The sequence below is a fragment of the Benincasa hispida genome, chromosome 1 (assembly GCF_009727055.1).
Source record: "Benincasa hispida cultivar B227 chromosome 1, ASM972705v1, whole genome shotgun sequence".
In the NCBI taxonomy this organism is placed as follows: Eukaryota; Viridiplantae; Streptophyta; class Magnoliopsida; order Cucurbitales; family Cucurbitaceae; genus Benincasa; species Benincasa hispida.
The window spans coordinates 96292242-96364330 of record NC_052349.1 but is presented as its reverse complement, the minus strand read 5'-3'; the positions used below and the strand labels follow the sequence as shown (position 1 = coordinate 96364330).

Below are 72089 nucleotides of genomic sequence, written 5' to 3'. Positions count from 1 at the left end.
AAAGCAGGTCATACTCATAGTGTCACCAGAATAAGGTATCCAGCCTTATCTATATACTACATACCATTTTGGTTATCACTTAAACATGATCCACCTGTATGTCTCCACATACACGTTTAAGTTACAATGATAACCTTGGATGTTAGTTTATTGGTTTGTGGTTAATGAAACTAAAATATCACATATATTTATAGACAAAGTGAATAAAAATATCATATATTATTAATCACATAAGAGTTTGTTCATACAAAGTTTACAAACTATAGGACCCTACGATATTTAGGGCATCAACCCCAACAATTCAAACGTTAATTATATCGAATATAATTATCCAAATCCTAAATTGAATTTGAACATTTCAAATTCATACCCTAATTTCGGATTTGAAAACTTCAAATTCTCTCACTTTTATAATCAAAGGTGTAATGTTTTACGAGCTAGTAGAGGGACCTTATGGACCTACAGATCATAAGCTCCAACGATTTGAGATTAATCGGTTAAACTCTTTAACCCAAGTTAATCAGTATTCTTAACCACCGAGACATACCACTATAACTTGATAGTTGCACTCTTCTTACTGTAGATATATTTCTGTCCACTTGATTTAACCATGATCAACAAATCAATCCTTCACAGGTCGTTCGTATTTACAGCTAGGTCAAAAATACCGTTTTACCCCTGTAAATACATCTTGCTCCTTAAGCTCCTACTGATCCTCTATTGAACAATTGGTTTATAGTCCAACTAATAAACCATGTCTCTTTTGGCCATGAGAGGGTGGGGCCCCTTTGTTCAAGACCAGGAATCAGTACTTCAGGGAACAACCTATCTACTAACCCTAAAACTGGTAGAAGTGAATTCCATCGTGCAAGACTATGTCCCCAGCTATCTATCCGATCTTATCCCCAAAATGGGAGGCTTGTTGAGCAGTGTTGTTGAACTACTCTCATCTATGCAAATCAAAGGATAATCCTGAATAAACAGAAGTTCATAGTTAGCTCAAGATTAAGATCGAGTTATCCTAGGTCATCGAATTGAAGTAGTCAGTTGTAACAGTAAACGGTCGTTATAAAGAAAAGTGACTATTTTTTGGTTCGGTCTTATGCAAAACTCTTTTGCATAGGATGCCCCCACTCGCATATCTCTATATGAATGATTTCAGGATCACATCGTTTGTATCGGGATAAAAGTAAGCCACATTCATAGTATCCCCAGGATAAGGTACCTAATCTCATCCATATACTTATAGACCTTTTTGGCTATATACTATAACTTGATCCTCTTTTATGTCTTTACGTAAAGTCATGGTATTCATACTACATCCATGGATTTGTTTATTGGATTTTATAGCATAATGCAATTTCAATTTCAATAACACTTTTATTGAATAAAATCTTTAACAATACTTTTATTGATAAATATAATATGTTTCTAAGATTACGAACTGCGAGTTTTAGGACATACCCAACATTCTTATCTCTAGGGTGTATGCGTTGATTACAGATAACATAATAAAGACGCAAGTAACTTTATCTATATACCTACCATGTGCTCTGACTTGTTGTGTTCTATAGTTAAATGCCTCTCTCGAGTGGTTTAACTACTTGGTAACTTCAATCAACTGATCAGGATGATTGACATAAAGAATTCAAACATTCATTAAGTCAGAGAACTAATGAACACAAACAAATTTCAAAGTAAACAAATGGATAAGTGGTGAATGATCAATAATTCGATTAAAGATAGCAATTGTTTGTACAACAATTTCAGCTTGATAGAATGAAAGAGAGATGGAAATGAGATGTAGATCGAACGAGTCAAGCCACAGAGTCCAATTTCTTGTTCTCTTTGGCTCAATTTTAATGTTTGTTCAACCAACTTGGTGAGGAACGTGATGAAGACTCCTCTCTTTAGCTTTATCTCCAATAGCTTCTCTTGATCAACGGTGAAAATGGTTTTTCCCTCCTATTTTCTTCTTGCGGACAGCAGAATTGAGCTAAAGTACTAGCTGGCTCTCTAAAATGTCTAAGTATCTATTTTTTAAAAAATGGCTAACTCTTTCTTTAGTAGGTAACTTCCCTTTTTATAGGCAACTCCAAGCAATTTATTGACAAGACTTGCATTAAATTCCATACCCTGAGTCAGCTGCCTACCATTTCTGAGACATTCAGATGCCACCAGTCAGATGTCTAAACCTACAAGTGGTTATTTGACAGAAAACGTGCGAGCCAATGTATCCTTTCTGCGTTGAGCATCCTTGGACACATAGCCCTTGCGTTGGCCAAGTCTGCAACACTTAGTGAAATTTCTTCAATTCCTGTGTTGAGATGCGTTAGTGAAGCATATTTTAACTAAAATGTTTGAATGAGTTAACGGTGTACAAGGAATTCTTTGTGTTTTTCCTTAGAATGGATGCGTTTTTATCTATAAAGATCCTAACTGTTCCAACTTTTAAGAGACAATAACTTGTATTTCTACAAGTTATCATTGTGATTCCATATCCTATCAAATAATTTTGGAATCCTTAGCAGTCTCCTTGCTAAGCGACAACATGATTGCGGAAGTAGGGGAAAAGCCCATTGCGACAAACTTGAATGTGGTGACAACCGAAGACCCGTTGACCTATAGTTTGGAGAAGCCCGAGAAAATAGACCCTGAAGTTCATCCAACCTTAAGCCTCAAGATCTTGAAACAGAAGAAGTTCAACCACTAGCAACTCCGTAAAGATTGAAAGAGAAACAAAATGAGGAAGAAAAACTCGCGATATTTCTTGCAGCGCAAAATGCTATGATCCCACCTAAAATGGGCGACCCGGAATCTTCACGATACCATGATCTATCGGAGGGACCTACAGTGACCAAGCACTATGCGATCTTAGGGCAAGTATAAACATAATGTCGCTATCAATCTTCAAACAATTGAATGCCGGCACACTTACGCCCACAAAGGAAACTCTCCTGCTCGCTAACAGATCCTGAATACACTCTGAAGGAGAGTTGAAAAATGTGCAATTTCAATCGATAAATTCATCCTGCTGGCAGACTTCCTCATTTTGGATTATAAAGCGGACGAAGATGCGCCCATCATATTGGGATGACCATTCCTTTCAACCGGTCGCGCTTAAATTGATGTGCGCAAGGGGGAAATTGTAATGAGCATTCATGGGGAAAAACTCCGGATTAAGGCAGTAAAGATCCCAGAGGACAAAGAAAAGAAAGAAGTTACTGCATGTTAGTTTTAAAAGTTTAAAAATTTTATCACTGCATCGCATGTTAGTTTTAAAAGTTATATCACTGCATCCTCTTTGATTACTGCAATCATTTGACATGGATAAATTTAGTAAGTTACTGCATGCTTCTATTTCTCTTTGTCAATTATAATTTCAATGATGAAAAACATGCTTCTATTTCTTTCGAATATACTAGAGTCATCTTAACTTTAAGATAGTCACCTCATGAAATATTTCTTGAAGTTAGGGGTTTGTCAGCTTTCTTTAAAACTCTATTTACGAAGCTTTCTAAGAACATCGCATGACTTATATCAATCTTTTGGCAATGAGGACATTGCCGCATTTTAAATTTGGGGGTGAGGTATTCATTTTCGACCTTGCTATTTTGGAAAAAAAATAAAAAAAAAGAGGAAAAATTTTGAGAATAACAATTCCACTGTCAACGCAATGGGAAACCTATGTTGATAAAAGTTAAGTTATGAAAGGCACTTACCCATAGTTGGATGTCCGCATGACACACGTGGGGGCAAGCCAAAACGAAAGTAAGTCACCAGGATCAGCGCATAAATAAATGACCGCAACTTCACTGCCAAGTAGGTATGCTGTCTCTTATACACATCTAGATGTGTATAAGAGACAGTGTCTGCATGACACACGTGGGGGCAAGCCAAAACGAAAGTAAGTCACCAGGATCAGCGCATAAATAAATGACCGCAACTCCTCTGCCAAGTAGGGATGAGTTTAGTCTTAGAAAGAGCGCGTTGAGCGTACTTGGATGTCCGCATGACACACGTGGGGGTAAGCCAAAATGAAGGAAAGGCACTTGGATCAGCGCAAGGTCAGAAAAAAAAATAATAATGACAAAAAAATATGCAAGGATAAAATCATTTAACACCCCGGTGAAAAAAAAATATTTTTGAAATAAATCATGCGATGTTCCGGAAATTAGTAAAGTCCTTTTGAAGGTTAAGCTTGCAGTCCCTAGGTCTTAGAAATATTTAAGAAGAGACTTGAATACGACTTAAGGAAACTTTGGTATATAGGATTTGAACGAAGTATCCTTGAGAAATCTAGGAAAAGAACATTGCGGTTGACTTGCTAAAGGAAGTCTTTAGCTTATGCTTGAGGACAAGCATTGTTTAAATTTGGGGATGTGATAATGGGTAGAAATGCACGTTATTATAGTGCTAAGTTCTTAAACAATGTTGTCTTGCGTTGATAAAACATGTTAAATTCTGTCCATTAAGCATCAATTTCATAATATTGTGATCGCATGCGTTCATCGCATTTGAACAGTTGATTTTTGTATTTTTGTGCAGAATATACGATGACGCAAGGTGAAAATTGCAATCATAGGAAATCATTGGTTGAGCACAACATAACCGCAAGGCTTTGCAGGGATCGTGTTCGCAAATATTCGCCCGAGAAGGAATTCTGCAACTTGATCAGCGCATCTGGGTGAAAGGCTAATTAATCGCGATGGGACAGAAAGCTGATGATAGTCGAATCCGAATTAAGTTGATAGCCGATAACGATCACAAGTACATTCAGCTTTTCGGTGAGACTTATTCGGTGCATCAGTCAAGAATTAAAGCAGTCCCATCTGTGCAATTATGAGAGAGAAACTGCCGTTCACCCTTGATGTTCTATAAATACCAAGGGCATCCTTCAGAAAAGGGGTTTAGCAGTTCGAAATTTCATACTTCAGTTCGCACGTCTTTGTTCATAGTTTTCCTTTCGTTTTAAGGCGGAGCAAGAGAAGAGTGGTGATGTCGGAGATCACTCAGGGAAACTCGAAAGAGAACCTTGAGGCGAAGAAACAGAGAGCGGGCCGACTCTCACAAATGCGAGATTATCTTTTGAGCACGAGTAGAAAAACAGTGTAAAAGCATAGGCAGCAAGAGATTGCTATCAGGCCCTTTATTCTATACTTGCATTGTTATTTTGTACTTCATCTTTATATTTATACAATGGAAGTTCTATTTCTACATTTGTCACTCTCTTAGCACGCATGAGTAGCTAAACTAGTCGAATGGGTTGAGAAGAACTAAGCTAACATGACCTAGGAAGTTCATTGCTTGCAATGGTCTTATTTTATGTTGTGCCAAATACCCTTTAGAGCTACTCGAGAGAGAGTCTAAAGAAAGAACCTAATGACTCAAGAGAGCTAGGTTAGAATATGGACTCGAGAGAACAAGATTAGAACTGTATAAACAAGAGATAAGGACTTAGAGATAAGCTCTGTTTGTCAACCTGCATTACATGCATCCTAGAGATGGGAATGATATTATGTGGTCGCCTAATTTTTGTGTGTGTCATTTCGTTATTGCATGAATAAGAATAGAGGCTTATGTATAGTCCCTTAGACTTAGTGCATATATCGCATGGCATTCACACCGAGAGGTGGTTTACTGTTGTATGCATGTTGCATGATCGCATAGCATGAACGCATCCTAGGAAGTGTTAGCCGAAACTTTTCTCAACCCTTTCACTGCATACTTATCACATTTCCTGGTCATCAACTCTTTTCAAACTCCACCGCATTTGTTTAATTTTCATTAACGCAAACAACAATCCCAACACTTTATTTATTTATCCGGTTACCGTAAAGTTTTCATAAAAATTACCAACGCAACCTGTTTTTACAAGTCCCTGAGTTCGACCCTGAACTTACTAGGAAACTCAGTGGAATTTACACTTGGATTCCGCTGAGGAAACTTAAGTGCACAACGCAATTTCACCATCGCATATCATCCATAATTCACTTCATAAAAATCAAGCATCAACTATAGTAAAGCTTGCTAATATGTAGACTCAAGTCTTATCATTAGTCTTTCTCCACCTATCATAGGCATCACGACCATTTCGTGATGCATTGAGTCCAAGGATTGGGGGACTGATAACTTGTAGAAATACAAGTTATTGATGCCACCTTATCTAGATATTGCGGCCAAAAGTTAGTAACCATGCACCAATTGTATGAAGATTAGCCTAGTATGAAAATAATTAAAAATGTTTGCGCTTACACCCACTAACGCCAAAAAGATGGAAGTCAAGCCAAACTTTACTCTGTTTTGCAGGAGACCAAGTCACCGTTTGCACTCAAGGCTCATGAGAAACTAATTAATGCATCTTTGCCACATTACGCACGTCGATCAACCATGAAGAGACGATTACCGAAGTAACGACGCAATGCGACAGTCAGTCCAGAGCTATGATTCAACTGCATGCGGTAATAAAAACAAACATCGCATGCGAACCTATGATCGAAAGATGCAACTAAGCAACGCGAGAGCGGGGGATTGAGACACGTGTACAACTAACAGTTGTGCAGAATTAATAGTCTGATTGCATAGCAAAAGGAATAATATTCCTCCATCTGCAGATTTACCATAACCATCAGTGGGACCACAAGCCAGAGTCAAAGATCTACTCCTATAAATACCCCATTGATTTAAAGAAAAGTATATATTTGATATGGGGCTAAGTGCTAACAAGATTTTATAGAGAAAAGGCTGAGCTGAGTGCTGAAAAGAAGAAATCCGGGAAGAGAACGAGATAAGGCGCGAGAGGTGAATCTCAGATCCGACCTGCCACTAACCCAATCGAAGCTCTGTGTAGAGACCTCTGCTACTGATGGAGCAAGCCTGAGAGGGAAGCTCTTCCTACCATCGAAACCATTCTATCCGGCAAGCAATCTCCATCGAACCTTATGCCAAGACATTGGCACTTGCTTGTATTTGTTCTATCTATCTTTCATTGTATTCCATAGTTTCTTTATCTCATCATTCACACATCATGTATCAAACGCTTAGTAGAAATATTAAATGTTTCGATAGATTCCATCTACCATTTTCTGTATGTTTCCGTTCACCCATTAGTCACTTTCTTTATGATGTTTTCTTAATCCCCTAATGAGCAATATGAATCACCAAGAACTTAATATATATTAAAGTTATAAAAATACGTTTAGCTAAAGCATGCTAGACAGCATCCTCACCTGTGAGAGCATAAGTGAAGATGTCATTCTGATCTGTCGAGAGAAGGTCAGAAGAGTGCATTAACTAAAGCGAGTAGTACTTCCAGACATGGAAGCAACCTTGCATTCATTACGCTAGACTCTGTTTCACCACAGACATGTGGGGAACACAGCGATCACTGAAAGGTGTACGCCAAGAGAAGAGCGGAACAGTATTTGTACCTTCAAATCCAATTAAGGTCTTGTGTTGTTTGTAATACTTATCTTTCTCTTCTATTCTGTTCATAAGACTTGTCGTCGCATCCCACGTTTTTGCACAACCTTCACAGTCAGCCTTAATCCTAGCATCTTGTACATGAAGCCTGTTTCTTGTAACATCTAGCTTAGGTTTATTGTATTTTTATGTTTTATCGCATCTTTATTGTTTTTCTTTATTTTACTGCAATTTACTTACTTGTACAAACTCCTTTATAAAGAATTGAAAACCTGGTCGCATATACCATGAACATACCGCAATAACCGACACCATTTCCTCGTGTTCGACCTCAGATCACACCGAGAAACTTGCGGTGGAATTACACTTGGTTCCATCGTAAGGAAACTTGTGACAACGCAGAACATACTACATGAACATTCCAAATTAACGCATAAATAGAAGTAGTATCGTATCATCATGAGCACTTAATATCATACATCCCAAAATACGTTACAATCATCCATGCGTTGTGTGACATAAGACACATTTTATGTCTTACAGGGACATTCCTTTGTTAGAACAAATTTGAGGTCATCGATGACCAAGACGGTGTTAATCATATTTTTCCATGTGGCGTAATTCTCATCGTTTAATTTATCAGCACCAAGTAAGGAGATTACAACGCTAGTCATGATTATAAGATGTTGATACAAAACAAATTATTTATATTAGATATCTTTGCAAAAACTCATCTAATCCAATTAAATTTAGCAAATTTCTTAAAGAACCGTAATATCATTTAATTTTGCAATTATACTTCAATGATTTAGAATAAATGCCACATTGGGTTTATAGTTATTCCTTCATTGAATTGAGACATTCTCAATCAATTATACCAGAATAACTTTTATTCCTATAACATTCAATTACCATTGATTTGGTAAAAAAAATTATTAACTTGCTTAATGTTTTCTTGTAAGTGTAACCCTTCATTTTCAATCATATAACCCTACCCCAATTAGCCTACCTCAAGGAAGAACATAATTGGTGCAATTGACTATAGTGATTTTATTCATTTCTAAAGTTCGCTCTGTCCCTTTCCATGCAAATATCTTCCTAACGGAGACGCTCCCAGGACGCCACGAGGCCGAGCATGGAAAAATATGACAAACTAATGAAAGAGACTATAGGATATGTTGACACACATCCTTCTCTCACTTACTATAAACATTTTCTCCATTCACCTTGATATTGACCCATGCAAATACCTTCCTAAGGGACGGTGTGCCCAAGGCACCACGAGGCCAAACATGGATCTCATGGTGTGAACTTTTAGGGAGAACATGAGTGAAAAAAATGATATATCATATATATCTTTTTCCTCCCACTAAGTGTTTTAGAACTTCAGGTTTATTAACTTAGATAAATCCAGCTAACTAATTTAAGTAAGTCATTATTAATTTGCTCAATATGATGTTTATATTGAATAGTTTGACAATCTATGATTTTTCATTTATTAAACATTTTTAACAAATCTGATCATGTGTTGCATGCTTATAAAATACTTGTCTAACTCACCTTCCAGATTGGTTCCCAAATAGGGGTATTCCGTTTTCATCAGCTTACATACCCCAACCTTCAGAACCTTCCTTAGACAAAGGTCTCTTATAGACAATTATTTTGTAAATTTAATCTTTTATTGTTTCAAATTAATCCTATTAAAAGAAAAATAAAAGATTATCTTATTTCTAATCATATTAGAAATATTTACATAAGTCTAGGTGAATTAATTTTAAATCATTTAAAATTAGTTAAGAACTATGTTTGCATGCAATTATAGATTTTAATCTAATTCATTAAACTTATAACTTTTATAATTAATGAAATTATTAAAACCTATAACATGCATCTAATGACATTAATCAAATATAACAATTATATTTACTAAGTAATGTCATACTCAATGCAGTTTCATTTTAATCATATAATATAAAAATTATATTAATCAGTAATAAAAATTAAAAGCATATTCATCATATATATATAACAATTATATTAAAGTATGATACATGGAAATGTTTCAACGCATGCAATCACATATATAATTATATTAATTATGATGCATGTGCATGATTATAAATATAACATTTATATTAAATATGATGCATAAATAATGTTTATCTTAAAGTGTGATTTTTAAAACTATATGACATACACTATGCAACATATAAATTTAAGTATACATCAAATGTAGAAAATTAAAGAAACAGTAAAAACAAACTAAATTTTGGCACCCCTCAAAATGTAATTAAATCAATATAACAATTATATTAAATTAATTACTTAAAATATAAAAAAATACAAAAATCAAAATTTTAAAAGAAAAGCTAAAGAAAACCGCTGTAGAAGGCTTGAACCCATGAACTGGCGGTCAACTACAATGTGCGTCACACATCCAGAGCATAGTTGCGCAGGTGGGAGCGTCGCTGCACTCTGATCCTCTTTCNCACGCAGTGCCACTACGCTGAAGAAGAACGCCGCGACGCTCCACACGGTTTCTCCCGAGTGCCGTTGTGCTTCATTTTGCTCTGTAAACCTTCTCCTTCTTCGTTTTCCATCAGTTTCTGCTCTAAAATCCGGTCTCCACAGCAAATGCTTCACCACAAATGACACGAACTAATACAAACTCGATAGCAATTATAAATGTCCAAAACAACGAGCCCTTACAACTTTAGTCAACATTAAAGCATTAAATATAAGTGTCAAAACTTGAAACTACCCATTTTTGCAAATCAACAATCACAATGCAGTAAACTCATCTTTTCTCTGATTTTCTTTTCAAAATGGAAAAAAAAAATTGTACGATTTGGCTCTAATACCAATTGAAGAAATCGAATTTCTCGCAGAAGCACGTAAACGCCGTACAATTTGAAATTAAATTTGAAGAATTGTGAAATGCAGAGAAACGACGTGCGGGAAAATTACATGATAAACATTGCAATAACTTAAAGCATGCTTTCTACTAAGAATTTGTGGAAGAGAGAACTCACCCTTGACGAAAAACTTCTTCACGCAAATCCTCTTGAAGTATCACGAACACTGGAACTCTACTCGCCTTTCTACGAACAGAGAAAGACCTTCAGTAGGGACACCACCAAAAATGATCTTCCTCGTTATTTTCTAGGAACAAGGAATTGGATGTGTGAGCTTCAAAATCTTTTTTGTAGAGTGAATTTGTCAAATAGAATTCTTTTTTAGGAAGAGAGAGTTTTTATAGTATGCTATCACTTCTGTGTTCTATGTCCTGTGTTTTCCCAAAACACATATAATAGAGAAGAGTGATGGAAGGGGAATTATAATAATTCCCTCTCACGTCCTGCTAAACTAACTCCCATGCCATGGAGAGTTAACTTTAATTTTAATAATTTTATATTATAATTAATATTAATAATATAATACTTATATAATATGGTTAACTGACTATTTAATAGACCATATTATATGTATTATAATCACATTAAAATGTAACTCTCTCTTGTAATTTATAATTTTAATATGAATCTTATTCACATTAAATTTTAACTTATAATATTTATATAAAATCTTATTTATATAAATAAATTTGAATCTCATTCAAATATTTATCTCTCAAATTATATAGATTTATAAATATATTATAATTAACTTATATATTAATATATTGTATACATTATACTTTATATTAATCATGTTAATATAATTAATAACTTAAATCCCTAATAATTTGAACAATTCAAATTATTCTAAAAATAATATTTTCTTGTATTTTGTCCTTAGCGAGGCTAACAATGGGACCTTATAGACCTATAATTAGAAGCTCCCATATAAGAAATTAATCAATTAAACTCTTTAATTAAATTAAATCAATATTCATTAACGTTGTTGATTACTCCACTAAAGACCAACAGTTGCACTTCTTCGCACAGTATATATATTTCTATCGACATGAGATAACAAATCAACAGTAATTATCCTTTCACAAATTAATCAAAACTACAACTGGGTCAAATTACCGTTTTAATCGCTTGTAGTTACATCAAACTCCTTAAGTACCACTAATTCCTCTAAAATGAGCAAACAATCTATAGTCCTAAAGAAACTCTTTATTCAAAAAACCCCCTGAGCAGAAGGCAAATCTTTCCAACCCCATTGTGACAGAATTAAAGGCATTCACAACATAACAGAACAGTATGCAATCTTCTAACAAATTACAGCATGCATCAATAATTAAATATAAAAGGAGTGAGAGACATACCTTTTAAAGAACTCTTCTTCTTTTGATCTCCTCGTCACTCGTAGGGTTACAAAAACCCACGGTGGGCGGGTCTCCAGACCCGTTCGGATCGGGATTCCCGGTTGGGTTTGGATGGGAGTGGGGTCAAACTGGGGAAATTATCGGCCCCATCCGGGGATGGGGCGAGAGGACGAGGACAGTATCCCCAACCCTCGATTTTATATATTTTATTTTTATAAATATATATTTGAATAATATAAAATAATTAATTTATATATATGTTTATAATATTAATAGGTAGTTTGGAGCCAAAAACTAAAAAAAAAGCCCAAAATTAAAAACTAAAAAGCCAAGAAGGAAAAGCTAATTTCTCATCTCCTTCCTCTTCCTTCCCTTTCCCTAATTCCCTTCTCTTCTGACGGTGACCAGCGACCAGCCCCAGTCGCCCGAAAAATACCTACCTTTCCTTTCCCTTTTGGCTTTCCCTTATCTTCTTGCTCATGCACCGCGCCGTGCCCTAGTACCTCCTTGAGTTGACCGCCACCGAAAATGCCACGTCATACCCTAGTACCTGCGACTGCCCAGTACCCTAGTACCCTAGTGATCGAAAACGCCCAGTTCCCGCCGAAAACAAAAATATCGCGTCGTGCCCTAGTGACCAAAAACGAAAACGCGACCACTGGCCCTAGTTCTCTAATCTCTAACGCAACCGCCAATCATGAAGCCAGTACAAATTTCCTTTTGTTTTCCTTTCGAGTTTCATTTTTTCCCATGAATTTCTTAGTTTTCATCTTCAGACTTTTTTTTCTATCTCCTTCCTCAATGCTTGTTAATTAGAACAACTCCACCAAATTTGTTTGTTAATTAAGATTACACGATAACATTGGTAAGTAGAACAACTCCACCAAATTTGTTTGTTAATTAAGATACATTTGTAGGTTAATTAAGTATAAATATGTTCTGTTTTGGAGAGTGCCAAAGAAGTCCAAATAAAGATTTGTTTGTGTGTTTGGTTTCAAAGTCCATAATGGTAAAAAACTCTTGAAGGAGAGATGATGGCTAAGTAGAAATGAGAAAAGTTTCTCACAATAAGATAAAAGGATATAGTGTTTATTCAATTTTGATTTTTCCAAGTAGTAGAGAACTTTTTCACTCAACTTTGAAACTTTTTGTAATACTTATATTTTGTAAAATTTTTCCTATCAAAATCAATAACAAATTAAGTGGTTTATGTATAAGTAAACATTTTCTTCTATAAGGATTCCATTTAACATAAGTTTCTCAGTTCTCTAGTTCACGATGTGACCTAAAGACTAAAGATAGGTTTTTAAATTAAATCTTTGGTAGGTTGAAAATAATGTCTTCATCACCTTCTACAAATAAAGATTCTCCAAGTCCAATTCCAAGTCCAATCCCAGATCCAACCCCAGATTCAACCCCAAATTCAACACCAAATTTAACTTCATGCTCTCCGAGTGATGATAATTTGAATGTTGATAATTATGTTATTCTTGATGAGGATATTGAGAAGGGATCTTTAAAGAGGAGATTGACATCGGTTGTTTGAAACTATTTTAAGAAATAAAAAATAGATGAAGTAGACAAGGCGGTTTGTAATTATTGCAAACGAAAATTAGGGGGTGAAAGTAAAAATGGAACCAAACATTTGCATGATCATATTAAGATATGTCCATATAAAGGACAAAAGAACATACGACAATCCCTATTGAATTCTGACAGGGAGAAGAACAATACATTGAGTTTATATAACTTCGATCAGGAAGCTACAAAAAAAGCATTAGCTAGGATGATAATAAGACATGAATATCCTCTCTCAATAGTTGGACTATATTGTATTGTTCATATAGGAATCAGTGGTACTTAAGGAGTGAGATGTAACTATAGAGGCAAAACGGTAATTTGGCCCAGCTGTACTTACGAGCATCTGTGAAGGGTCATCATACTCATGATTGGTTATATCTGATGGACACAGAAATATATCTGTGGTAAGAAGAGTTCAGCTGTTGGTCTTTAGTGGAATGCCTGACAGTTAATGGATGGTGGATCTCGTGGCTATAGAGTATAGTCAGCTATTTAGTACCATTGGAGCTTCAAGCCACAGGTCCATAAGGTCCCCTAGGTAGCTTGGATAAAGTCGAGAACCAGTGTTTGGGTTAATTTGAAATGTTCAAATTGACAAAAGGAAGTTCAATTATATATGATATAATTGGACTGGTTAATTATATATGATATAATTGGCTAAATGTATGAGATACATTATTTTGGAGAAAATTAGATATAAATATGATTTATATCAAGTAAAGGAGAAAATACTATAGTAGATTAATTTAAAATGTTCAAATTGACAAAAAGAAGTTCAATTATATATGATATAATTGGACTGGTTAATTATATATGATATAATTGGCTAACTGTATGAGATACATTATTTTGGAGGAAATTAGATATAAATATGATTTATATCAAGTAGAGGAGAAAATACTATAGTAGATATGTGATATCAAAGTATAGGTTAAAAATATAATATGATTATATTTATTAATATTTTAATTGGTTAATTATATGATAATTAATCCAAAAATCACGTTCAAACATGGGTTAGTGGGATCTATCGGTTATTGTAACCGGTGAAATAAAAATGAAATTGTTTCATTTTGAATAGTTCATCAATCGTCCAAAAAGAAATCAGAGAGCGCGCATTGGTGAAAAGAAAAACGATCACTTAAGTAAATCGAGAGCCTATACGATAGTCCTTCTCCGATCATCCACCTCGCACCTAAACAATCGCACACTAGTTCTTACACGATCACATAGCTTCTCTAAACGATCGTATAGTGTGTCGATTTTGCTAAATGATCGTATACCGTTTTCTAAACGATCGTTCAGTAAAATCTACACGATCATGTAGCTTCTCCTAAACGATAAGCAGTTTGCTATGTGATAGCGCCTTTTTTCCCTCCCATTTGTTTATCGCCTATACGATTCGTGTTTCCTCCTTCCTCTACCAAATTCACCAAAGACCACGCTTTGGGTTCTCACTCCGAGAATACCCGGGGCTCTTTTCTAGTGGTTTCGTCCCCGTTGTGTTCGTGAGTTCGCGGTTGTTCGTGCTGCTACGGTCGACGCTTCTGCTGGGCATTGGTAGATTGCGTGGAAGTTTTCCGCTGCATTGAGTGTCAAAGTTTGAAGAACGTCTTCAACTCGTATGGCAATCTTTCCCTTGTTTTTTGTTGTTCATAGCATGTCGTTAATTAAGATTTGTTTACATAACTGTATGTTTTGAATGTATAATGTGTATTTCGGTCACGGTGAGATCGAAGTGATCCGAATGCGCTCATGGAACTCTTCGGTAAAGGCTCATCCCGCATGTAATAGATTGGGTTTTTCATTCCCTTTTTTTTGTAAAGGTTCATCCCGATCCATTAATTCTTTATTTATTACATGCGATGTATATTTTTTTTATATGTCATATGGTATGAACATATAGTAAATCCCACCTTAGGTTATGCAATGGTCATGCATCATCTCTTTATTATAATTTTTATAATTTAGAGAAGCATGATTTTAATTATGTAAGAGCATGGTCATGCATCATATAATATAAGAGTTATATTTATGCATGCATAAAAAGTATTGACATGCATCATCTTTATATTATAATTGTTATAGTATAAGGGTGAATGATAGCATGTTTGCTTGGTTGTTACGCATTATATAAAAGTTATATATAGTAATGACCGAACATTGCATGAAGCATGATACATAGGTTACTTTATAAATGTTATAAACATCTCGTTGTGCGCAATGGTTTTACTTGTTTCTTTTTAATAGTTAAAGAGAAATTAGAACTAAAAGAAATAAGAAAGACATACATACTCACTTAGATTTAATTCATGGTTTTAAAGTGTTTAAAACTTGGATCACACAGACCTAAGATCACGGTTCTAATACGATTAGCAACCCTAAGGCTTTAATCTTTTAATCAGTTTAATGGGATTAAATTGGCTAATAAAAAGTTAAAATGTGGTAAATCTATCTATAAGGGACCTTTTGTCTAAGGCGGGTTCTCTCTAGGCTGGGGTATTTAAGTTGACGGAAACGTAACACCCCTACCTGGGAACTTACCTGGAAAGGTGAATTAGATAGATTTGATGCATGCATGTAAGTTCAGAACAGTCCATTAAAGTGTTTAAATGTGACTACTTGAACTTGTTCATTTTTCATAGACAAACGTTATTTATGAGCAGAGTTTAAAAAGATGACTTAGACTAAAATCAGTAGTCGGATTGTCTAGGTTAATGAATCCCTAGGTAGAACATTCAGTGGGAGGTACTTGGGGCATAAGATGCTTCACTTAAACCTTTCACGTTTCTCCTAAATAGTCCACACCATGAGATCTACCCTCAGCCTCGCAGCACCTTTGGCATGTCCCCCTAACGAATGGTGTTTGGGTAGGTCAATGTCAAAATGGATGGAGAGTGTGTTCATAGTAAGTGGGAGCAGGAAGTGCGACAGCATATCCCTCGGTCTCCCTCGTTAGGTTGAATAAAGTTACTGCACATCGCCTCGAGGCACCCTAGGAGTGTCCCCCTAAAGGATGGCAGTTTTGCGCATTTCTTTATTTGATCTCCTATGAGAGGATAAGGTAACTTAGTCTCTTGTTCTAATCTGCTTCTTCTCTACGGTGGGCTTATTAGGGCGGGACTCTGGTACTGAAAAAGAGGAGTTACACTTACGCAGAATAGTTAAAGGTTAACAATTCTGGACTGAAAAATGGTGGTTGTTAGGTTCAATTCCAAGAGTTGGTTCTGCCTAATGGTTGAGAATGTCTCATCCCAGCGAAAGGGTAACTGATCACCCCACCAGTGGCATTTGTCCTGCCTCACTGAAGCATCATTTCAAAATAGAAGTCTATAACTTAGGGCACTTGAAACTGTTTTGCAAAACTGATTGGTTTAAAAGTGGTTTACCAAATTCTAATAAAGTTTTGTTCGTATTTTAGCAAAATTTTCAAAATGGCAATAGCCACGTTAGCATTACTAAACGCCAAAAAACTTACTAGCGATAATTTTGCAACATGGAAACACATGATCACGACGATCTTGATCATCGGGGATCTCATGTTCGTTCTCACGGAGGCTTATCCTCCTATTCTAGCTCCTAATGCCACTCGAAATGTTTGAGAGGCATACGAGCGATGGACAAGGGCGAATGAGAAGGCTTGAGCCTACATCTTGGCAAGTCTTTCTGAAGTCTTGGCCAAGAAATATGAGCCTATGATCTCAGCGCGTGAGATCATGGAGTTCCTGCGGGGGATGTTTGGACAACCGTCTGAACAACTTATGCATGAGGCTCTTAAATACATATTCAACTCCAAAATGGAAGAAGGCACCTATGTTTGTGAACATGTGCTTAACATGATGGTCCACTTTAATGTGGCAGAGTTGAATGGGTCTACCATTGATGAGGGCAGCCAGGTAATCCTGCATTCTTTGCCGAAGAGCTTCCTGCACTTTGTTAGCAATGTGATTCTTAACAAAGTGAAATATAACCTTACAAATCTCCTCTACGAGTTGCAGATATACCAATCTTTACTGAAAAGTAAGAAGAGGTAAAAGGATGAGGCAAATGTTGCTTCATCCTCCAGGACGTTCCATAGAGGTTCGACCTCAGGAACGAAGTCTGCACCTTTTACTTCTAACACTGCAAAGGGGAAGAAAAAGAAGGGTGGTAAGGGAAAAGGGAAGACACTTGCTAACCCACCGCCTGTCGCCCAAAGAGGCATCCACAAGTTGCTAAAGGAAAGTGTTTCCACTGCAACCAAGATGGACACTAGAAGAAAAACTGTCCTCGGTATCTGAAAGAGAAGAAAGCAGCCTAGGCTAAGGCCAAGGCTGATAAAGGTAAATGTGATATACTTGTTCTTGAAACTTGTTTAGTGGAGAATGATGATTTTGCCTGGATAATTGATTCGAGTGCCACTAATCATGATTGTTTTTCTTTTCAGGGGATTAGATCTTGGCAACAGCTGGAGGCTGATGAGATGACGATGCGAGTAGGCACCGGGCATGTCGTCTCAGCTGTGGCAGTGGAAGGACTCCAGTTAGCTTTACAGAATAGGTTTCTTGTTTTACATGATGTATATATTATTCCCAAACTAAAGAGGAACCTTATTTCTATAAAGTGTTTATTGCAATGTAAATATACTATCTCGTTTAATGTGGATAAAGCGTTTATTCATAAAGATGGTTTTTTTATTTGCACAGCAAATCTGGAATCAAATTTATATGTGCTAAGGCCGTTAGTCATTAATTCCCTCCATAATACTGAATTTTTCAGAACTGCCATAACTCAATCAAAACGTCGACAAATTTCTCCAAAAGAAAATGCCCAACTTTAGCATCTTCGTTTATGGCACATCAATCTCAATAGGATTGAGAGATTGGTGAAGAATGGACTTCTAAGTGAGTTTAAAGAAAATTCTTTACCAGTGTGCGAATCTTGCCTCGAGGGTAAGATGACTAAATGACCTTTTACTGGAAAAGGTTCTAGAGCCAAGGAGCCTTTTGTGTTAGTACATTCTGACCTTTGTGGTCCTATGAATGTGCGAGCCCGAGGTGGCTATGAGTATTTTATCAGTTTCACTGATGATTACTCTAGGTACGAGTATGTTTATCTTATGCAACGGAAGTCTGAATCCTTTGAAAAGTTCAAAAATTTCAAGGCTAAAGTTGAAAATGTATTAGATAGACAGATTAAAACACTTCGATCGGATCAAGGTGGAGAGTTTTTGGATTCGGCATTCTAGGATTATTTGATAGAACATGGAATCGTTTCCCAACTCTCAGCGTTGGGTACACCTCAGCAGAATGGTGTAGCGGAGAGGAGAAATAGGACTTTGTTAGACATGTTTCGCTCGATGATGAGTTACGCTTCCTTACTAGACTCGTTTTGGGATTTCGCAGTGGAGACTGCGGTATACATACTCAACTGTGTTCCCTCTAAGAGTGTTGCAAGAACACCTCTAGAGTTGTGGCACGGGCGTAAAGCTAGTTTATGTCACTTCCGCATTTGGGGTTGCCCTGCACATGTGCTTGAGGCTAATTCCAAGAAGTTGAAACCACAATCGAGGTTATTCTTCTTTGTAGGCTACCTCAAAGGTACACGAGGGGGTTATTTTTATAATCCGATGGAAAATAGGGTGTTTGTTTCAACAAATGCTACTTTCCTGGAGGAAGATCATATAAAGAAGCACAGTCCACAAAGAAAAGTCGTGCTGCGTGAGCTTTCCAATGAAACTACTGAAACTTCAACAAGAGTTGTTGAAGAGCCTACTACATCAGCAAGAGTTTTTTATGGGAGTTCATCTAGTAGGTCAGTTCCACCTCAAGAGTTGAGGGAACCTCGACGTAGTGGGAGGGTTGCGAAGCCACTCGTTCGCTATCTAGGTTTCACAGAAATCCTTGCTATGGTAGCAGATGGCGACATTGAGGATCCGTTGTCTTATAAGAAGGCAATGGAGGATGTTGACCAGGATGAATGGTCAAGGCCATGGAACTCGAGATAGAGTCGATGTACTTCAACTCAGTATGGGATCTTGTAGATCAGCCTGATGGGGTTCACCCTATAGGTTGTAAATGGATCTACAAGCACAAACGGGATGCTGATGGGAAGGTACAGACCTTTAAGGCTCGACTTATGTCAAAGGGTTATACCCAGGTAGAGGGAGTCAATCCGCATCCTTCTGTCCATTGCAGCTTATTATAATTATGAGATCTGGCAAATGGACCGTTAAGACGACCTTTCTAAATGGCAATCTTGAGGAGACCATTTACATGGTGCAACACCCAAGGGATTATAGCCCAAGGTAGAAAAAGGTTTGTAAACTAAATCGGTCCATAACAGGCGTCTCGATCTTGGAACATACGGTTTGATACTGCGATCAAGTCGTATGGCTTTGACCAAAGAACATTGATGAACCTTGTGTCTACAAGAAGATCATCAAACAGCTTCAGTAGTCTTCTTAGTGTTGCACGTAGACGATATCCTACTCATGGAATGAGATTGTATATCTACTGACTGGCAGTTAAGAACTGGCTAGCGACCCAATTCCAAATGAAAGATTGGGAGAGCCCTAGTTTGTTCTAGGTATACAGATTTTTGGGATCGTAAGAACAAAGTGCTAGGCACACTATCTCAGGCATCGTACATTGACAAGAATGTTGCTCAAGTACTCGATGCAGGACTCTAGGATTGGGCCTACTGCTGTTTAGGCATGGAGTCACTTTGTCTAAGGACATTGTGTCCTAAGATGCCTCAGGCGGTTGAGGAGAGATGAGACGGATCAGTCTAACAGTCCATTTTAATGTTGCTGACCTATTTACGAAGGCTACAATGTTTAAGGGTCACCTACGGAGCATGGGTCTACAGGATCGCACTCAGCTGGAATAGGGCAAGTGGGAGAATTTTTGTACTGGACTTTTATGCCCCTAGTTTATTGTTTTATAATAGTTTTTTATATACACCCCACTTCGCTATAAAACAAGTGGGAGATCGTTGGGGTTGATTCCCTAAAGTTTCATGTCCTGTAGTTTCTAAACAGTTTGTACGAACGCTTGTGTTGTATAATATATGATATTTACTTCACATCTTGTATTTTGGCTCAGTTGCTTGTTTTATTTGCTTTACCACAAACCAATAAACATAAAATCCTTGGTTATCTATATGTGACTCAAGCATGTATGGTTGGGGTTGGGGACATGCGAGCGGGGGCGTCATACAAGTGGATCATGTCTTGAGTGATAACCAAAATGGTCTGTAGTATATGGATATAGGAGGGAAACCTTATCCTGGTAACGCTACGGAAGCGGCCCGCTTTGTGGAATGGTCACAAGTATTGTGACTTGTCACAAATGGGCTGATCCTGATTATTCGTGTTGGGGACATGCGAGCGGGGGCGTCCTATACAAAGAGTTTGTGTAAGACCTGACCACGAAGTGTTAACGTCTCGTTGTATAACACCGTTCATGACAAAGACTTCACTTCACTAGGATGACCATAGGTAACATGACCTCAATCCTAAGTGAGTTGGGAACTCCTACCATTGAGGGCGGTCCTTTGATTTGTATAGGTGCAAGTGGCCAGGTCTCCAATTCAAACCTACCATTTTGGGGATTCGTTTGATTCGGGAATTGGATCTCAGCTACACAAGATAGAATTCAAAACAGCTTTGACCTCAGTTGGGTACCTTATTCTAGTAACACCATTGAATGCGGCCTACTCTGTAGTTATTACAAAGAGTTGTAAAATGTTACATACGATGTGATCCTAATTTATACATGTTATGACATGAGGAGTGGGGGTGTCCTATGCAATGAGTTTTCATAAGATCAAGACCAAGAAATAAGTCACTCTTACTTTATAACGTTATTTACTGTTTAAGACTGACTATTTCACCTAGATGACCTGGGTAACTCGATCTTAATCCTGAGCTAACTATGAATTCCTGTTTATTCGGGATTGCCTTTAGATTTGCATAGTTGAGGGTTGGCTTAATAGCGCCGGCTCAATAAGATTCCCATTTCAGGCGTAAGACCAGATCGATAGCTGAGGACATAGGGTGCAAGACGGAGTTCACGCCTACCCGATTTAGGGATAGGAGAAAGGTTATTCTCTCAAGTACTGAATCCAGGTCTTGAACAAGGGGCCCCATTCTCTCACTGGGCTCAGAGAGTTTGGTTTGGTGATTGGATCACAAACAAGTAGTTAATTGGAGGATCAGTAAGGACTTGAGGAATAAAACGTAATCTCGGGGGTAAAACAGATATTTGACCCAGCCGTTATTACGAACAACCTGTGAAGGGTCGACTTCCTGATTATGGTTAAATCATATGGACATAATATATCTACAGTGAGGGGAGTGCAACTATGGACTTTAGTGGAATGACCCATTAGTTAACTTCAATGCCAAAATTAGTTAATTTGAGTGCTTAAATGATCCTTGTGCTTCCGCTGTTGTTGATACAATTCTACAATTAGTATCAGAGCATCAAATAAGCATTCAATTCGGTTTAATTTTGGTTTGGTGGGTGTTTCATATGAGAAATATGAAACTGGTTCAATGATATGGTTTTCTAAGTTTTGGCTGTATAATTCTCTTTAATTTCTCATTTAAATTTGTAATTGGCTCTTGCTTGATGAGCTTTAATGTGTTCCCAAGAGTCTATAATTTATTTGGAGTCATTAGAGTTGAAATTAAGCTGTTAATCGAAGAAACAAACGAAGAGGCCAAGTTGCAGTTCCAGAAAATCAGCCTCTTTTCTTATCATCGCTGAGGCTTCAGTTGCTAAACGATCGTCTAGCTCCAGATGCTTCACAATGTGAAGAAAAGCTAGATGATCGTATAGCAATGGGCACTGATCGTTTAGATACGGAGCTAAGCAATCGTGTAGACATAGTGCTTAGCGATGCGTTGAATTTTCTATGCGATGGAACTAAACAAATCGCTTACCTACGATGCTGAACAACGCAATGATGTTTTATACGATGGAGCTAAGTGATCATTTAAGCTACGACGGATACTAAACGATGACATGCAGTGCTAGACGATGGTGTTAAGCGATCGTTTGGTTCTATACGATAGAACTAAGCAATAGTGATGAAGAGCTATACGATAGCCTTGAGCGATCGCTTACTTCGATCGTTTATCTTTGATCGGGAGCTAAACGATGCGTTGAGTTGCTAGGCGATAGCACTACACGATCGTTTACCTCTATGCAGGAGCTAGGCGATGCGTCGAGTTTCAATGCGATAGCACTACGTGATCGTTTACCTTTATGCGGGAGCTAGGCGATGCGACGAGTTGCTATGCGATAGCACTACGCGATCGCATACCTTCGTGCGGCAGTTGGGCGATGCGTTGAATGCTATACGATGGCATTAAATGATCGTTTACCTTTTCGCGTGCTAAACGATCAAGCATTTACTAAATGATCTGGAAAAATGCAAGACAATGGTCGTCATTGCTAAACGATGAGACTTAGCGAAATGCTGAACATGTGCAAAGGTTGCCAGTTCGACCGGTTCTCTTATGGTCTAGTCCGGTTCAGCTTCGAATGGTTCTTGGCTGCTTCAGTTCAGACTTGGCTGGTCTGGTTCAAACAATTCGGGTGTAGTTCAAGCTACTTGAGTTCGTTTTGGAGCGATTCGAGCGGTCTGGGAGTGGTTCGAAAGCTATTTTGTAATAGTTAGGCTTCTGTTTGCTTGTTTTTTGCCAAAACTAAAAACCATATCAGTCTGTGTTTAATTATTTATGCATTTGATGTATGTTATAATTAAATAAATGTTGTATGTGTATATAGTATGTCATTTAGATTTAAAATCCCACCACAGGAAGCATGTAACATGCATTGAAAGTATGTTATAATTGTTATAATATATAGTATGCATGTTAAGGTTTCTTGTATTTAATATAAATGTTATATTAAATTTGAATGCCTCATGTATGTTATGGATGAATAGCATGTCTAAAGTTTTATAAGTTGTTATAAAATTGGGTTAGACATTTAAAATCCATAAACAATAGTTGCAAGCTCACGTAGGTTGACCACCTGTTTTAATTGTTAAAACTTATAAAACATAGGTTACTTAAGTTGATGGGTTACGGAACACCTCCAAACTGAGGATTATGGTCGAATAATTGAGGGTTGGTAACCGGTTTTATGAGCATACGTGAGTTATGTGAGGTAATAAAATGGTTTATCACCTAGACATCGTAGGTTACAATCCAATTATAAGAGTTATACTTGGATAAACTACATAGACTTAGGGTTGTTTTATTAGCTGAAAAGAACCTAAGTATAAATCTACCCAACATAGAACACTTCAGTGGCGATTTAATAACTTCTAAATGATATAGTTATTAGAAAATTTCAGTGGGAGATTAATAACATATACAATACGTTATTTTTAGCTCTCACGTATCTAAGAGTTCACAATCCAGATTTAAGTGGTATTTTTTGTCACCCTGGAACTGACCTCCATTCGGAAAGTATTTTTTTGCTTAAATCTAGATTTTGGTGAATAAGAGGAATTTGTTCAAATATAAGTCTATTATATGATATATAGATTTCAACTGTCACGTCTCCACATAGTTTATACCGTGAGATTCATATGACGCTTCGTGTCACCCTGGAAGTGGTCTCCATTCGGAAAGTGTTTTATATGAGTCAATATCAAGGTAAATGGAGGAAGTAGTTCATAGTAAATGGGTGAAGGATATGTGTCAATATATCCTACGGTCTCCTCCATTAGTCTAAACCGTGAGATTCCTATGTTGCACCTGCTGGTTTGCTTTAGGCGGCCTTTTGCTAGTTGTTTAGCGACGGCTATCCCATCGGATGGTTGTAACATAGGATTCGGAAAACACGGGCTTCAGTAAAATGAATAGGGTCTTATAGTTCCGTTTTGGATGTTGTCTTCTATTTCGGAGGCAAATTCATATCGTCCTATAAGATCTGAAAATGGCGAGTGACACTTACAAGAATTACTAAGTTGTTAGTAAAGATCTTGACCGAAAACGATAACTAAATGACTATAAGAATAAGAGTTATTTCGGAGACAATAGGAATAAGAGTTATTCTGGGGATAGTGTTTGGTCAAAATTGTTTGTTTTAGTGAAGGCATATATGACTGCCCCTTGGTAGCACATATTCTGACTCACTAAAATATCGTTACAAATCAATAATGGTTATGGGTACATTATTACTTTTTGCTAAAACTTGATTTTGGATTTAGTTACAATTTTCTAATTAGAATTTGTTTGAATTTTATCAGCTTGTCGAATTCTAGAATACTCGTTTCCGATGTACATAACAGTAAAATCAAATCAACAAACAAATTACTAGCGGTTGATTATACCAAAAGAGTTTTAACAGAGGATTGTCCTCTATCTCTCAACTCATCTGAAATTATGAATTATGTAGATGAGAATACTGAATTCGAACAACAAGATAAATATGATTTACTTGTTATCAAAGCATGTTTAGTGGAAAACGATAAAATCTGGATAATTGATTCAGGTGTCGCTAATCATGTATGTACTATCTCACGGGAAACAAGTTCCTGGAGACAGTTGACAGAAGGTGAAACAATCTTTAAGGTAGGGATCGAGGAGATTGTTTCAGCCAAAGCAGTGGGAGATATGAAAGTTATTTATAGGAGATAAGTACATTTATTTGAAAAAAGTATATTATATTCCTTCTATGAAAAGGAATCTAATATCTATCTACTGTTTGCTAGAACAAAATTATAAAGTTTATTTCGAAAATGGTGAAGTGTTCATCAAAATGGGTAATAAAAAAATTTGCTCTGCAAAATTAGAAAATAACTTGTACATATTAAAACCAACTAAGGTCAAAGCTATTTTGAACATAGAGATGTTTAAAACTGTTGGGACTCATAAGAAAAGGAAGACTTCTCCAAATGCCTATCTTTGGCACTTGAGACTGGGTCTCATAAATCTCAACAGGATTGAGAGATTGGTTAAGAATAGTCTTTTAAACAAGTTGGAAGACAGTTCATTACCGCCATGTGAGTTCTATCTTGAGGGTAAAATGAAAAAAAGATCTTTTTCTGGAAAAGGTATTAGAGCCAAAGAACCCCTAGAGCTGATTCATTCAGACCTTTGTGGGCCTTTAAATGTTAGAGCAAGAGAAAGGTATGAATATTTCATTACTTTTATAGATGATTGTTCAAGGTATGGGCATATTTACCTAATACACCAAAAGTCTGAAACTTTTGAAAAGTTCAAAGAGTATAAGGCTGAGGTTGAGAACCAATTAGGTAAAAAGATTAAAACGCTTCGATCGGATCGAGGTGGTGAGTATATGGACATAGAATTCCAGAACTATTTGATAGAACATGGAATTCAGTCTCAACTCACAGCCCCTGGCATACCTCAGTAGAACGGTGTGGCAGAGAAGAGAAACAGAATCTTGTTGGACATGGTTCGTCCCATGATGAGTTACGCTCAGTTACCAAATTCTTTTTTAGCACACGCAGTTGGGACTGCAGTGTATATTTTGAAAATGGTTCCCTCAAAAAGTGTTTCTGAAACACCTTAAGAGCTCTGGAGAGGACGTAAAGGAAATTTATATTACTTCAGGATTTGGGGTTGTCCAGCATATGTGTTGGTGCAAAATCCTAAAAAGTTAGAACACCGTTCAAAAGTGTGTCTATTTGTAGGCTACCCAAAAAAAACAAAAGGTGGTTTCTTTTATGATCCTTAAGAAGATAAAGTGTTTGTATCGACAAATGCAACCTTCCAGGTGGAAGATTATAAAAAGAACTATCAACCTCGCAGTAAGCTAGTAATAGAAGAAATGTACAGAGAAACGACAAATGTATCAACAAGAGTTGCTGATCAAGCAGGTCCTTCAACAAGAGATGTTGATAGAGCAGGTCCGTCAACAAGAGTTGTTGATGAAACTGATACTTCACATCCTTTTCAAGAGTTGAGAATGCCTCGGCGTAGTAGGAGGGTTGTGAACCAGCCTGGCCGGTACATGGGTTTAACTGAAACTCAAGTCATCATACAAAATGATGGTTTAGAGGATCCATTGTCTTTTAATCAAGCAATGAATGATGTGGACAAAAACTAATGGATTAAAACCGTGGACCTTGAAATGGAATCTATGTATTTCAATTCTGTCTGGGAACTTGTAGAACAACTACAAGGGGTAAAACCATCGGTTGCAAGTGGATCTACAAGAGAATACAAAACCAAGCTGGTAAGTTACTAACCTACAAAGCTAGACTTGTGGCAAAAGGGTTTACCCAAAGAGAGAGGTTAAATTTTGAAGAAACCTTCTCTCCAGTTGCTGATGCGTATTTTATGCGGTGATTTTATGAAAAGAATTGCGGTGATGGGAAATGTGTTGTGCAACAAGTTTTCTCAGCAGAATCAAGTATAAATCCTACTGAGTTTCTTGGTAAGTCCAGGGTCGAACTCAGGGATTAAGGAAAACGGTATGTGGTGATAATTTTTAAGAAGACTTTGTGATATCCAATAAATCAAAGAGTTGTTTTTGGGTTGTTGCATGCGATAATAAAAGTATGCGGCGGAGTTAAGAAAAGAGTTGATAATATGGAAGATGCGATGAATATACGGGGAACGAGTTGAGAAGGGGTTCAGCTAACACTTCCTAGGATGCGTTCATGTTATGCGATCATGCAACACACATACAATAGCAAATCATCTCTCAATGCAAATTCTATGGCTTCAAGTTCTGGAACGCATGCGATATATACGATAAAGTCTATAGGACCTACACATAAGCCTCTATTCTTGTTTATGCGATGACAAATGACACACACACAAACAAGGCGACCGTATAATATCATAACCTATCTCTAGGGTGCATGCGATGCATGTTGGCAAATAGAGCTTATCTCTAAGTCCCTATCTCTTGCTTATGCAGATCTAATCTTGCTCTCTCGAGTCTAGATTCTAACCTAGCTCTCTCAAGTCTCAGGTTCTTTCTTTAGACTCTCTCTTGAGTAGCTCTAAAGGGTGTTGGGTGCAACATAAGACAAGATAATCGCATGCAATAAAGATCCTAGGTCATGTTAACTTAGTTCTTCTCAACCCATTCGCTAGATTTAGCTACTCATGCGTGCTTTTAAGAGAGTGAACAGATGTAGATGAGCAAGTTTCATTTTATAGATATAGAGTTGAAATACAAAATAACAATGTGAAATGAGAATAAAGAGCCTGGTAGCAATTTCTTGCTTCCCAAGGCTTTTACACTATTCTTTTCTACTCTGTTCAAAAGATAGTCTCGCTCTCGCGAGAGTCAGCCTTCTCTCCGCTTTTCCACGCCTCTGGGTTCTCTCTCGAGCTGACCAAAGTGATCCTCTAGCATCTCTTCCCTTCTCTCTTGAAGTAAAAGAAAAACTATGAACAAAGCTACTTCTATCTAAGGTAAAATTAACTGTCTGAACTCCTTCACTGAAGGTTGCCTTCAGTATTTATAGAGCTTCAAGGTGAAAAGCTATTTCTCTCTTATGATTGCACTGATGGGATGACATTAATTCTCCGTCTAATGCGCCGAATATTTGTCACCAAAAAGTTAAGTGTACTTGCTACAGTAGTTCGTTAGCGGTTTGTCAACTTAATTCAGAATCGACCGTCATCAGCTTTCTGTCCCATCCTGATTTATTATGCTTTTCACCCAGATGCGCCCACCAAGTTGCGTCGGCTCTATGCGACAATCCTTCTTGAGAAGATATTTACGAGTGCAAATCACCGCAAAGCCATGCGGTAACGTTGTGTTCGACCGTTGATTTCTTGTGATTGTATTTTCCGCCTTGCATCAACGAATATTCTACACAAAAATACATAAGTTAACTATTTTCATGCGACAAACGCCTGCGACCGCAATATTATGAACTTAATGCTTTTTGGACGCAATTATATATATTTTATCAGCGCAAACCTTCATTGTTTAATAACTTAGCATTATAATAACGTGCATTTATGCCCGTTATCACACCCCCAAATTTAAACAATGCTTGTCCTCAAGCATAAGCTAAAGATTTCCTTTAAAAAGTCGACTGCAATCTCTTTTCCTAGATTTCTCAAGGATACCTCATTCAAATCCGCACCAAAATTTCCTTAATTCTTATTCAGGTTTCTTCTTAAAATATTTCTAAAATTTAGTGACCGGAAGTTAAACCTTCAAAAAGACTTTACTAGATTTCAGGACATCGCATGATTTTTTTCAAAAAAACTTTTTCACTAGAGTGTTAAATGATTTTTTTTTATCCTTGCGTATTTTAGCCATTATTTTTCTCTGACCTTACGCTGATCCAAGTGCTTCGCCTTCGTTTTGACTTGCCTTCACGTGTGTCATGCAGACATCTAACTACGAGCAAGGCACTCTTTCTCAGATTAAACTCATACCTACTTGGCAGCAAAGTTGCGGTCATCATTTTTTTTTATGCGTTGATCATGATTCCCACCTTTGTTTTGGCTTGCGCCGACGTGTGTCATGCGGACATCCAACTACGAGTAGGATCCGATCGCAACATTATGAAAAAATTTTTTTAGATAAGCTAAAAATAGCAAGGTCGAAAATGAATACAACACCCCCAAATTTAAAATGCGGCAATGTCCTCATTGCCAAAAGATTGAAAGAAATCATGCGATGTTCTTAGGAAGCTTCGTAAAGGGTCAGTTTGAAAGAAAGCTAGTGGACCACTAACTTCTAGAAATATTAAGCTTGCAGACCACTAACTTCTACAAGTCCCTAGCAACGGCGCCAAAAACTTGATAACGAATAATTAATTACCAAGTCGTCAAGGACTTGAAGACTAAAATTAAGTGAACACAATATGCGATGCATGTCTTAAAATATGTGTGGATTATCCTGCGTCGGTGGTCATGCGTTGGAATGAAACTATGCGTTAACGAATGTATGCGATGACCATGCATTCCTGTCACAAGTTTTCTTGCGCTCACGCTAAGTATAATGCGAACGCAAGTTTCTCGGGTGATCCGAGGTCGAACTCAGGGACTTGTAGCTAGATGTATGCGGTGATGTCTATGTGGCAGTTGAATAAAAGAATAATGGGGGGTTTTATGCTACAACTACTCCTACTCCTAACTAACAGACAACGCAATGAGAAGTATGAATGAGAGGTAGAGACACAACAACTATTGACGTGAAATAAATGGATGAGAAAATAGATAAAATGTGAAGATGTCTTCATCGCAACCCTTAAGATTAACCACAAGGGCAACCTCAGCCAACGCAAGCTATGCGATCATGCTACACACACTAGAATCTAATTCAATGATGCATGCGATGTGTATGCAAAAGGGTCGAGATGACCACATACAGCCATCATATCCTACTTCTTGGACGCAACCAGTGTCCTCTCCGTAGGGTGCATACGCTGTGTAATAGCAAACGGAGCTTATTTCTAAGTTCCCCATTCTTGCTTATGCAAAACTAATCTTACTCTCTCGAGTCTAGATTCTAACCTAGCTCTCTCAAGTCTTAGGTTCTTTCTTTAAACTCTCTCTCAAGTAGCTCTAAAGGTGTGATGGACGCATACATAAGACAAGGAAACCGCAAAAGCTTGGTTGACGTAAGATTATTCCTATCTCTGGTGAATATATGCTTACACTGCTTAATGCGACCAACCACTTACCTTCCTAGGCAGTTAGTTGTTGTTGACTTTACTCATAGACAAGCGTTGCGTCTGCCTATAGACAGGCATTGCTACAGCTTCATACTAAGCAAATAAGGTTTTCTCAAACACTCGCACAATGCACACCTTCCGGTGGTTTGTTACATGCTTCATATCTCTAATCCACATGACTAAGTATGCGATACTCAAGCAATCTCACTAAGTGATGCAATGAAAGTTAAGGATGATAATTAAAGAAAGATGGAGATAGAATCAAAGGAAACATAGAAATGCATTGAACACATAATGTATTAATTCCTTAATCCCAAAATGTAATACAATACAATATAAGAAAAGAGGAGAAAATGAAAGGACCAGCTGGAAGCAATGTCTTTCTTCCAGCGGATATGTGTCAAGGCTGCCAGTGGTGCCATGGATGGGCAGTGCGAAGTGGAATTGACTCTCTCAAGATCTAGCTCTTAGCGAAGGCTTTGGTCGTCACTCGGAATGGATGAATAAGATGAGAAACTCTCAAGCTTTCTTCTAACGCGTTCGTGTCTGAATCACAAGGATCTGCCCGAATGTCGAAATTTGGACGATTTAAAATTATGTTCGGCGGCTTCTATTTATAGAGCTTGATCGCCGTCAGCATTAATGGACCTGCTCTGATTTTAACATTAGCGGTGCGTTGGTCCTTTTCTGTGTCTCTTCTACTAACGGCGTGGTAGGTGAAATGTCAACATCATCTTTTGATTTTCCCGAGATGCGGCTTGTCATATCATCTTTAGGTGAAATTATCTAACTGTCCGAACTCCTTCACTGAAGGTTGCCTTCGGTATTTATAGAGCTTCAGGGTGAAAGGCTGCTTCTCTCTTATGATTGCACTGATGGGATGGCATTAATTCTCTGTCTGATGAGCCAAATATTTGTCACCGAAAAGTTGAATGTACTTGCTACGGTAGTTCGTTAGCGGCTTGTCAACTTAATTCGGAATTGACCGTCATCAGCTTTCTGTCCCATCATGATTTATTATGCTTTCCACGCAGATGCACCTACCAAGTTGCGCTGGCTCTATGCAGCAGTCCTTCTTGAGCAGATATTTTCGAGTGCAAATCACCGCAAAGCCTTGTGGTAACGCTACGCTCGACTGTTGATTTCTTGTGATTGCATTTTCTGACTTTCGTCAATGCATATTCTGCACAAAAATACATAAGTTAATTGTTTTAATGCGATGGACTCCTGCGACCGCAATATTATGAACTTAATGCTTTTTGGACGTAATTATATATATTTTATCAACGTAAACCTTCATTGTTTAATAACTTAGCACTGTAATAACATAAATTTCTACCCGTTATCAGGTGCCATGATAAAGTCTATTAGACTACTCTTGTCCATAGCCACATTTTATGAAATATGGAAAATGGATGTCAAAACAACTTTTCTGAATGGCTATCTTGAAGAGAGTATCTATATGTCTTAACCAGAAAGGTTTATACAGCAAGGTCGAGAGCAAAAAATTTGCAAGCTTAATCGATCCATTTATGGATTAAAACAAGCTTCTAGATCCTAGAAGATGAGATTTGACAATGCGATCAAATCTTATGGCTTTGAACAAAATGTTGACGAACCCTGTATATACAAGAAAATCGTCAACAAAACTGTCGCTTTTCTGGTGTTGTATGTTGATGATATTCTGCTCATTGGGAATGAGGTAGAATATCTAGCTGACGTTAAGAGATGGCTGACTTCATAATTCCAAATGAAAGATTTGGGAGAAGCCCAGTATGTTCTTGGAATCAAAATAGTTCGGAATCGCAAGGATAGAACATTGGCATTATCTCAAGCATCTTATATAGACAAGATGTTGTCTAGGTATAAAATGCAAAATTCCAAGAAAGGATCTTTACCTTTCAGGCATGGAATTCACTTGTCTAAGGAACAGAGTCTTAAGACACCTCAAGAGGTTGAGAAGATGAATCTAATTCCATATGCATCTGCTGTTGGGAGTTTGATGTATGCAATGTTGTGTACTCATCCCGACATATGATATGCCATAGGAATTGTCAGCAAATTTCAGTCCAATCCTGGTCATGACCATTGGACTGTTGTTAAAAACATTCTCAAGTATCTTCAGAGAATGAGAGATTATATGCTCGATTATGGGTCTATGGATCTGATCCTTACTAGATACACTGATTCTGACTTTCAGACCGATATTGATTCGAGGAAATCAACTTCAGGGTCAGTATTCACTCTTAACGGAGGAGCAATTGTGTGGAGGAGCATCAAGCAGAGTTGTATTGCAGACTTCACAATAGAAGCTGAGTATGTTGTTGTAAGTGAATCGGCAAAAGAAACATAGTTGAACCATTTACGAAGGCCCTCTCGGCTAAAGTGTTCGAGGGTCACCTAGTAGGACTAGGTCTATCAGTTTTGTATCACTAGGGCAAGTGGGAGAATTGGTGGGTATTGTGATGCCCTAGTTTATTGTATTTGTACATTTTATTCTCTCCATGTAAAATCAACATTGTATATATTTGTATATATTGATCCACTGAAGTTTTAGTCCAAGTGGGAGTATTGTTGGGTTTTATGTCCTAAAAACTCGCAGTTTGTAAAATGATAAACATTTTCTATAATCAATATACTTGTTATTGATCTCATAAATTGTATGAAAGTCTAAATCCAATAAACTAAGACCCATGACTAGTGTATGAGTACTTGAACTTTATGTGGAGACATAAGAGTGGATCGGGTTCGAGTAAATAGTCAAAATGATCTATGGTACATGAATGAGGTTGGGTACCTTATTCTGGTAACACCATTAGATGTGGCCTACTCTGTAGTTGTTACAAAGAGTTGTAAAGTGTTACATACGATGTGATCCTAATTCGTACATGTTATGACATGAGAAGTGGGGGCGTCCTATGCAATGGGTTTGCATAAGATCAGGACCAAGAAATAAGTCACTCTTACTTTATAATGCTTATAACGTTGTTTACTGTTTAAGACTGACTATTTCACCTAGATGACCTAGGTAACTCGATCTTAATCCTGAGCTAACTATGAACCCCTGTTTATTCGGGATTGCCCTTAGATTTGCATAGTTGAGGGTTGGCTCAACAGCGCCGGCTCAATAAGACTCCCATTTCAGGCGTAAGACCGAATAGATACCTAGGGACATAGGGTGCAAGACGAAGTTCACGCCTATCCGATTTAGGGATAAGAGAAAGATTGTTCTCTCAAGTACTGAATCCAGGTCTTGAACAAGAGGCTCCACTCTCTCACTAGGCTGAGAGAGTTTAGTTTGGTGATGGGATCACAAACCGGTTGTTCATTGGAAGATCAGTAGGCACTTGAAGAATAAGACGTAATCTCGGGGGTAAAACAGATATTTGACCCAACTGTTATTACGAACAACCTGTGATGGGTCAGCTTGCTGATTATGGTTAAATCATATGGACATAATATATCTACAATGAAGGGAGTGCAACTATGAGCTATAATGGAATGACCCATTAGTTAACGAATAGGGATTAATTTGGTCTAATGAGTTTAGTCAATTAATCTCGGATCGTTGGAGCCCAGATCTGTAGGTCCGCAAGGTCACCTTACTAGCTCGTAATGGACTAGCTCTAGAATAGCATGATAAGTTAATTTGAAACGTTGAAACTAGAATTAAGGGAATTAGTAATTATATGAGATATAATTACATGTTTAATTTTAGAATTAAACGGAATAGGAGAATTTATATATTTAAATATGATTTAAATATATAAAGATGGATATGTGTTAAAATTAATTTAATATTTGATATTAAATTAATTAAGTTTTATTTAATAATTAATTTATGAAATTAATTAATTTTTCATTTTTAAAATCAAATAGATTTTTTAAATCAAATTTTTATTTTTAGATAAAATTGGAAAATTGGAAAACAAAAAACACAAAATGGAAAAAATGGTTTTTTCCATTATCCATCAACAAGTAGCTCACACATAAAGCAACATCTTGGCCTTGTCTTCTCCTAGCATGAGTTCCAACTCATGAAACTCTTCTCTTTGTATGTTGATCTGCAATATAATGAAGAGATTGGAGTGAAAATCGGGCATGCAATCTATAGTGAATTTTAGAGAAAATTCGGTTTGAAGAATGGTTCTTCAAAAAGGTTGTTGCAGTGAGCTTTTCTCCTTCATCCCTTGATTCAAACTTGTTTTGAGTCCCACAACTTAATCTAGAGCACCAAGAGAATAGTGGGGAAGATCTTGAGGTGATCTACAACAAGATTTGGAGAAGATTGTAGCTGGAGAAGGAGCTTTAAAGAATTCTACAAGAGGTATGTCTTAAAACCCATTTTCTGCAGAAGCGTGTTTTATATTATGCCAAAATTAGTGAATTTGAGTGCTTAGATGATCCTTGTGCTTCCGCTGCTGTTGATACAATCCTATAATTAGTATTAGAGCATCAAATAAGCATTCAATTTAGTTTAATTTTGGTTTGGTGGGTGTTTTATATGAGAAATATGAAACTGGTGCAATGATATGGTTTTCTGAGTTTTGGCTGTTTAATTCTCTTTAATTTCTCATTTAAATTTGTAATTGGCTCTTTCTTGATGAGTTTTAATGTGTTCCTAAGAGTCTATAATTTATTTGGAGTCATTAGAGTTGAAATTAAGCTGTAAATTAAAGAAACGATCGAAGAGGCCGAGTTGTAGTTCCAGAAAATCAGCCTCTGTTCTTATCATTACTGAGGTTCCAGTTGCTACATGATCGTCTAGCTCCAGACGCTACACAATGTGAAGAAAAGCTAAACGATCGTAAATCAATGGGCGCTGATCATTTAGATGCGGAGCTAAGCAATCGTGTAGACATAGGGCTAAGAGATGCATTGAAGTTTCTATGCGATGGAACTAAACAAATCGCTTACCTACGATGTTGAACGACTGATGACATGCAGAAATGCATGTCATCTTAGGCCTTTTACTTAGAATTATGAACGTCGTTAGGCAGATTATGCGGCAATCATGATAGGAATTCACGAGAAAATGAGCTTGCATCGATCAGCATGTCGAATCTCAGCCAACCCATTATTTTGCATTAATTATGCGTTCAATGTCCTATTTTAGTAGCTAATGTAGGAAATGGATGCAAACGCAAAAACCGGACCACCGTATGCGGAGAAACACTCCATCGCAAAGGCAAACGCATCGATCAACGCATGGATGTTGCAATAATCAGCCATATGCATCCATCGCATGGAAGTTGCGCTCGTCAAGCGATTGTGGTCATCATGTAGAGTTGCGGTATTAAGCGAATGCGGCCATTGAATGATTGTAGCTACGCGACAACGCATACTAATGGGATCAACGCAAGGTAGGTGGAACGAACGCATCAACGCATCTACCTCGAGAAAATCCAAAGCTGATGCTGACATTTCACTTACCACGCCGTTAGTGGCAGAGGTTCAAAAAGGACTAACGCATCGAACGTCAAACTCAAAGAAGTCCAATTAATGTTGTTGGCAACCCAAGCTCTATAAATAGAAGCCGATGAGCTGAAATTCAAGTTATCCAGGGATTTTCCCCGCGATCCGGACAAATGCGTGAGAAGATGGCTTAGAGTTCTTCACCTCCTTCATCCATTTCGAGTGATGACCGGATCCTTCGACCGGAGCTAGATCTCGAGAGAGTCAGTTCCTCTGCTCATCCACTGTCTCTTATACACATCTAGATGTGTATAAGAGACAGGAGCTAGATCTCGAGAGAGTCAGTTCCTCTGCTCATCCATGGCACCACCGGCAGCCTTGACGCACATCCGCTGGGAGCAAGCCTTTGCTTCCAGCCGATCATTTCATTTCCCTTTCTTTTCTCATATTGTATTGTATGACATTTTGGAATTAAGGAATTAATACAATTTGTTTTCAATGCATTTCTCTGTTCCTTCGACTCCATCTCCATCTTCTTTACTTCGTATCTTTACTTTCATTGCAACACTTAGTGGGATTGCTTGGGTATCGCATACTTAGTCATGTGGATTAGTGATATAAAGCATGTAGCAACCCACCGAGAGGTGTGCGTTGTGCGAGTGTGTGAGTAATCTTATTTGCTTGGTGAGAAGCTGCTGCAATGCCTGTTTATAGGCTAATGCATTGCTTGTCTATGAGTAAAGTCAGAAACAATCAACTGCCCGGGAGGGTAAGTGGTTGGACGCATTAAGCAATGTGTGCATTGTTCACTAGAGATAGGAGTAATCTTGCATCAACCAAGTCCATGCGTTTGTCTTGTTTTATGTTGTGCCTAACACCCCTTTAGAGCTACTCGAGAGAGAGAGTCTAAAGAAAGAACTTAATGACCCGAGAGAGCTAGGTTAGAATCTAGACTCGAGAGAGCGAGATTAGATTGGCATAAGCAAGAGATAGGGACTAAGCTTTGTTTGTCAACACTGCATCGCATTGGTCGCCTTATTTGTGTGTGTGTCACTCTATCATCACATAAATGAGAATAGAGGCTTGTGTATAGGTCCTATAGGCTTATCGCATATATCACATGCGTTCTAGCTTTAGAAGCCGTGGCATTCGCACCGAGAGGTGGTTTACTATTGTATGTGTGTTGCATGATCGCATGGCTTGCGTTGACTAAGGTTACCCTTGCGGTCACTCTTAAGGGTTGCAATGAATTCATCTCCGCATTTTATCTATTTTTTCATACATTTATTTCATGTCAAGTGTTGTTGTATCTCTACCTCTCATGCATATTCTCATTGCATTGTCTGTTAGATAGGAGTAGGAGTAGGGTTAACTTAGCAACCTCCTTTCCATTCTTTTATTTAAACCGCCACATGCACATTATCGCATACATATAGCTACAAGTCCTTGTGTTCGACCTCAGATTACCCGAGAAACTTGTGTTCGCGTTATACTTGGCGTGAGCGTAAGAAAACTTGTGGCAGGACGCATGGTCATCACATATATTCATTAACGCATTATCAGTCCAACGCATGACCATCGACGCATGACTATCAATGCATATCTTAGGAACATGCATCGCATACCGCGTCCACGGGATTTTGCTTTTCGAGTAAAATTGACTTCTAATTTCCCGCCATCAATGGCGCAATGATGTTCTATATGATGGAGCTAAGCGATCGTTTAAGCTACGACGAATACTAAAGGATGACATGCAGTGTTAGACGATGGTGTTAAGCGATCGTTTGGTTCTATACGATAGAACAAAGCGATAGTGATGAAGAGCTATACGATAGCCTTGAGCGATCGCTTACTTCAATCGTTTATCTTTGATCGAGAGCTAAACGATGTGTCGAGTTGCTATGCGATAGCACTAGCGATCGTTTACCTCTATGCGGGAGCTAGGCGAGTGCGTCGAGTTGGCTAAACGATAGCACTACGTGATCGTTTACCTCTAGTGGAGCTAAGGGGCGATGCACGAGTTGCTATAACGATGCACTACACGATCGCATACCTTCGTGCAGTAGTGGGGGCGATGCGTTGAATGCTTTGCGATGGCATTAAACGATCATTTACCTTTTCACGCGCTAAAACGATCAAGCATTTACTAAATGATTGTAATACAAATGACTCCATGTGTATATGCTTTTGATAGTTTGTGTGGAAACTTAATATTAGATGGAGTTTATTCATATGCGGTGTTGTGCTCATATTCTAACTTGATTGATGATGAAGAGATGGCTTGGGCAGTGATAGGAGATGGATCGAAAGAGTACGTAGTAGTGTGTCTTTTTGGGTGCATACACAAAACAAGAAGGAGAAATTTTAGGAAACTGCTCAATAGTTGAATGTTTATGATTGTCAGATGTTGAGTCTTGATTGTTGTATCTAGGTGGAATTCTACATATTTTTGTTAGCCACTGCATTAAAGTACAAGGCTGTTTTTATCGATTAAAACAACGAGAACAAAGTACAAGGTGTTTGCCTTTGGATCAAAGATTGGGTATTAGCAAAAGAGATATGTGATGTAAACTGAAAATATTTCATCATGTGACTGAAATATTTTCTAGATCCAAATATCCTACTGCTAATCTTTTGTTCCCAAAATTTGTAAATTGAAATTGGCTATTTCTGAGTGGACTAATTCTGGCATTCAAGAGATAAGAGACATGGCTTCAAATATGATGTCAAAGTTTGATAAGTATTGGAAGAAAATTCATGGAGTAATGGTCATAGCTGTAGTTTTAGATCCACGTTACAAATTGAAGTTGATTGAGTTTTACTTCCCTAGAATTTATGGAGATAGTCTTTTTCTTGAAGTGGAAAGGATTAAAAAAATTTGTTCAGATTTGGAAACAGAATATCAACTAAAGCATGAAAGTGAAGGTGATAATTATCACGATAGAAATATAAATGGAACCTCACGGAATATAGAATTTGATGATTTTAATGATTATGACTTGTTTGTATCAAATTCCAATAATATGAATCAGAAGCAACAGTTTGATGCATATTTGGATGAACCTGTCTTACCTCGAACATTTGATTTTGATATTTTGAGTTGGTGGAAATTGAATGGTGTCAAGTATCCAATTTTACAAGAAATTGCAAGAGACATATTAGCCATCTCGTTATCTAGTGTTGCATCAGAGTCTGCTTTTAGTACCTGTGGTAGGATTGTAAGCCCACATCGTAACAAACTTCATCCGAAGACGACAAAGGCTTTGATGTGCGCTCAAAATTGGATTGCAACTGAAATTTTGACAGGTTAGTTTGTTTATTTTGTTTTACCTCTTTTTAGCATTTAATATATTAATAAATATTTTCTTTTATTACAAATATTTGACAATATAAGGTACTAGCACGGGAAAAAAATGGTTAAACATTTAGCAACTGTTTTAGAAGATGCAGATGATTCTGATGAAGATGGTGTAGGATTGTATCAATTGCAGCGGAAGCTCAAGGATCATCTAAGCACTCAAATTCACTAATTTTGGCATAATATAAAACATACTTATGCAGAAAAATTGGGTTTCAAGACATATCTCTTGTAAAACTTCTTCAAAGCTCCATCTCCAGCTAATATCTTCTCCATATTTTGTTGTAGACCACCTCAAGATCTTCCCCACTATTCTCTTGGTGCTCTAGATTGAGTTGTGGGACTCAAAACAAGCTTGAATCAAGGGATGAAGGAGAAAAGCTCACTGCAGCAACCTTTTTGAAGAACCATTCTTCAAACCGAATTTTCTCTAAAATTCACTATAGATTGCATGCCCGATTTTCACTCCAATCTCTTCATTATATTGCAGATCAACATACAAAGAGAAGAGTTGCATGAGTTGGAACTCATGCTAGGAGAAGACAAGGTCAAGATGTTGCTTTATGTGTGAGCTACTTGGTGATGGATAATGGAAAAAACCATTTTTCCATTTTGTGTTTTTTGTTTTCCAATTTTTCAATTTTATCTAAAAATCAAAATTTGATTTAAAAAATCTATTTGATTTTTAAAATGAAAAATTAATTAATTTCATAAATTAATTATTAAATAAAACTTAATTAATTTAATATCAAACATTAAATTAATTTTAACACATATCCATCTTTATATATTTAAATCATATTTAAATATATAAATTCTCCTATACCGTTTAATTCGAAAATTAAACATAATTATATCTCATATAATCACTAATTCCCTTAATTCTAATTTGAACGTTTCAAATTAATTATCACGCTATTCTAGAGCTAGTCTGTTACGAGCTAGTAGGGGGACCTCACGAACCTACAGATCATGGGCTCCAACGATCCGGGATTATTTGGCTAAACTCATTAGACCAGATTAATCTCCATTCATTAACTAATGGGTCACTCTACTAAAGCCCATAGTTGCACTCCCCTCACTGTAGATATATTATGTCCACATGATTTAACCATAATCAGCAAGTCAACCCTTCACAGGTTGTTCATATAATGGCTGGGTCAAATATCTGTTTTACCCCCAAGATTACGTCTTATTCCTCAAGTCCCTACTGATCCTCTAATGAATAAACTGGTTTTTGATCCAATCACCAAACCAACTCTCTCAGCCCAGTGAGAGATTGGGGCCCCTTGTTCAAGACCGGATTCAGTACTTGAGAGAACAACTTTTCTCCTATCCCTAGATCAGGTAGGTGTGAACTCGTCTTGCACCCTACGTCCCCAGCTATCTATCCGTCTTACCCCTGAAATGGGAGTCTTATTGAGCCGACGCTGTTGAGCCAACCCTCAACTATGCAAATCTAAGGACAATCCCGAATTAACAGGGAGTTCATATTAGTTCAAGATTAAGATCGAGTTACCTAGTTCATCTAGGTGAAATAGTCAGTCTTAAACAGGAATAACAGCGTTATAAAGTAAGAGTGACTTATTTTTTTGTCATGATCTTATGCAAACTCATTGCATAGGACGCCCCCACTCCTTCATCTCATAACATTACGAATTAGGTTCTACATCGTATGTAGCCACTTTACAACTGTTTTCTGTAACAACTACAGAATAGGTCGCATCCAATGGTGTTACCAGAATAAGTACCCAACCTCATTCATGTACCATAATCATTTTAACTATTTACTCAAACCCGATCCACTCTTATATCTCACATAAATTTTAATACTCATACAATAGTTATAGGTCTATGTTTATTGGATTTTAGACTTTCATACAATTTATGAGATCAATAACAAGTATATTGATAAGTAGAAAATGTTTATCATTTTTACAAAACTGCAAGTTTTAGCGGCATAAAACCCAACAGATGGCGTTGGTGACTAAGTAATGCTCAAGATTAATATTATTTTTGTGTCTAGCTTTTTTTTTTTTTTTTTGTGACATTATTTGTTTATACATTTTAAATGTAGGAATGAATAATATCTACAACTAAGGATGGGATGATGCCAAGAAAGAGAAATATTTGATTGTGAAGTCATCGTTAAAAGAGAGAAAGACGAGCTTTATTCAATTTTAAGTTGTAAACTTATTTGGATGTATAGACATTGCCTTTAATTAAACTTTTATTCAAACTTTATTAAATTTTAAGTTGTAAACTTATTTAAGGATTTGTTAGTTTTTTAAATTGTGTTTATTTTTGAATGTACAAAATGTTATGCACTAGTCAAATTTCAAATAAATTCACTTGAATTAAAAAATGAGGAATTTGATAAACTTATTTAATAGATTTTTTGTGGGCTAATCAAATTTTAATTAAAAAAAAAAGGGGAATCCCCGCGGGAAAACGGGGAATGGGACCCGCGGGGACCCCATTTCCCTGACGGGAATGGGGGAGAATTTCCCCCACGGGGCCGGGGACGGGGGACGCCTTCCACCTCGCCCCAACCCCTTTACCAACCCTACGCTCTCGTGAAGACTGGAACAACAACCTCTCGTTGTCGCTTAGAACGCCTACCCAATCTCTCGTTGTCGCTTAGATCATGAACAATCTTCTCCAAAAACAAGCAACCTCTTAGACATCACCACTTGACAACCTTGGTATTCTTGGAGTGAGAATCCAAGAGGTGTAGGCTTTGTTGGATTTGGTAGAGGGATGGAGGGAAGCAACGATCGAACTATACGATCAAGCAAGTGGGAAAATGTACTATCTATCGTATAGACTTAGTGTGCTTGATCGTTTAGTAAATCTCGCTATGTACACGATCGTTTAGAAAACACGTTGGATCATCTAGACTATCATTTAGTGAATCTCGCTTGGCATGTGATCGCTTAGTAAATCGCTTTACGCAATCGTCTAGTAAAAGGCGTTAGTACACGATCGTTTAGAAAAACACTTAAAGGCTATCGTCTAGTCTCTTGTGAGCTAAACAATTAGTCATGCACATAATGAAGCGATTCATTTCAAAATGAAAAAAAAAATCATTTTAACCTTCAGTTATGAAAACTGAACATAACCTTACACTTCATGCACGGTTAAAGGAGAAACCACCCACAATTATCACATAATCGTTTTAATTATAAATAAATATAATAACTAACTTATCATATTATATTTATAACCTATAGTTTTAATATCACATCATATGTAATATTTAAACCATAGTTCCTTTCTCCTTTATTCAATATAAATCATACTTATATCAAAATCCTCCAATTAATGTATCTCATATATCATATCAATTATATCACATATAATTGAACCTATTTAATTATATCATATACAATCAAACTCCCCTCTTGTTAATTTGAACACAAACTAACCCAAAAACTGATTCTCAACTTGTACCAATGGGACCTTATGGACCTGTAGCTTGAAGCTCCAACGGTACGTGAATAATTGACTAAACTCTTTAATCACGAGATCCACCATCCATTAACTGTCAGATACTCCACTAAAGAACGACAGCTGCACTCTTCTCACTACAGATATATTTTTGTGTCCATGGGATATAACTAATCAACAGTATAATAAACCTTCACAGATCGCTCGTAAGTACAGTTGGACCAATTCACCATTTTGCCCCTGTAGTTACATCTAACTTCTTAAGTACCACTGATTCCTCTAATGAACAATACATCATAGTCCTACTATGAGTGGACACCTCTCGAGCCATGAAAAGGTGTGTGGCGCCACATCGTTCATGCCCCGGAATCCTCCCTTAATGGAACAATCTATCTACTTACCCCTACTTCGGGGAAGAAGTGAATTCCATCTTGTATAGCTGAATTTCCAGATCCCCAGTCAAACGAATCCCCAAAGTGATAGGTTTAAGTCAGCAATCTGGTCACTCACACCCATGCAAATCAAAGGACCGCCCTCATAGACAGGAGCTCTCAACTCACTCAGGATTAATGTCATGTTACCTATGGTCATCCTAGTGAAATGAAAGTCTTTATCATGAATGGCATTATATAACGAGAATAAAAACTTCGTGGTCTGGTCTTATACAAAATCCTTTGTATAATACACTCCCGCTCGTATGTCTCTACATAAATGATCAGGATCAGACCATCTGTAGCACTTTACAACACTTGTAACATCTATAAAGTGAGTCATAATCGTAGTGTGACCAGGATAAAGTCTTCCTCCTTTATCCATATACTACAGAATATTTAGGTTATCACTTAAGGCATGACCCAGTTGTATGTCTCCACATACATCCTTAAGTTACAACGACAATCAGCGATCTCAGTTTATTGGTTTGTGGTAAATGCAACTAAAATATATCATATTTCATAGACAATAGTGAAGAAAATATCTCATATTATTACATCACAAACGTTTGTTCATACAGGTGTTTACAAACTACAGGACCCTATGAGAGTTTAGGACATCAACCCAATCTCCCACTTGTCCTAAAGCGAATGGGTGTACAAGATAACAACAAGTACAAAACAATACATTAGGGCACTAAGGCCCAGTACAAAAATCTTCCACTTGCCATAGTCCAGCCGCGAGCGGTCTTGTAGACCCATGCTCTAAAGGTGACCCTTAAAAACTGTAGTCGTGAGAGCCTTCGTAAACGGATCATTAACGTTGTGCTCCGAAGTGATTTTCGTGACTATCACGTCCCCTTGATACACTATCTCGCAAATGAGATGATATTTCTACTCTATATGTTTGTCGTGCTTGTGACTCATAGGCTCTCTAGAGTTCGCCACAGCACCACTATTATCACAATAAAGGGTGATGGGCCTAGACATATCTGGAACAACTTCCAGATCAGTCAGGAACTTTCAAAGCCAAACGGCCTCCTTAGCAGCTTCACAAGCCGCTACATACTCGGTCTCCATCGTGGAGTCAGCGATGCACCCCTGCTTAGTGCTTCGCCATACTACAGCCTCTCCGTTAAGAGTGAACACTGAGCCTGAAGTGGATTTTCAAGAATCCTTATCAGTCTGAAAGTCAGAGTCCGTGTATCCAGTAAGGATCAAATCCTTAGATCCATATAAGTCCAAATATAAACTAACCCCTCTCGAACCAGTGAGAGGGAAAAGTCTCATTGTTCAAAACCTGAAATCAACTATTAAAGGAGCAATTCATCTACTTTCCCTAAAGAAAGGATTAAGTGAGTTTCATCTTGCGTAACTATGTTCTCAGCTCCCTACTTGGACAAATCCATAAAATGATAGGCTTATTGAGTTGGTGAAACTGGTCACTCTCACCCATACAGATGAAGGGATTGCCCTCATGGACTAGAGTTCACAATTCACTTAGGATTAAGGTAAAGTCACCTATGATCATTCTAATGAAAATGTTAGTCTTTTCAAGTAACGATGTTATAAAAAGAAACCAATCATTTCACGACTCGTTCTTGTATAAACTCTTTATACATGATATCCTCACTCACATGTCTCCACATGAACAACATGGATCATATTGTTTGTAACACTTACAATTCATGTAATAGTTACAAAGTGGGTGGTATCCATAGTGTTACTAGGATAAGGCACCCAATCTTATCCATGTACTGCAGACCGTTTAGGTTATTACTTGAACATAATCCAATTGTATGTCTACCACATACTGTTCAAGTTACATTAAACAACCTTGGATCTTAGTTTATTGAATTGAGTTAATGCAATCTAAATGTCAAATAAAATACTTCTTATTTTATTAAATAAATGTTTTGTATTTACGAATTACAAAATACAAGATCCACGAGATTTAGGATACTAAATCTAACACGCCCATGCCATGCATGTTTTGGTTATTTGTAATTGTAACCATGACATGTTTAATTTGAGTAGCAATAAGTTTTAGTTAGTTATGGTTCAACCAGTAGCAAAAGATAACGAAATCTAGATAATAGAAATACATTAAGTTAGATTTGGCCAATTTAATCTGATGTTCTAATCAATCAAAGGGTTTAATGTGATTAGCTAGGTGAATAGGCTTGTGTGACAACACTTAGTTAATCTAGGAATCGACATTCGCGTTTGTTTTCCCTGGGGAGTTTATCTGATTTTTTCAGACATTTGATTACGCTTGATAATTAGAGAACCCATGAACCTTGCATGATAAATTAATGAATTAATCCATAGATAGCCCAACGACCTCTTAATCGGCGAAGGTAATCTCGTGTATCTCTCTCTCAATGTATCTTACTTTCTGCAATTTAGTTTTCCTATCAACTCAATCTCAAAACCACTCGTATTTAGATTGGAGAAGTTTTATCTTAGGCTCCCTATAGTTCGACTCGATTTTGCTATTAAGATTACTAATTAGTTGAAGTGCTAGATTGAGAATATAAAGATTATTTGATTGATAGAAAGCCTCAACAACTTTCCATCCATCGAATTACTTCCTTACTAATTGGGTTGTGGAATAAACTTTTATGAAAAATATTATCTTTCCTTTTTACATATTACTCAAATTATTGTTGAGATAAAATAGAAAACCTGAGAAGGGTGGTTATTAGAAAGGTTACATGGGACCTGACCTTATATAAAAACAGATCTCTTATTAAAGTGTGCCTAATAAATACTAGCCGACAACCTTTAAATAAATTAAAAAAAAAAAAAAAACCTTCATCATTAAATTATATGATTAGTTGTTTATATTTAATTTCTAAACTTTTAAAAGTGTAATATATCTCTAAATCTTTAATCTTACGAATGAGTCCTTCAATTTTAACCAAGAGACCCTTTAACTTTTTACTCTTGTGTTTAATATAGATCCCTTAAATTTTCAAATTTTGTGTTCAGTGAGACGTTAATTTTTAACTTAATCCAAATGAGAGGAACTAAATTTACGATTTAACTTATTTTATTTTTGAAAAACTGCCAAAATGTGCCAAAAAGCTTGGTTATAAAACGTAGGCTGGGCTGACTAAGACTACCATGTTGCTTAAAATCCTGCCACGTGTATGAACATTTTTGCTTAAAAATATTAGTCACTGATAACCACCTCCATATGGACCATATCTTATCCTTCAAATTGGATAATCCTTCTCTCTTCTTCCTCTTCCAAGGAAACAAACAATCTAAACCTCCATGGAAACTGGAGAGAAAAATTGTTCATCAGGCTATGGCAAACCTCCATGGACATTTACAGGAAGGTTATTGAAACCCTCCATTTACTTTTCTTCATTCTCTTTTCTTTTGCTTTTATTTGACATTCCCTCATTACTCAGGGCCTTGTATCAGCTGCATCTTGTGAAGGCTAAAACTGCTCGAGCTTGTATTCCCAAGGAGTTGAGACTCGTTGAAGCATTTGGGTATTTTTTTAATCACTAGAATTAGGTTTTGTTACTGTGTAATGGAGATTAATATGTTGGATTAATACGATTTGTGGGTGTTTTTTGGTGTGAAAATGTGAGCCGATTGTAATGATTTAGTAGTGTATTTGTTTGATCCCTACTTAAAATGTGTTAGTTTCTGTCCATCTACAGTTATACTCTTGGTGGGTTTTTTCTTGCAAACTATGATGACAGTCCAGCAGGAAGTTTTGATGAGGTCTGATTTTTTTTGCTTTCTTTTTCTTTTCTTGTTGAGGCTAAATCAATGGAGATTTGGTTCTTCAGCTAATATAGAACCCATGTTTTGGATTTTGTTTTGGCAGCTTGTAGTAATTTCTGGAATTGTTTGGAACCGTCCAACCTCTTGCGCGTATGCTTTTTCTAATTTCTATCAACCTTTTTTTCCATTTGTGGTTACATTGTGGTGAATGGTAGAATGTTAGTGGGATAATTTTGTAATTTTGTTTGCTTGATTAGGAACCGGTTATTAAGTGGACTTGGTTTTTTTGGACCGGTTTGGGTCTGGTCTGATGTGTTGGTAGCAGAGGAGGGATTGGTCTTGGTTTTCATCTTGTTCAAATGTTTGAATGATGAGTAGAAATAAGCTAAAAGGGGTTTCCAAAAACATTGAATTTGGGAAGACCCATGTCTTTTTTTTATTATTATTTTTGTTTTCTAGGTTGTTGATTCTTACTTGGGTTTCTTTTCTGAAAGCAGATGGGCAGCTAAGGTGCTAGTGAACAGTGATGAAGCTTGTGATCATGGAAGAAAGGTATGGCATCTGAAGGATTGTTGTCGATTTCTGAGGCTTGATTTCTATGGAATTTGAAGCAAATATTTATGAACTTGTTACCATGTCATGTCTGTTTCTATGGTAATTTGAAGATTATGAATATTGTTTGCTCTCCATCTGTCTGGTAGTCTCTTCTATGACTGGTTTTTCTCTTTTTCGAATATTTTACCATTCTTTACCCCTAATATGAATGGAGGGATATGTCATAGCCTTGTAGAAACGGTACTTACAACGTATTACTTTATCCAAGACACTCACATGCCATGTTCTTGGTTTATCCAATGTGCAATATGAAAAGGTTTTGAATTTTCATGGTGCGTATGTGTGGTACACATGGTAGCGTCTAGTTGAAATGGAAGTTATAATGCTTTAGGGTTTGTTGTATAAATGACCCATTTGATAAGATCCAAATGAAATCTGACTCACTCTCTAAAAGCTTTTTACTTGCATCATCATGGAATCCACCCGTTGTGTGCGCATGCTATTACTCAGCTCCTGCTCTTGCTCTCGATTCTCGCTACTTGCTATTCGTTCCTCGTTCTTTTTCTTTTCCTCAGTTTTTGACTCATTGATGTAGTTATCATTTCTCTTTCCCTTTTTTTTTTTTTTTTTTGAATGATAACTACTCGCTACTTAGTACGTTTAGAGGAAGGAAAATTGAAAAAATGTCGAAAAAAGAAAAGAAAAGAAAATTCAATGAGTAACGGGAGCGAGTAGCGAGAATCGAGAGTATCAACACGTATATACAACGAGATGATTTTATCATTTCATTTAGGCAAAAGGTCATAAAATTTACTTTACCTTTTAAAAAGGTAGGTCATATTTCATTTGGGCCTTGTCAAAAAGGTCATCGGTTTCACATTCTCATTACTTTGCCTAAGACATCCATTTTTTTACTGGTTCATCATCATCTTATAATACTTTAGGTGCCACTAAATTTTAGTGTCTATTGGAATGATTTTCTGAGTACTTAAAAAAGTGTATTTAAGCACTTAGTCCAAAGATGTCCTTAATTGTCTTAGTTCTGACTTTCCAAGGTGATAACATAACGGATTACTCAGCCCCTAGAAGAGGATTGTATTTGCCTTCCGCCTACCAACATACGTAAGTTTTCACCTGTTGGCTACCACATGTTAGCCAAAATTTTATGGCAATGGTAGTCCATACTTCTCTTCAAAGTTATTCTTATAGCTTGAAAGTTTTCTGTAAAAAGGAATTCTTGAACACCGTCCCTTGTAGATATTGTAGACTTTGGGTTCCCATAGAACTGGATGATACAATTGGCAAAGTACTAGGCAACTATTGAAGCTATATGTAGGTGTTTTGAAGGGAGTGTGAAACTTGGTTAAGTGGTCTAGTACCATCAGCATAGTGTCGTTTTCTCTATCATTCAGGTCTTCCTTCGATGAAATTCAATTATAACTAGCACATGACTGCTTGCCTCCAACGAGACGAGATGGCGTGCCATTGCTCCCTGGTTGATGGAAGTAGTGATATCGCTAAGAACTTTCTACACCAATAATGTTCCAACCTTTTATCCCAATGCTCAAGTTTCTATAGTGAGTTCCTTGGGTAAATCTGGTAGCCAGTTTTAGATTTTAAAATGCTTCTTTTGCCAGGGTGTAGAGTAAGGTCAAGTCTTGTTACTATATCCTTTGTCAAATCACAAAACCTGATCTAAAATGATATATAGAGGATTAAAAAAAATATTTGGGTGCATTATGGACTACACCCATCTTTCTGTGGCCCACTCAAGTGTCCAATCATAATTGCGATGTGGCATAATTTTTTTTAAAAGAAATATATCTTTTAATATTTCTTTCCCTTTTGTGATTGAAGGGGAAGCATGGAGATGGGAGCTCAAGTATTACTTTATAGAATTAATGAAGATTAAATCACTAACAAGAGTTTTTATTAGAACAACTAATTATTTTACTTTTTTTATGAATCAAATGAAATTATCTAAAGATACTCACTACAAGACTTTTTAAATAAACTCAACTAAGAAATGTAGTTTTCCTTTATTCTTAGACGTCAAGACATCTGGATATCTTCATTATTGTGCATTCGGTGAACTGGCACTCGATCTCTCTGGGAATTTGAGACTCATCTGTATAATATTCGTTTCTATCTTGTGTGATGGATGATGTTCCACATGCGACATCCTACTTTTTTTCCTTTATTTTCCCTTTTTTTTTTTTTTTTTTTTTTTTTTTTTTTTTAGTTTAGTCTTAATTGCATTCTTCTCTTGCAGGAAGTAGGGCTTCCAAGTCAAGCTGCTCGGTTTACAAAAGTAAGCTACAATTTTAGATATTATGGTTTTTCAATATGTAATTCCTGGATACACGTTTGATCAATGTTATAATGCTGTGACCCTCTTATTAAGAAGCATTTCAACAGCCACTTACAAGATCATTCTTCTCAATAATATTGACAATAATCATCTGACCTCCAAACAATATACTTCTGATTAGCTAGGATTCACTCTATTATTGTCTATATATATACATTTTTTTAACATTTGGGCTACATCAACCAGAACTAGTGTATTGAATGGGAACAATGTCTCTCGTGAAAACAGAGGATTGAGGCAGTTCCGAAGCGTCAAAGTGAAAGAGGACTTCTCAACTCCTTACGTGAGAATAGTAATTTCCACAACCAAAAGAATCAGGAGCATATCCAAGTGACTGAAATGAAGGGTCCCACTTCAATAGATGTTTGCAATATCAACCTTTCAATTTCTGGTGAGCTGCTTAATTTTGGAGCCAATATTTCTTGTGAAAGAGAAAAAAATAGCCCTGCTCATCTCATCTACTCTTCACCAATGACATATTTTTTATGTGTTCTTCATATTTCTTCTGCATTGTCTTCAGATTCTCATCATCTGATGGAATTTTGTTGATCTTCTTAGGAAAGTTGCATCGCTAACATTGAATATTCTGAAAACTTCAGTGTTCTAGGATTGTTGTCAAACAAAGTCCTGCTCTCTGCTTGTATGTCGTCGTGGTTATATCTTCCATGTTGCATCAAATCTATCTATAATAATCTTTGTGGTTGACGTGGAACATTGAACATGTTCCATGTTCGGAAAAAGAAAACCATAAAATAGGATGCCCTACATCGAAAAGGTTCGTTATTCTTTTAGTGGTTGATATAACATGTTCTGGTCTATCTCTCCTAATTTCAAAGATTAGTGGACAGTTCTTGGGTACGGATTGCCTGTTAAAGCCTACCACTGTGGTTTATGAACTTTTCTTTTCGTAGTTCCAACTTTCAAAGAGTAGTAACTTTTATCGGTTGAATTTTCCTGTTCAAATCGAAAGTCCCATGTGTTTCTGATAACAAGCTGATGTTGGCAGTTCCTTTCACCAAATGGATGGGACCAGTTATCAAAATGTCTCTCCCAAGTTATAGGTAACCAGATCTTCCAATTTACAAATGGTTATGTTCACCAGATCATCATTGACTTATGACAGTTTCATGGATCTATAAATATCAGTGGGCATTCAGAATATACTCCTGAACTACTCAAATATTCCTGCCAGATTCGATGCCGGTTTGTGTTTCTGTTCTCTGATGTTTTTTAACTCGTTATCTCTCACAACACCAAAGGAATTTAGTTTGTTTATTGATGGCATTGGGGCATTTGAATATATTATTTGCATTTAGGGTGCGAGCAGTAAAGCCAGCAGTGGTCTCGGTCGAACTTCCTGCATCAACCGACAGAGCACAAGATGCAGACCACCATTCTCACAATACAAGAGCTGGAGAAGATGCAGAACATGAACAAAGCCTATGTACATCTGTACTACTGTCAAAGCCCATACTAGCTTTAGAGTTTAGTTGCATGGAAATGGAAGTCCAAGCTCCCACTGTTGTTTCTCAATATTTTAAACACTCTCTTAGAACACCATGAACACATTCCTTTCCATTATATTAACAGTTAATATTATGAAAATTCTTTGGCAGAAAGTGTTGTACAATCTGAAATACATCACTAATAAAACTCCTCTCTTCTTCTCCCAAAGTCCCAACAGCTTCTCATTTTGTCTGAATGAGCTTTCACAATAAGATAACTCAAGATGTAGAATTTACAGAATTCATGAAAGATGACAAAAAGAGCTCTGTTCGACCCTCTTTTCTAATACAATTTTCTCCTTTTTACTGATGACCTTTACAAAAAAATTTCCATTCCAGTGTTTGATTGATGACACTGAAGGATAAACATCGGAAAGAAATCTTCACTCTCAGATTATTAGTTAAGCAATCAAACTCCGTTCTCTTCAATCACGAGCTTGACCTGAATTATCGATCAGAAAGCTTCGGGTAGAGGCTGACTTTGTAAAAATGATTTGAACAACACCAGTGATCTTTCAGGTTGTGAAAATGGTGCTTCATGTGATGCCCCTCTGATTGTGGCAAAGGAAAGAATATTGCCGTAAACCTGAGTCCACCCACCAACCTGAAGTGCAAGAACCATCCAAATTCACTCATATCTCAAATAATTCTAACTTTAATGTCAACAACTGGAGAGTTTTCTGGAACAGTTTCTAGAGTTGTTAGGCAACAAGATTTACCTGCTGTCCCTCGAACCAGACTCGGTAAGGTACGGTTGTTTCTAGTCCCAACTCTTTTGCCAGTTTGTGAACAAGTGTTCTACTTCCTGTGAGTGGAATGACGGAATCTTGATCTCCACTGCAAATTCAAGATGTTTGATGCAGTCAGCTTGAACAGCTTTAGGATTGAAAAGTCATGATATGACCCCAAGAGGCGTTTCACATACCTATAGACCAACACTTGTATTCCTGCATTGATCAGTTTTCCCACGATGTTGATAGTTGGTATCTCCAGATCCAGCAGCTCATAATCCAGAATGCTATCAATTTCAAAAGAATAATGTCAATCTGAATGAATATAGAGCTTTTTATGAAAATATGTCAAGCTTTTCCATTCTTTGTGAATATTGTTCGTATGAAGAAGTCTGAACCTGCTGCAAACAGCCCATCGTCGCACTCCCACAAGACGTGCATGAAGCGCCTTTTGTACATCTTGCCTATTGAGATAGTTGACTGTTTCATCCTCCACGCAGACATCAACCGACTCGGTTACTTGCTACTCACGATGAAGAGATTGGAATCAAAGTTTAGTGAGATTCTGAGAAGTGAAAGAGAAGTGAATTAACTGGATTACAACTCACTTGAGGGTTGAGGATTTTGGACTGAGAGAACACAGACGATATGCATACATCAAGGGTAACGTCATACTTGTCAACAAATCTACTGGTTTCTTTGCTCACTTGGCTCATCACCCTTGAGCAAATGGGTGAAACAGACCCCCTGTAGTACTCACCCACATAACGAGAGTAGTTGCACATTGACGTGAACATTCTAAACGTCGAATCCGATATTAATCCGTGTGACCAAAGGAACTCAGCCCTCGAGTTGAAGTCAGTAGCAAACTCTAGAACAGGATTGCCAATCTGTTTGTAGTCGTATAAACAGTTTGTTAAGATATTGAATCTAGTGGCACCTCTATCATGATATTAGAGCAGAGCTCATGTAGTTGAGCTCATTTGATATCAATAGTGCATGTGTTAGTGGTAGTTTAGATTTCAAAAAAGGGTTTGAAATTTCTTTTACTTACAGCAATGCCTCTGAGGTTGAATGAGGTTTTGTTAGATTGGATCATAAGCTCTGCCAGTTGGGGAACATAATGACCTACAGAAATCAAGAAAGTGCTTATGAGTCTGTTTTTTTTTTTCTTTTTCTTTTTCTTTTTCTTTTCCATCCAAGGAAGATGTAATTTTGAGAAATGGTAACATACCAGCATAGCTTTCTCCTGTAATGAACAAGCTTCTGTTTCTGTAATGTGGGAATCTGACAAGCCATTTCTCCAAGAACTCGAGATTGTCCCTTGCTGCAGATGTATCAAACATAAACATCACTCCTCGTCCACTTAGAAACAAAAACATATTAAAGAAAGGTAGCTTTTTTTTACTTTTTTAAAGGAAGAATACAAAAACCACCTCCAACTACTGAAACTTTCCATTAGAATAATTACACTCCAAAACTTATCCAATCGTTGTCCTTAATGAAAGTTACTACGGTGATTTTTGAAATTTTCTTTTTCCTACTAGAACAGTGTCACTGAAAATGGCATCACTCAAAAGTGCAGTTTCCACCAAAAAGAAAAATAAAACAATAAAAGAAGAGAAGGAAAGGAAAGAAAGGGGGGAAAAGGTAGAAAAGGTGAGGAGGCATTTTCCACTTACTAACAAACAAAAGAAGAGAGGGACCAAGCAATTAGGAAGTGCAGAAGTTGACCTTGAAGTGGTCTTTATCTAATGGGGGTAGGAAGTTATTTTCAATAATGTGGAAACTACCATCATCTCACTTTACAAAAAACAAAATTACAGAACAAAAAAAAATCCAAACAACCTCATAATTCATATATTCCCACCTGTGATTTTGTCTCCCACAGCCTCATACGAAGAAGTATCAGTTGAATACGAAAACCCAACTCCTACTGGCGTCTCCAAATACAACATATTCGCCTCTAAAGATCAAAACAGAGGAAGAAGAAACCAAGAAAACAACCCATCATCAACACCCACAAATCTTCAAAAACAACAAACGAAACCCATTTCATCAAATACTTAGCAGGCATCATAATCCAAACCTGTATTCCAACTGTGTTCATTCCTAATCAAAACCTCCCCTCTAGGCCGAAAGGGTCCATTTTCAGAGAATGCCCCAACTCCCAAAGAAGAACACCCAGGACCTGTAGAGAACAACGAACCCAATTCACAAAGAAATCAAAAACAAAACCCCAAATGGGGATTGACCCATTAACCAAATCTCTGAAGAAAAGTACCTCCATTAAGCCAAAGCACGAGGGGTTTAGAAGGAGGATCGATTTGGGCTTCAGCAAAATAATAGAACAAAGCCTTCTGATTTCGATCACCAACATTGACATAGCCAGAATAGTGACGAAATCCGACAAGGGGTTGACCAGGTAAGGAAGAAATCTTGTCGAGAAGATAAGGGGAAGAGTAAGCTTTGAGAAGAAAGTGGAAGAAAAGCAGGAAAGCAAAGGGGAATGCAGACATGGTGAAGAAGGGGAAGAAATGAAGGAAAAAGGAAGGATGAAATGGGGAAGAAGAAGTGGGAATGGTTTATAAAAAGAAGGGGAGGAGTTGTTGTCTTGTAATGATGATGATTTTCAAAGATTGGGACCCCATTTTTGCAATTCCAACAGTGGGAACATGGCCACTGTTCAACTCAAGCTTTCTCTCTCTGTGTGGTAATGGATATTCAAAAGTCTGTTCGTTTGCATTTGTTTGTAAGTTTGTAACCCAATGAATGAAGAACCAAAGGAGTACTGTTTTGTTCTTTTGTCTAATTTATAAAAACAAAAAACTGTGGCAGGATAGTGATGATGCTCTTTGTAAGCCTTGTTTCTTTTAAATGCTTCTTTCTGTGTAAATATTCTCTAGGTTAGATTAAGATTAGTTTCCTCTCTAGCTTTTACCATTTTTTTACTATTGGATTGATTGATATTTTAAGTTCACCAATGTTTGAAATGTTTGAAATGTCGATGTCTAGAAAATATCTATGAAACATCAATTTCGATTGTTTTTTTTTTCTTTTTGAAAAATTCAAAAAAAATTAATTTAAAGTAGTAAATGAGGGTCTGTTTGGTTGTCAATTTAGATTCTATTTTATGTTTTTAAATTTACTGAATACAGTGAATATGTGTTTGATAGACAATTCGAATTTTGTTTTTAAAAATTGTTTATTTTGAAATTAACATTTTTATGTTTTCATTATATACAGAGAGTTGGAATTTCAAATTTAGAAATGATGAATTATATTAAATAAAAATAAAAACATTTAAAAGTACATAATGTCATCATGTTATAACTTCAATTCAATATTTTAAAATTAAAATATGTATTATGGAATGTTATATGATCTTACAAAATAATAATCTTATAAATCTTTTTAAACATCAAATATGTTCATAAATAAATTAATAATAGTTTGTGGTCAACTATAATATTTAGTAGGTTACTAGAACTAGTTTTATAATTTATAAATACAATATCAAACACATTTTAAACAATTGTTTAAATTATAATCTAGTTTTTGAATCAGCTGCTACCAAATACATATCTAAAAATATGAAAGACAACTCTAGTTTTACCGAATTCCTTGTTTTTCATTTTTTGTTTTCATATTTCTATCAAACATGTCCTAGATATTTTATAATTTTTTAAAAAATTAGCATGCCTATTATTTATATTATATTTACATTAGTGATATTTTGTTGTTTATTTTTTATGTTTGTAAATTTTTTTACGATATAATAGGAATATCGATTCACCACTCATGTCGATATCGAATCCATGAAAACATGAAAATCTTGACATGCTAACGAAAATTTAATATTATCAAGCTAACAAGATCAAAAGAAGATAAATTACAAATTGAATTTGTATGATTTCGAGAAAGTTGGAATTTATTATTTATAGTTTGGTAAAACTTAATAAATAGTTGTTATGGTTGGATTGATTTAATTATAAACCATAAGGAACTAAATTAAAACTTTCTTCAAACTATAAGGACAAATCTCGCAATTTAACTTAAATTTAAAGATAAGTTTGTTTTTTTTACTCTCACGTGTTGGTACTAAAAAAACTTCTATAATATACGAATTAGACAAATACAATCTTTATCAGTTTGATAAGAAATTATGTGCCTTTTAAGGAATTCAAATTATCAATAAAAATTAGTGAGAAACTTAACAATTTTAAAAAGAAATTATTTGCGAGAACTTGATCACCGTGAAAAGATAAAAAAAAAAATTACGAAGATGGAAAATGAAATAGAAGACATGGATGGAGAAGTTATCGACGACTCCACGGTGGAGTTTGTTGGACATCTCTAGTGAGGAATCTAGTACATTTGTTAAAGGTTGAGTTACAAAATTGATAATATGAATAAGAAAGAAAAGAAAAAATGGGAAAGAAGGAAAGGAATGGTGGAATGTGAGGAGGGAGGGAGAGTGCAATTATGAAACTTTAGAAATGTACAAAAAAGTGTGTATTAAATCGAGGAAAAAGTATGATACATCATGACATGAGAGGAATTTTGTCAGCTGCCTTACCCTGATGACCCTTGTGGTAAAAACATCTTTGCTTTCTTTTTTGTTTTCCCAGGTAAATTTTTCCCATCATTCATTTTTAAATTTTACCTCCCCCATTTTCCAAAACTACCGTTCCTAATTTAGTTTTTTTTTTTTTTTTTTTTTTAGTTTTCGAGCCAACGAATGCCTAATTCAACCAATTTTATAGAATAATAATTTGGGATTTACAATTCTAATCTTATACTTATCTTTTTTATTCTCATTAATCACACTATAATCTCGTATTTACTTTCTCTGTTGTTGAAATATCGCGAGAATTTTTGTTTTTCTAAAAAACATAAATTAGTCAATGATAAATGAGTGCATCAACAATGAAAAAATATAACAAATTTTTATTTAGTTTTCTGCTTTTTTCCTCCTCTGCTTCAGGTTTCACTATTCGGTGGTTAAATATGTACATTAACATTCTGTCATGTGGCGCTTTTATGCTAATGAATAACACTACACGACGAACGATATCGACCGTCTTACTCAATTTCTTCTATCGTTTAGCTCTCTACCAATCGTGTAGTAACTTTCTTCTATCGTCTAAATCATATCGTGTACTCTCCTTCGTGTACACTTCAACCCAATTGTCTACTTTCTATCGTGTACTTTCTGTCGCCTACACGATCAATCCAATTGTGCAGTCTCCTACCCATCTTCTACACGTTTTCCTCTATCATGTAGACGTTTGTCCTATCGTTCACCTTTTTTCCAACGATCGTCTAGATATTTGACCACAATCATCTAGCTTTTTTCTCCACGATCGTCTAACCTTTTTTCCAACGATCGTTTAGCCTTCACCTCTCAACGATCGTTTAGCTACCCTTTCTTCTTCTTCCTTACAGTCAGAAATTTCATGTGGTTGAAATTGTAGATATTAAAAAATATAGATGTCCAAATATGTTTGTTTTTCAGGGGAAAAAAATTGTAAATATACCAAGAAATAGTTAGAATATCATGTTTGTTTTGTAACATTTTCTTTAATAAGAATCTCTTGAAATGATGTATTATATTACCAGTACTTTCTATTTTCAAAGTATAATTACTTTTTTTTAATAATATTTTAGTCTATTTGGTAATATAATATATTATTGTCTTGAATTCCATATATATTAAGTTAAAAAAAAATTTGTATAGCAAGTTAAGTTATATTGTTTTGATTTTTTTTTTTAAATAAAATATGTGACTCTAAATATCACTTTCGATTTTGATTTGAAATACTTCAATCTTTTTTTTTAGAGAGAAAATTGTATAGTTGATACTATTTATTTGAGTGGATTATATTGTGCATTATCGACATAGAAAAAAAATTAACATAAGTGCTATCAATTTGTGACCTAAAATAAATTGAGCTGTATGTTATACAATTTAAATAATTGAAATTATATTAAATTGAGCCCTATGTTGGATAACTTAGACATTACTATAGTAAATTGCATGGAGTTGTTTATTACTCAATGGGAAAAAAAATGATGAATATGAGGGCTAAAAAGTAAAGAAAAAATGTTCTCGATATGAAAATCTAAAAAAAAAAAAAAAAAAATCATGTTTCAGGAGCTAAAATTCTTTCACATCTATAGAGGCCTAAGATTTCTTGCATTACATTAAAATAAGTGAAGTATTCTAGACATTTGTTCTATTGGAATATATGAAAGAAATAGTCCCTCAATTTAATGTTTATTTTTCAAAAGAAAGAATCTTTTTTAAGGCACACAAAACATTTTTTAGATGAAAGAAATCAAAAGAACCACAATTGTCGTTACCTCACCTTCTTATCAAAAATAAGAGGGAGAATATAATCACGAAAGACATCTTTTTAAGCGTGAGTAATTTGTTCCTTCTTGCAAAGGGTGTGACAAAAATTAGAGATATTAATAGAGTTTGCAACAAAATAATGTCATCAATTAGCACCCTGATCTCAGATAAAGAGTTATCCTTTATATTCAAGGGGTTGATTACTTCCAACGCATCAGATTCTACCTCTAACGGCAAATTGGATCCAGACCACTCGCGCTCAATTGTGGCAAAATCCTCTAAAACAGCTTCAGCCTCCAATATACTGACACTTCAGCCCTTGCTAATACTCTTGCCGCCTCTGAGCTTTGGCTGACCATCATGATCACAAACAATCCATTCGAGACTGCCCGAATCTTTTTCCTTATTTGTGCTTTATGAAAGAACCTGATTAAAGGTCATTGAGCAGAAGCGTCCAAATTTCTCAATTTTCACATAATATTGAATTTTACAGAAGAACAACAAAATTATGCATTTATAACCGAAATTACAGCATGCTCATAAATAAAAACAGAAGAATAAATAGGTTTGAAATTCTTACCTTTGAAGATCTAATCTTCACTGAAAAATTTCTCAATCTCCAATCCGGCACCACTGTGAAGGAAATCACTGTATTCTCTAGGTGAGAATCTAGGAAGAATGTGTGCCCTGACTATTTTGGAAGAGAGAATTGAGAGAAATGAGAGGAGATGAAGATCATAACTATTTTGTATATCTCTATATTTTGTTGCTTTTTCTTATCAGCCAGAGAAGAAGAAGGAAAAACATAAATCAATCAAAATCACTACTACCACGTGCTAAACGTGGGTTGAGAGAAAAATGGGGAGGGAAGTTATTTCCCTCTCTCACCATAATTCAAAAGTAAAAATTAAAATTAAAAAATGAATTTTAGTTTATGATAAAACTATTATATATATAACTACCTTAGTATGTGTGTGTATATATATATAACCATAGGTTATATGACATAAAACATATGGTTTAATATTGTGTCAAACACAATATAACATATAGTTTTACTTCTCTCATCAATGACATTTAATATAAATTTCATTATATGAATCAAATTCATATAATTAACATTTAACTCATATTCAAATATTTATTTCCTCTCAAATAAACTTTATATTATAATGTATCAAATACATTATCATAATTATATCATATATAATTAGATTAAAATAATTATATCACATATAGTTAATTCTTTTAATTTAAACAATTCAAATTAATCCAAAAATCAATTATTCATGTATCGTTGGAGCTGTCGGACACTCCAAATATATTTATGTGTCAATTGGATATAACTAATCAACAGTACAATGACCTTTCACAAATTGCTTGTAAGTACAGTTAGGCCAAAATTATCATTTTGACCCTGTAGTTACATCTAATTCCTTAAGTACCACTAATCCCTCTAATGAACAATAAATCATAGTCCAACTATGATCGAACCTCTCTCCGGGTAGGAGAGGTGTGACGCCACATTGTTCAAGCCCCGAAATTAGTCCTTAAGGGAGTAATTTATCTACTTACCCCGACGCTGGGGAAGGAGCGAATTTCTTCTTGTATAGTTGTGTTCCCAGCTCCTCAATCAGGCGAATTCCCAAAATGGTAGGCTTGTTGAGTTGGCGATCTAGCCACTTTCACCCATACAAATCAAAAGACCACCTTCATAGGCAAGAGTTCACAACTCACTCAAGATTCAGGTCATGTTACCCATGGTCATCCTGGTGAAATGTAGTGTCTATTATGAATGGCTTTATCTAATGAGACTAAACATTTCGTGATCCGGTCTTATACAAACTCCTTTGTATAGAATATCCCGCTCACATGTCTCTACATGAATTATAAGGATCAGATCATTTGTAGCACTTTACAACAATTATAACATTTACAAAGTGAGTCATACTCATAGTGTGACCAAGATAAGGTGCTTTATCCATCTACTATAGACAAATTAGGTTATCACTTAAATATGATTAACCCATATGTCTCTACATACATATTTAAGCTATAAGATAACCTTTGATGTTAGTTTATTGGGTTGTGGGTTTAATGCAACTAAATGTCAAATAAAACATCACATATCTTATTAGATAAATAAAATGTTTGTACATTACAATTACAAACTATAGGATCAGACGAGATTTAGGGCGTCAACCCCAACACTTTAATCATCCTTCGGAGCGTTTGAAACTAGTACAAAACAATTATTCTACTTTGGTATTCATTTCTTTTTAATTTATGTATTGTTCAATGTCCAATTCTAGTTATCTTATAGTACTTTTAAATAAACAATTAAACTTCATTCCCCTTTTAGATAATTTTTTTTTTTTTTTTTTAAGGAAGTCATCCGCTTCCCCTAATTTGTCATTGCTTCCCACTACCCTACCAAAAAGCCCAACCCTGTCCCATTTACCCTTTTTATCCACCTTAATTTCATCCTCCCCTCCCTCACCATAAAATGACAGAAAAGACAGTTGTTCAAATTATGTTAATTTGTCACAAATAATAATGTGTTGTTTGAATTAAACAAAGGGATTCAAATTTACCTTTAATTTTATTAATTCTTTTTTTTTACCATACAAGTGTATTAACTAGTTTTGTTACTTTTTATTTAGGTTGACAATTAATTTATTATAAAAACAAATTCAAAATTTCTCAATCATATGCCTCTTACATAACCACCATATATATATATTTTTAAAAAATCTAGAAAATTAGTGAATATTAAACAATACTTAGAAACTATAAAGTAGCATCTAGAGTTTAAACATATAAAATATAAATATGAATGTAATATTATAAAACATGAAGAGCATAAAAGTTTGTTCATGATCTGAAACATAGTCTAAGTTCAACAATTAACTTGTCCTAAAGTTTGCAATTGCATTTTTTTTCATGATAGCAAGTATGACCAATGGATGGGAGGATAATTTTGAATATCCCTTTTCTCCTTTTTAAATTTAATTGGAGTGAGAGATCGAACTCTAATATTTAAGAAAGTAATAGATGTTTATCACTGAGCTTTTATCTTAGATGGACTATATTTATTATGTTTATGGTCAAAGAAATACATCTAGAGTTATAATAAATAATATGAAGTGCTAACAAGATATGTTACATAAGATAAGAGGAATATTTTCAAAAGAAGTAAATAAATAAAAATAAGAGGGGGAAAAACATAAGAAAAACAACACAAACATATCATGTGGTTTCTATCAAAATTAGTCTACATCTAATAAATAAATTCATCATAGGTTCAAGATATTACAAGGTCTAGCTATCATCTTGCTTTTGTTGTTTCTGTTTTCGCTAAATATCGATTATTTCATTTGGTTTAAAATCTTCCATAACAATTATGAATTTGAAAATGTCAAAAAAAATTTTTCCAAAAAATTAAATTTAAGATTTATTAAAAATATGAGTATTGAAATTGAACAAACTTTAAATAAAATAATAAAAGGTCAAGTTTTCTCCATGTACGTGTTGTCACAATCTTACTATAGATTATGACATGTTTCTCTATTACAATCAATCGAAAAGAAACAAAAAAAAAATGTTAAAAAAGATGGAGTATATTTTGTTCTTTTACTCCATTATGTATATTTGTTTTTCATGAATATTTGAGAATTGGCCCGTGATTATGTAAAAAATTTATGAATTTTTTTTTTTAAAAAAATTTTAGTTCAATAAATATAAACCACGAAATCTAATCTTCAATCTCAAAAAGATAAATAATTAACTATGCTTGTATTTATTGGAAATACTACCACTTCAAGCTTATAGTTATGAATTTTATGAAATTGTTGGGTTTGGATTTTTTTTTCCTAAGTAATTTAGTTTGATTATTACTCTATGTTGAATATTTTACCTTTTAAAAACATTTGGAAACTTTAGCCAAATTTTGGAATTTGAAATTTTAATTTCAATTTGAAAATATCCATTAAGTACAGGCTACAGCTTGCAGCCAAGACCCACCATTTTTTTAATAAATAAAATTCAAGACCCATGAATTTTATAGTACAAAAAAGAAAAAAGAAAAATAGTCCCATCAGATCAATTATTGCTCAAATTGATTTTAGAAGGAAACACTGTACATAACATTGAATATTATATTGCAAAAATTTCTCTCATTGGTATATTTTGAAACATTTCGAAATTTATAATGTATACAGTATATAATTCCTGGAAAAAAGAAAATAGAAGACAGCTCAATAGTCAAGGCACATATTATGTCTAATAAAAGTTTGATGCTCTATTATATATATCCAAACACATAGACACTATATTTATATTAATTGAACTAGAAATATATTGCAAATTAAAATGGAAATTGTGGATGTGATAAAATAATGTTGAAAACTGTACCAATTTCTTTTTTTTTTTTTTTTTTTTTTTTTTTTTTTTTTTTTTTAAAGCAACCGGTTCAAATTTAGTCGGATATTTTCATTCAAATATAAGACAACGGTAAATATAACAATCAAATTCAAAGTATTTGTAGATATAATACAATGCAAAAAAATTTGTAAGTATAACAAAATTTAAACTTTAAAGTCTATCAATGATAGACTATATTGCTAGTAGGGGTCTATTAGTGATAAACCATATCATTGGTAGGAATCTATCAATAATAAAGTCTATTACTAATAGATTTTTCTATATTTGCAATTTCAAAATGTTGCTATATACTTAATTATTATCTCTAAAAATGCTACCTAATGCAATTACCCTTTAAAATAAATCTTTATTTAGTTTAAAGTTAGTTTTTGTCCAACTTGAGAAAATAATAATAATAATATTCATTCACACAAAGATACAAAGTAAATATGTTACCAAAATTTATAGTGAGAAAATACTAGTACAGACTATATATATATATATATAAAAATTTTACAACATAGATTAATTTTTAGATTTATTGAAAATACAAATATTAAATTTGACATTTAAAAGTAATTGAACTAAAATCAAATCAAAATTTAGGTACAAGAACGGAAATGATATTTTAATCAAATCTAAATCTAAAACTATATGTTGGCAAAATTTATAGTTCAACAAAATTTTAATAGATTTATCATCTTAAATCATTTATTGACTCGAAAATTTAAGTTAATAGGTAAAAATAAATTTAATATAATATTTAACCTATTCATTGAAACCAAAAACTTGAAGGTGTGATTGTAGTGAAAGGATTATTTTTTTAGATTATTTTTTTAAAGTTTAAAACATATATTTAATGAAAAGAAAAGTAGTAAAAGGAAAAGGTGAAACTTGTTGTGAGAAAGTATGAATTGGAAATGATTTAAATATAAGGGAGTTTGACTCTGGAAAACACTGAATTCAAACTGAACCATAATAATAATAATAATAATAATAATAATAACTGTGGGAATTGGCCTGTAAATTGGAAACTGCAATGCACCAAAATTAATGCAACAAAAATATTTATATATATTTAAATATTTATGTTCACTTTAAAGTCTAAAGCAAAATTTATTGGAATATTATTATTATCAATTACCAAATAGAAAGATCTGTGGTTTCTCTTTTTGCCTTTTTCCATTTTTCTCCATTGTATGATTGTAGAATACAAACTGTGGAAAGGCTTTGGCGCTTTGCTTTCTTTACAAGTCTCTTAGAAGGAGGAGGAAAAAAAAAGGCTTGAGAAAGTTTGCATATTTAATTATTACATTTTTTTTTTTGAAAAAAAGCATTATATATAGTAATAGTATAGTATAAAGTAGTATATTTGTAATGTAATGCCTCCTGTGGTGGGTCCACTTCATTAGAGAAATAGTAACCATTACCGAGAAAAAGGGTTAATTGTACAGTTGACCCAAAAAATGAATTGAAATGCATAATGGCCCCAGTTTTTTAAACTAATGTTATATGTCATTTGTTTAGAGTGAAATTATGGTATTGCCCTTCATTATAAATATTACAAAATTTCTTTCCTCTGCCAATCAATTGTTTGCCTCATGGATTTTCAAGTTCCTATTAACGTTGTTATGAGGTTGAAAACAGGTCTCTCTCTCTTGCAAACTTCCAACCAGATGCCTCTCTTTTAGGGTTGAAATGAGAGGAAGAAGCAATAATATGACACTACAAAAAAACCACATTTCTTGACGTTTGTAATTTTTAATACTTGATTTTTTTTATTAAAAAGAGTCAAGTAATAGGTGATTTTAATGAAAAATATCAAAAAAAGGTTTAAAAAAAAAAGAGGAGGTTGAGGAATTTTCTGAATTTCTTCACACTCACACCGTACTTGACGTTTTGAAAATGTCAAGTTTAAGCTATTCTTTCTTGTCATTTTAAAAAAAGTCGAGTTTTTTAAGGTTAATTTAGTGAGTATTAAACTTCCTTAATACTTTTTCCCCAAAATTTCACGCATCTCACGTACGAAGCATTCACACCACTGCTTCCTTGCGAAGCGTTCAGCCCAAGCCCAAGTATCTTTTGTCTCAAACTTTCGTTTTCTTGGCGAAGCGTTCAACCCAGTTTTTCGTTATCTGTATTTCAGAGGTTCTTTTTGATATTTTAGGGTTTATAGGTTCATATTTCAGAAACTAAACTTTCGTTTTTTGTATTTCAAATGTTCCTATTTAGGGTTCAAAGGTTTTGCATTATGTTAACAGTTTGGTTTGCATCTGTTTATTGTCGACTTGAGCTCAAGTGTCACTGCTATCCTTGATGTGCGTAGCCACTTGCTCTGTGTCCACGATTGTTAAATGCACTCCAGCCGTAAGAAGTTGAGGTAAGGCCATGTCGTCTCTCTCTTTTTCCTGTTCGTTTTCTCTCTCTCAACCATCTTGTCTCTCTTCTCTAGATAGTATGAGGTTCCATCTCAAAACCAATTGGCAATGAGAGGAGTAACTTGTTTTTCCAATGTGGGATTCCCAACATACCTCCTTAAGATGGTGCCTATTTTGGGTTCACCAATCTTGATCGGATCACAATTTCTTCTTATTGGACCGACATCACCTGTTTGGGCTTTATGGGCTCTAATACCAAGTTAGAAAAGAGAGGTTGAAGGTTATGGATTGACTCACACTTCGGACGATAGCACTTAGACAAGGTAAACAATGACAGTGGCAAGCCAAAGTTTCCTTTATGATTTCTTGTATTTGAAATGTACATAGATGAGGTATTTATATAATATGGAATCTCTAATTTGGGAATGCAAAAATAACTCAACCTATTCCTTTAGTAAGTCATATTCTTTTGGTAGATAGGCAAGACATTATGTGTTGGCATTCTTAATATCCTTAATATCCCCAGGTCACGATCATTGCACCCACCATCACCGCCTTTTTTAGGTAATTTTCCATTACCCCCACCCCCTTATTTCATATAATTTGAACAATGTTTTTTTTTTTCTTTCTTTCTTTTAATTAATCAAGATACATGAGCAATGAAACGAGCACGAATGTGCACCCTTATCAAAATACTCTCTAGACTTAAAAAAAAAAGTGTTTTTTTTTTTTTTTAAAAAACTCATTTTTATTTAAATATTTTTTTGAAAAATTCTTATAAATAGAAAAATCAAGTACAAAACATTTTAAAAACTTTTTGCTATAAGTGTAAATATTTTTAAATATTTTTATATTTAAAAAGACCCCTATTTTCTTTTTTATAAATATTGATTAAAATACACTTGAAAAGTTATTTTGAGTGGTTGTCAAACATTCTAATTTCTTCCAAAATGACTCATTTTTTAAATTAAACACTTCAAAATGTAATCCAAACACACCATAATTAGTATTCGATCTAAATAATCACTATTTAATTATAGGATAAGTTTCACAAGTATTTAAGTTTCAAAAAAGAAAAATGATCTTTATTGTCTTCGTATTTTGAAGAATACATGCATTTGGCCCTCAACATTTTAAAATGCATCTTTTTAGTTCTCAAATTTTTAAGAATATGTGTGTTTGGTCTCTAAGATTTCAAAATGTACCATTTTAATCCTTAGGTCCATATAATAAATTTATTATTATTTTAAATGAGAAAAACAAATTTAAAAAATTATTTCTTCTCTCCAAAATTATTTTTTAAAACTTAATTCTTCCAATCCAAAATGTCATTTTCTTATTTTAAAAATAAATAGTAAAAAATACTTCACAAACCTTTTAAATATATTCTTAAAAGTTCAAGAACTAAGAAAGTGTTGAATTTTGACAAAATATTATAAGTGCAGTTGTCTCACATCGGAAAAGCTCAAGAAAGTTAGACTCCAAACACTATAAAAAGAACCCCTTTAATTTTCAATTGTCTGAGTTATAAACACTTTAAGATTAAGTATCTAACTCTAATTAAATTCCTTTTTGTATTATCTAGTTTGGGAGTGAGAAAAAGAGCTGTGGGTAATAAAAAACTTTAACAGAATACTTATATATTTGGGATTCAGGAGAGTTCTATGTAATAATATTATAATTTTCACATAGTGGAATTTTTCTAATTTACGGATTTTTTTTTTTCTTTTCTGTGTTTCTAATTTTATTACTTTCGTGGTCATTTTTCTATAGACGAAAACACATATGGTCCCAAATTGGAGAAAAAAATGAATATTTTTCCATAAAAATGAAAAGGAAATAATGAAAGGGATGAAAAAGAGAGAGAAATGGAAAGTAAAAAGGAAAAATAGGGATGAAAATGTGTTGTTATGGCGTGGTGGAAGATGGGGTCAGGTTAGTGAATGATTGGGTCACTTGAGGATGTTGGAGAAAAAACCCATATAAATCCATGGAGAATATAATGTGACATGCATGCTCAAAAATATATTGGCCCCATTTCCCTTCTCTTTTCAATATTCAAACATTATATGTAACCCTACTTCCCCCACTCCAAATAAATATGCCAAATTTCTTCTCTCTTTTTGGTGTGCCCTACCAACTAACTCCCACTCACACCAATGCTACTTACTATCTAATGCTTAAAAAGGTTGCCTTTTCTTGAATTGAGATGTGTTTTAGGTCATCCTTGGTGAGGTTTTTTAAGTACAATATAATCTTTGTGGACCATATCTACTTGATTTCATACCTACATTTCTGTCATTTTGTATCATTCATATTTAATAGGCAATATATAAAAGTCACCAGCGAGACCATCATGGGTGGTGGTTAATAATTAACCTAGATGAGAGAATCATTGATTCAAAGTCGTAGAGTGAGATTTTATACCAGTGATGTAACTCGACCTAACCAAACATGGTATGTATATCTCAACATTACTATGCCAAGACAATGTGACATGTACACCAATATTTGAAAAAAAAAAAATACTTGATAAAAGTACTTTATACATATTATAACAACTTAAGTACATGCTACTAACTATCCTAATCACTTGATCTGTATGATCGTCTAACCAAGGTAGTGTCATTGTTTCTAATGAGAACTGACCTAAATAGAGTGGAAACTTTCTATTTTGGGTAGTAGTTGGAATTACAGTCCTAACATGTATTCTAAAAACCTTAACTATATATATTTATTTTTTACTTTTTCTCATTTCATTGGCCTCATTTTTTTCCCCAAATTAATAAATGAACTAGAGAAAAGCTTTCCATGGAGAACTTGACTCCCGTTGTTTTTTTCCATGGAGAACCTTCCACTTAGATTGAATCATTTGTAACTCTTACATAGTGAGAATATCAATAATGTTACTATGATATAAGATATCCCACCTAATCATATATTGTATATTCTTTAGGCTATTTCTTGAATATGATTATCTCCTAAATATCAATTATATTGCTATATACTTTTCAAGATTGCAATCTTGAACGTAGATTGTTGTTAAAAGAACACAATTTTTAACTCTAATACAAATTTGTTAAAATTTAGATTCAAATTCAACTATAGAAACTATGTTTAGCGTTCAATTGATATAAAGTATATATTATTAACTTTCCTATCAGAAATTCGAATGTCTCATTCATAGTGAACTCAAACAATTTAAAAAAAAAAAAAAGGTGCATTTGACTTTTTATTTATTTATTTAACATTTGTCAGACTCTTTTTCAATACTTCTGCCTTTACCAAATGACCTCTGATAGCCCTAATATAGATTATGGAATATGTGTTTTTGTGTTCGTAATTTCAATCCATAGAGATTGGAAGTGAAAACTAGGAAGCACAAATCAGTTTAATATATATATTTTTAACTCATCATTTATAAGGTAGAAAATGGAATAACTGACCTTTTATTTATTAGATTGTACTCAAATTAACAAACTCAACCGACTAATCAGAAGTTAGATTTAAAATATTTGATTGACTCAAATATAATTAACACAATATTTAAGCTAACCTAAGTATTTTAAATATCTTTATTTAGTTTCTGCATTTGGGAAAGGTTAAAGAAGAAGATTTGTGTTAGTAAAGAATGAAGATTATTGAAAAGTAAAAGAAGTAATAATGAAGAGAAACAAAAAGAAAAGGTGAAGAAGAAGAAAAAAGAAGTACCCAAAAACCCAACTACCAAGAGAGAAGGTCATGTTAGTTTGGGTATTTGTGGTTCTATTTCTCAACTTTACAATGTCTGTTTGTGTGAAAGTGACATGAATTTTAGCAAATAATAATAAAAAGACAATAACTTTTTAATTTTTTTTTATTTTTTATATATAAAAATGAGTTAGTGGGAGAATAAAAAGGAATGATGAATACAAACAAAAGTGTTAAAGTTTGTCTGTTTGAATGAATGTGGGTCTAATTTTCTCTCTTATCTCAATATTTTATATACTTTTGTTTTATTTTTTTTTTAATTTTTTACAAAAAGGTCATTAATCTAAAACAATAGATTATATTAGATCCAATCCAAAACACCTTTTCCAATTTTTCTTCTCTCTCTCATGCTCAATGTTTTCAAGAAAAACACTCCTAAAAAAAATAAAAATAAAACTTGATTTGGTTCTCATTCTTGGAGTAGACACCTCAACAAGATGGAAGGAACAAAAGAAAGGGACATAGACATGGTGGGCCAATTATTTGATTTTTTATTATTATTATTATTATATATATATATAGCTCTTCATCTTATTTTATTTTCTTTATATATTAAGAAATAGGTAAATAACAATTGAGTTAAATTTCCATTTTAGTCATCAATGAATTTAAAAAGTTTTGTTTCATTGTTAGAGTTTGGTTAAAAGCTTTTAAAATCTTTCTATACTTCAAATTTTGTTATATGATATGTATCATGTGGAGTGATATTAAGAGACGATAAATTAACATTTAGTATATAGTTGTATTTGCGAAGATTTGAATATTACTCGATTTTTATTAGGTTAACTATATTATAATTTTATTTGGACAAAAAGATGGAGGACATAATTTTTTAGTAAAAAGATAACAGAGTGAGATAATAAGAGTGAGTTTTCTTCAACATCTTCAAGAACGTAATAGAAAATTTTCTCTTTTTTCTTTTTATTTTGAAAGAAAATATATGTTAACAAAATGAATTAGGTAAAGTTAAGAAAGTCCTAGAAAATTTAACCAAAACATAAAATAGAATGAAACGTTTAAAGACGAATTAAAATGAAGTTCAACTTGAGAATTTAAAATATTAAGTTTAACCATACGTTGTTATTGGCTAGTAGAATATAAAACTTATTCAAATCATGATACAACCCAACTCTGTTACCTAGAGAACAAGTAACTCTGCTATTACCTCTCACTATTGTATTGATTTGATTGTATATATAATATATATTTTAAACTTTGGATTAGTATAAATATAACTCTAATTTTAGTTTTATTGGTGTTTATCTATAAATTGGGCTAGTTTCATTCAATTTTATAAGTTCTATAATCAATTAGAAAAATACTACTCTCTTTTTCCCCCTTAATTGATGAAAGCCAAACTTTCAATTACATGTTAAATAAATTTTTTTAAAAAAAAATCAGTTGTTGTATTTTGCCACTTCTAATATTTTAAAATTATAAAATTTTGTTTTATCCATCTTTGTTATTTTTATCCATAAAGTGAAAAATATTGAATTAAATAAAAATAAAAAGCTGACAAGACTTCTGGAATATGATGGGGAGAGTTAGTATATAAATATGATAGGTTGATAAGTTGCATATATAAGCAGAAGCCTTATAATTAATTTACCACAATCTTTGCTTTTAAGTGAGGGTATGTCAAACTATTTATTATTTAATTAAATAATTAAAGTTTTTTTTTTTTTTTGTTTAATAGGTTAATTTTATTTATTTATTTATTTTTAATTCAATAATATTTGTTTATGGAAATCCAACTACAGAATTGTTCAACAAAACTAGAAGGAATTGTATAAAAATTTAGATCACTATATCGTTTAGATCGTTACCACATAATTCTAAGTCTTGATTTTTGTTCAAAATTCTAAAGGATCATATATTTCTATTTCAAAACAGGTTTATGAATTTTTAGCAGTAAAAATTTCAAATTTTGAAAGTATTGGAATATTTTCGAAATAAAGGACAAAATGTGAGAGGAGAGAACAAATATATCCATACTTTATCAGTTTTGGCATCCTTCGAAGGTCGTCCTTACTCGGAAAGACGTTTTTCATTCTTCTTTCAATCGTGATGAATATATTAGAGAGTAGTGAGTTGTGGTGCTTATTGTTGGTTTACTGTCTAAAAAAAGTATATAATATAATTGTTATAATTTAGTCTAATTATAATAATATGTTTATAAATGTGAGTGTGAAGTGGTGATATTGCGCATGCTTGATGCTACACACTTTCCAGTGAGAGGACATTATGGTCAATTAATTTATTTAATTCTTTTTTTTAGAAAGTATTTAATTATTTGTTTGTGTTATAATTAATTTAATTAAAATTTGAACCCAAACAAAACCCTGCCACAACGCGTGCCGTGTGCCACAAACCGCGCAAATCAAACCCATCACTATAATAACAATATATTTATTTATTTATTTATTTTATATATATTATATGTTTTATTTTATAAGTTTAGCCCATAGTGTCTATTACGATTTTCATATCTAAATTTTAAGAATGGTTTAATAAATTTACAAATCTCTTCATTTTATATACAATGGTTCTCTTTATTTTAAAAAGTATCTAATAGATTCTTAATATTAAAATTTTATATTTAATATCTTTTAATTTTAAATTTTATGTCTAATAAATTTGTTGCGGGTTGCCTAAAGCAAGGTCCAAAGTCTACAAGTGAGTCCAAACCCAATAAAACTTAAGAGGCGATATAGGAAACTGCAGGCCCCAAAAGGAAAAAGTCAAACCTTTGAATTTTAGGTCGATCAATGGAGCTGAAAGAATTAATACTAATCGAGATATAACTAAGTTGAGTTCAGTTATGGCGCTCTACAACCTTGAGGATTGCAATCATCCTAACATTGTCAATATTACACGTAAAAAAAGAATATTATAAATAGTCCCTAATTTGATAGCTCCAAAAGGGAGAGAGGTAAGGAAACTTCAAATGAGAACTCTAATCCTCTTCTATGTGCCTAATTCCTATACTAACTTAAACGTAGGAGTTTGTTCGACTTGAAACCATACCGGTGCGAGCATTCTCACGTTGATCCACTCGGACGACGAGGCTTGACTAGAGGAGAGAGCCAAAACACCTACGTCCTGTATGTGAGTTTCTCGTGCCAAGAAGTTCTTTGACCTATATGACATTGTTAATAATTTTCATGCCTACTAAATAAAAAGTGAAAAGGTTAGAAATCTATTAAACATAAAATTCAATTTTGTATCTTTTTTTGGTTCAACATAGAGTGAGAAATGTTAACCTTAAGCCTCGGTTGAGAGTACACATGTTATGTTAGTTGAGTTCAATTTGGTTCTATATCTAAGAGATTAATTAATTTTTAAATTTTTTGAATATATCAATGATCTATTAGACACAAAATTAAAAATTTATTAGTCTATTAAACATTTTTTTTTAAGGAATGCAAAAACCAAATAGACAAAACTCATAAAAATAAGTATTTAATTGACATACATTTGAAATTTCATAAAGTAAAGTTGTAATTTAATATATTTGATGTAGGTTTAGGCTAAAAAGGTAAAGAACAACAAACCTAAGACTATGACTAAAAATACTAATGGCTTAAAAAAAAACTCCACCTAGCAAAATTCCAATTAAGCAAATGACAAATGTATATAAACCAACTACAAAAAATTCTCCTCTCTTTTTTCTTTTTGTTTTCTTTTCATTTATAGCCATTCTATTGGCTGTT

The 72089-nt window shown here is 34.8% G+C and overlaps 2 protein-coding genes across 2 annotated transcripts; one reads left to right on the top strand and one right to left on the bottom strand.

Moving 5' to 3' along the window:
- The first annotated feature begins 45767 nt into the window (after positions 1-45767).
- Positions 45768-50901, top strand: LOC120086013 (protein NEOXANTHIN-DEFICIENT 1). Its single transcript, XM_039042398.1, has 10 exons — positions 45768-45906; positions 45982-46065; positions 46240-46303; positions 46410-46456; positions 46804-46858; positions 49134-49172; positions 49461-49623; positions 50239-50293; positions 50379-50435; positions 50549-50901. Exons 1-10 carry the CDS (start codon positions 45842-45844, stop codon positions 50793-50795), a joined length of 876 nt encoding a protein of 291 aa, XP_038898326.1. The 5' UTR covers positions 45768-45841; the 3' UTR covers positions 50796-50901.
- A 146-nt stretch (positions 50902-51047) lies between these two features.
- Positions 51048-54299, bottom strand: LOC120086006 (serine carboxypeptidase-like 45). Its single transcript, XM_039042384.1, has 10 exons — positions 53753-54299; positions 53558-53659; positions 53339-53434; positions 52703-52795; positions 52523-52596; positions 52077-52358; positions 51867-51991; positions 51663-51755; positions 51457-51574; positions 51048-51341 (listed from the first exon to the last, which is right to left on the bottom strand). Exons 1-10 carry the CDS (start codon positions 53985-53987, stop codon positions 51192-51194), a joined length of 1368 nt encoding a protein of 455 aa, XP_038898312.1. The 5' UTR covers positions 53988-54299; the 3' UTR covers positions 51048-51191.
- Between the last annotated feature and the right edge of the window lie 17790 nt (positions 54300-72089).

Bases quoted from the DNA above. Each gene is read 5' to 3' on its own strand.
- LOC120086013 (XM_039042398.1), top strand. From the start codon at position 45,842: ATGGAAACTGGAGAGAAAAATTGTTCATCAGGCTATGGCAAACCTCCA. The intron at 49,624-50,238 runs GTGAGCTGCTTA...TGATGTTGGCAG, and splicing joins TATCAACCTTTCAATTTCTG to TTCCTTTCACCAAATGGATG. The intron at 50,436-50,548 runs GTTTGTGTTTCT...ATTTGCATTTAG, and splicing joins TCCTGCCAGATTCGATGCCG to GGTGCGAGCAGTAAAGCCAG.
- LOC120086006 (XM_039042384.1), bottom strand. From the start codon at position 53,987: ATGTCTGCATTCCCCTTTGCTTTCCTGCTTTTCTTCCACTTTCTTCTC. The intron at 53,435-53,557 runs GTTTGGATTATG...TTTGATCTTTAG, and splicing joins TGAACACAGTTGGAATACAG to AGGCGAATATGTTGTATTTG. The intron at 51,575-51,662 runs GTATGTGAAACG...TTGAATTTGCAG, and splicing joins ATACAAGTGTTGGTCTATAG to TGGAGATCAAGATTCCGTCA.